At 41.7% G+C, this 72,089-nt stretch overlaps 1 protein-coding gene and 1 long non-coding RNA gene across 6 annotated transcripts; one reads left to right on the top strand and one right to left on the bottom strand.

The window, feature by feature from the left end:
- The first annotated feature begins 28,829 nt into the window (after positions 1-28,829).
- On the top strand, positions 28,830-52,893 carry max (myc associated factor X). Of its 4 annotated transcripts, none has more exons than XM_078563192.1 (5): positions 29,124-29,237; positions 29,658-29,684; positions 33,557-33,664; positions 46,481-46,604; positions 51,642-52,893. In XM_078563192.1, the coding sequence occupies exons 1-5, from the start codon at positions 29,202-29,204 to the stop codon at positions 51,827-51,829; spliced, it is 483 nt and encodes a 160-aa protein (XP_078419318.1). In that variant the 5' UTR covers positions 29,124-29,201; the 3' UTR covers positions 51,830-52,893. The 4 variants fall into 4 exon arrangements, with proteins under 4 accessions (XP_078419320.1, XP_078419319.1, XP_078419318.1 ...); XM_078563191.1 differs by having other exon boundaries at positions 33,557-33,676; XM_078563194.1 differs by lacking the exon at positions 29,658-29,684 and having other exon boundaries at positions 28,830-29,237.
- LOC144693362 (uncharacterized) lies at positions 50,757-71,877 on the bottom strand. Of its 2 annotated transcripts, XR_013579524.1 has the most exons (3): positions 71,794-71,877; positions 53,063-53,114; positions 50,757-51,231 (listed from the first exon to the last, which is right to left on the bottom strand). It is a non-coding gene; the product is annotated as an uncharacterized LOC144693362 (long non-coding RNA). The 2 variants fall into 2 exon arrangements; XR_013579523.1 differs by lacking the exon at positions 50,757-51,231 and having other exon boundaries at positions 52,110-53,114.
- Positions 71,878-72,089: the final 212 nt, after the last annotated feature.

Raw genomic sequence — 72,089 nt, 5'->3', positions numbered from 1 at the left:
ATCCGATGCAAAGATTACAGCAATTCTCTCTCACTTTTGTTATGACATGGCAGGTGATGTGTGCCAGGCAGTCCAAATCCATAAGGGAAACTTGGCCACGCCATCACAACAGTTTTGCAATTTGCATTTATTATAAGAAGGTTTGTGCACTGAATTCAGAAGTAATGAGTCCACTACACCTTAAGAGATTTTAAAACTAAATTAAAACATTTATTAATAAAAGAAAATATTTCAAGCACATACATAAGATTACAGTTACTTAATACTGTGACAAATTCCAAAATCCCTAACTAACCTGAATCTGAGCTACACATCCCCTTTAAGCCAACAGTCCAAAATAGATTTTTAATTTAAATAGCAATCCAACAAGTTTACCACAGCACCCACTCAACAGTGGAATTCCAAAAGCTTTCCTCCACCTTTGGTTAATGGACACAGCATATTCCTGCTAAAGTGCCTGGAGTCTTCCCCAAGACTGTTTTACATGGTCCTCTCAGATCTTGCATGGCCCCCCAACATCACCTTCCTTCTTTCTTTATATAAGTTTCTCTCTCTTTAATCTGTAAATTCCATTGTTCTATATGTCTTTGGAAATATACTTCTCCTATAATATAAAAACCTTTCATATTGCCAATATGGTCAATACCTTTGGGGAAAAATAAACACACTGCTTGGCCTTGCTTATCTTGTTAGTTGTAAACATCCTATCATCCCTTTGAAACATAAACGACTCCTTCATTTATTTAAAAATGCAAATTTCCTTCATGCTCTACATGCTAAGGCCTCATCCATGTTTACTCATTAACATTTCAAATGCCAGTTACCCCTAACTTCTTTTGATAGTTGCAAAATTGCTGTCTATATGACCCCAGTTCAATTAAATCACACAGACAGAACCACACACACACTCACAGTCATAAACCTACTTTACAATAAACCACAATAGTATTATGAAAAATATTATAGGTTCGTGACACTTTTGAAAAATGGTGATGTAAGTATGTCTGTCTCACAGAGGCTTCCACTCAACTATTGTTGTGCTAAATGTCCCAGAACCACAAGGTGATAATTTGCATTTATACTGGTGCCTTTAACACAGCAAAATGACCCAGGTGCTTCACTGAAGCCGCAACAGAAAGAAAATTGTCACCGAGCTACATAAAGAGATATTAGGACAGGTGACCAAAACTTGACCAAAAAGATACGTTTTAAGGAGCATCTTAAAGGAGAGAGAGATAGGTATGTGGATATATTTAGGGAAAGAATTCCCAGAGCTTAGGGCCTAGACAGCTGACGACATAGCCACCAATGGCAAGGTGAAAGAAACCAGGGGTCCACCAATGGCCAGAGGAGCACAGAGATATCGAAGAGCTTTGGGCTGCGGTACATTAAAGACATGTGAAGGCGGGGCAGGGAGGCAAGGCCATGGAGGGATTTAAAAACAAGGATGAGTATTTTAAAACGGAGGCATTGCCGAACTGGGAGCCAACCTAGGCCAGCAAGTACAGTGGATGGAACTTGGTGCAAATTAAGACATGGTGTTATGACTGTTGGACCTTATATATGGTTATGTTTTAAACTGTCTCCTTTAACTCAAGGTAAAATAAAGTAGTTTGGAAAGGGGGATGTGACCTATGAAATCTGCCTGCAGACGAGCCCGTGCAACCTCATATGAGGTCTTCCCAGACACATGAGGACAGGGCCCCTGGTTAAAACTTATTAAGAGTATGGTGCAAGTTTTGACAGCTGGACATAAAAGAGGAGGCAGCTGTTCTTGGCTGCATAAAGACTCATAAACTCTCAGAGACAGCCAGAGTTTTGGGAAAGAAGACCCACAAAAGGTGCTGTTATGCCAGACAGCGGGAAAAAAGATGGTTTTCGGGTTAACCTGCAAGCAAGTTCTGGTGAGGATGGATCCCCTGTTCAAAGAAATGAAGCTTGTGGAGAGTTAAAGACCAAAGAGCCACCATTGGATGCCTTGCCACAGAAGTCCATTCGAGTGTGCTCAGAAGATTGAGTGAAGGGGACTTTGTTTAAAAGGACACTGGAAAATTCTGGTGGGGCAGGAAGAAGAGATCCTGTTAAAACCAGGAGGTACTTTAAGCACAATACTAAATTTCTACTGAGAGTGCAGTGTAATGTACAAATGTGGTGTGGGGTTTTTGGTTGTATTTAGAATTTAATAGGGTACACTTTTTCTATAGTTTAATGTATTAGTTGCCCACTAAGCAATGTTTAGTGAATGTTGATTTTAGTTTGTTTGTTACAATAAAAATCTTAAAGTGTGAAATCACGTTGTATGAACCTTCTCTTTGGTCACTGGGAATACATATCTCTTTCTTAAAGTTATCAGTTTCTATGGGGATTGTAACAATGGGCAGAAGCATTTTGGATGGCCTCAAATTTATGGAGGATGGAAGATGGGAGGTCAGCTAGGAGAGCTTTAGAATAGTCAAGTCTGGAAGTAAAAAAACGTATGAATAAAAATTTCAGCAGCAAATGGGTTGATGTTGGGTGGAGACAGGCAATCTTATGGAGCTGGAATTAAGCGGTCTTGGTGACGATGAGGATATGAGGTTTGAAGCTCAGTTCAGGGAAAAGTAGCAGACCAAAGCTGCGAACAATCTAGTTTATTCTCAGACAGTGGCCAGGGAGGGGAATGGGATCAGTGACTAGGGAACAGAGTTTGTAATGTTGAGCAAGGACAATCGCTTCCATCTTCAACATATTTAACTGGAGCAACTGGAGTACTAGATGTCAGACAAGCAGTGTGACAAATCAGATGCTTTTGGAGAGGCCAAGAGAGATATCGGTGACATAGAGCTGGGTTTTATCAGTGCACAGATGGAATCTGGCATTGTATTTTTGGGTGTTGTCACGGAGGGGCACCACATGGGTAAGAAGCAGGAGGGAGCCAAGGATAGAAGCTTCAGGGGCTCCAGAAAAGCAAAGGATTGAGTGTTTCTCTGGTATCCTCCAGGTTTAGACAGCCACTCAATGTTATTTAGACTAACATATGAATACTGGCACTTCTCTGAATTCAAGGAGAGCTGTCTTTGTCCGTGGAGCCAGCAATAGTGGAGAAAAGTGAGGAATAATTTAGTAGAAAAATATACATTCCACAAAGGGTAGTATAGCATGGTTAAAAAAGATATATCTTAAAACAAAATAGCCTGTCTTGCAACCTGGTAGAAATTGAAGTAGGACCCAATTCAAATGGCCCTTCAAGTTTGGAAAATAAAAGTGCACAGTGTTTTCCATACCTGTGTGAAAAGAGATGAGGTGCTTTTCAAATTTATTGGCAGTTTACCTTACACAAGATACACCCCACCATCAGTTTGATCAGACTTAAATGAATTCCAATAAAAACAGAAAATTCTGGGAAAACTCAAGAGGTCTGACAGCATCGGTGGAGAAAGAAACAGAGTTAACATTTCAAGTCCGTGTGAGTCTTCCTCAGAATCTTCTGAAGAAGAGTCGTATGGACTCGAAAAGTTAGCTCTGTTTCTCGCTCCACAGATGCTGTCAGACCTGCTGAGTTTTTCCACTATTTTCTGTTTTTTATTTCAGATTTCCAGTATCCGCAGTATTTTGCTTTTTTTTTTAAATAGACGCCACTTATTTCCAATTTACAGCCACATCCAGTCTAGCATGTGCCAACTATCAAGGGAAGAGAAAGCTATAATGTCTTCCACAACCCTCATGGTGACCCAAAACACTTTAAAATATTATCTATTGAGAATAGATCGGTCATCCAATAATGGACGCCAGACAAGCAGCGTGGCAAACCAAATGTAGTGGAGAGGTCAAGAGAGTTTAGAGGGTGAGGTAGAGCTGGGTTTTATCAGCATTCATGTAGAATCTGACATTGTGTTGCAAGGAGGTCCAAAGCGAGTTGAGGATCCAGGTACATAGACCGTTAAGATGTCATGAACAGGTACAGAAAATAATCAAAAAGGCTAATGGAATGCTGGTCTTTATATCTGAAGGAATAGAATACAAATGGGTGGAAGTTATGCTCGGAGGTCTTTTTAAAATTATTTTGCGGGATGTAAGCATTGATGGCAAGGCCAGCATTTCTTGCTCATCCCTAATTCCCCTTCAGAAGGTAGTGATGAGCCACCTTCTTAGATCTCTGCAGTCCATCTGGTGTAGGGACTCCTACAATACTGTCAGGCAGTTCCAGGATTTTGCGACAGTGAACTTGCAGGTGGTGCTGTTCCCATGCATCTGCTGCCCTTATCTTTCTATGTAGTAGAGGTCACGGGTATGGAAGGTGGTGTCAAAAGAACCTTGGAGGGTTGCTGCAGTGCATCTTGGATATGGTACACATTGCTGCCGCTGTGTGTTGGTGATGCAGGAAGTGAATATTTAAGATGGTGGATGGAGTGACCATTCAGGCAGACTGCTTTGTCCCGGATGATGTTGAGCGTAAGTGTTGTTGGAGTGCACTCATCCAGGCAAGTGGAGCGTATTCCATCACTTGTGCCTTTGTAGATGGTGGACAAGTTTTGGGGAATCAAGAGGTGAGTTACTCGCTGCAGAATTCCCAGCCTCTAACCTGCTCTCGCAGCTGCTGTATTTAAATGGCTCACGCAGTTAAGTTTCTGGTTAATAGTAACCCTCAGGATGTTGGATACAACAAAGGCTTACGGGTCCTGACAACACGCTGACAGTAGTACTGAAAATGTACGTAGGAGGGTTGGCAACGCTAAGCTGAACCCAATCCTGTCCATAAACATGGAATCTGCAGACCAATCGCGAGAAGGAAAAAAATGATCGACTTTTTCTCCCCTTCTCAGCTGGAGAAGCTGAAGCCAATTGTAGTTCTCCGCTGCTGCCCTGAATGAGATTGAATTGGTGTGAAGGAAAAGGGATCGAACACCAGTGTTTCTAATGGATACATTTTAGTTTCCTATGAGAGTCGAACTGACTGAAGTTTTAAAAAAAAGATTCAGCTGCACACAAAGGAAGGTCGAGTCTTATGGACAGAATCTTGTTCAATTCAAAAAGAAACATTGGGCCTGATAATCCTCAAGGAATCATCAGAACAGTCACAACTTTTCTTGAAATTTAGCCAGCTAAATCTCAATGGCTTGAGAACCAATAAAATATGCTTTTGCAAAATGGTCACTGCAGGGCCTTATGTTTCAACAAAAATTCACACTGACATTCCATTGACAGGCTCATGAAAAATGTAGGTATTATGTTCCTTCTGTCGGGTTGCTTTGCTCGGCGAACACAGTTGCACGCCTAGCTACTGGTGGGTGAGTTGGTAAACAAGATATTGCAGATGCAGAGACCAATGTGAGATAAAGCACATGCTGTTTATTAACACAAGTCACAGAGCACTAACAACAACGTGTGCTTCTCCAACCAGACCCTATTCTAAACTACTGATTAACATTGTAGCCCGCGCTACACAGCAATTGGGTAATACAGTCACGTGGTCAATCTGCTCACATTCTCTTAAAGGTGTATTGCACCTCAGATTACCACAACAGGCCAACATGTAGCCTGCATTGCAATAGAAAAGGTTATTTTTAAGATTAAATACAGGGGGCTATTTTATTTGTTGCTTGTCATGTTTGACAATGAGTGAAGTCAAGTTCCTGAGGTCAAATCGTGAGATTAGAACAAAGTGCCAACTTTGAATGTGAATTGAACCGCAATAAGGGAATAACACAATTTAATTAAAATTAATGCCTCAAACATCATTAAGTAATAATTCAGTTTGAGTCAGTCGATCGTATTTTCACCTTGATTCAAAGCTCGAGTCCTGGGTCAAAGGCCCACTGCAGATTGCAGCAGATATTCTAATCTAACACTTCAGGGAGGCAACACTGCACTAGGGGAGGGGCAGTCTTTCAGATGAGGCGTTAAACCAATGTACCATTTGCCTGCTTAGGTGAATGCAAAAGATCCTGTGGAATATGAGAAGGAGAACACAGGGTTGTCCTGGTCTCTCTCTCTCGCTTCAGGTATCATGGCCTAAGAGGGCATTGGCAACCATGGACCTCCATGTTGATCTTGCACTAGAGGCATGGATCATCTTTGTTGGTGGTACATACATCCAGTTTGGGAGGCTCTTTAGAAAGGTCGTTCTTTGTCTACCTCATTGTCATTGAGTGTGCTTAAAGCAGAGATTGACAGATTTCTAAATATCACTGATATAAAGGGATATGGGGATAATGTGGGTAAAAGGCATTGAAGTGGATGATCAGCTATGATCATATTGAATGGTGGAGCAGGCTCAGCATCCAACTTAACCCTGCACCTAATTGATAACACTATACCCTCTCCATTGCAAACAGCACAGCTTGCATATGTGGAATATTGCCCATTTTAGCTCTGACTTCAACACAAAAGCTGAACCCTCGTGCATGCCTTCATATCAATTTGTCCAGTGCTTTCCTTGCCAAATTCCACTCCATAACTACCAACTGTTCAAAAACTCTGCTCCTCACACCAAGTCCCACTTCCCCGTATCCTCAATGACCTACATTGCCTCCTGATCCCCCAATGTCTGAACTTAATAAAGCCCTCATTCGCATTCTCTTTGCTAACTACTCCTTGGAATCTGTCCTTTGTACAACTACAGTCCTCACGTTACCACTGGAATCATGTCTTCAGCTACCTATATCCCATTCTCAAATTGCTCCATGAAAGTCTTCTCCCTCTTCCCCTCCTCCTTAAAGATTCTTCTTGAAATCGATGTCCAACTAAACATTTCATCGCCCTTCCAAAAAGTTGCAACTGTTAGCTCAGCAGCCATTTTCCTTCTGACTCCGTGAAGCATCCCTTTTGAAGTGAGAGGTGCTACACAAAAGAAATTTGTCATTGTTCAAAATATGTACTTATATTTCAAAGGGAACAGCCACAACAGTAGTTTTAATGGGCAGCAGGGAGGGTGGTGACAGCTTTATGGATGGGAGTGGAGCCAAGATACAGGATCATAAAAGGGGCTGGTGATTGGCAAGGATAATGGGAGCAATCAACAACAGTGGTCTGTAATGGGCTAGCCATTAGCAAGTGTGGAACATATAGTGAGGGGCTTCAAGTGGAAGCTCAGGTATACCAACCAGGACACAATGGAGAGCAGAGAATTCAGTAGCCAAGAGGAGGCCACAGTGGGAAGCAGCAAACCAACGCACATGAGCAGGGAAAGATATAAGGTGTCTGCGTTGGTTCAGCAGTAGCTCTCTTTCCTCTGTACAGGAGTTCAAGACCCACTCCAGGAGTGCATATCTAAGTTGACACATTAGTGTAGTACTGAGGGGGTGCTGTATTGTCAGAGGTGTCATCCTTCAGATGATATGTTCAACCCAGGGCTCTATCTGCTCTCTCACATGGGTGTAAAAGGTCCCATGACAGAGTTCAACTGATGGTGACATAGTGGGATTGTTGCTGGGCTAGTAATCCGAAGACACAGCTAATGCTCTAGGATCATGGGTTCAAATCCCACCATGGCAGCTGGTGAAATTTAAATTCAATTAATAAATCTGGAATATAAAAGCTAGTCTCAGTAACGGTGACCATGAAACGATCACCAATTATTGTAAAAACCCACCTGGTTCACTAATGGCCTTTAGGGAAGGAAATTTGCTGCCATTACCTGGTCTGGCCTACATGTGACTCCAGACCCACACCCGTAGCAATATGGTTGACTTGTGGTTAACTGCCTTCTGAAATGGCCAAGCAAGCCACTCAGTTCAAGGGCAATTAGGGACGGGCAACAAATGCTAGCCTTGCCTGTGACACCCACATCCCATGAAAGAATAAAGATGTTCAACCCCCAACATCATGATTGCCTGATCATTATTGCTTTTCTATTTATGGGAGCTTGCTGTGCATAAATTGGCTGCCACATTTCCTATGGTACAAGACTGACTACATTTCGAAAGCATTTCATTGGAAGCACATTTGCATGTCATGAGGTTGTGAAAGGGGCTATATAAATGCAAGTTAATTCTTTCTTTCGATCACATTCACCGGTCCACTACATCTACAGTGCTCAAGTTCTAATGGTGTACAAAAGCAAAGGCAGAGGACAAAACAAAATGATCAAAATGTGAAACATGAAAATTACTTTGAAAAATTATCTACCTGAGACAAAACCATAGAAAAAACTGCTGAGCTACCACACATAGGTCAAACTTACTTCAAAAATACTCCAATTACACAATCATTGTGATAGGCTTACATAGATAAATTTCATTATTAATGTGGTCATTAGAAAAAGATGACACTGAGAGTTGCCAACCCTCCAGGATTGGCCTGGAGTCTCCAGGAATTAAAAGTTCAATCTCCAGGAGTATGCAGTGTGCAAAGATTGTTTTTTTTTGTTGTCATTTTCTTTGAACATTTCTCTTTACCAGATATAAAAATATTGAAAATGGGGGTAAAAAGGGCTGTTTGGCTGACAGTCAAGCATCAACCAATTAGGCAATGAGTCTTTTTGCTTTCCAATTGGTGTAGGAAGGCAGCGCATCATAAGGATGGATTTGTTGGCTGACTAATGGCTGGAGCATAGGGCAAGTCATGTGATGAAGCCTTCAGGAATACATTTAATCAGAGTTGGCAACCCTAGTGACACGAAATAACGTGACAACAGGAAGCTAAGCAGCACCAACAGGAAGTGGTTGCAGACTTAAGATCTTTAATATATTATAGATATCAGAGATTGCATTTTAGAATCTATTTTGAACTCTACTCCTAAGCCCTACAACCAGTCAAGGATTTGACCCTTCAAGTGCTGATCATCCTCAGAATGGCCACTTATGGTGAGGACTGGTGGGCCTGTACCTATTGCCAAACCAGCACCGTAAAAGGAGATCAATTGGGTGACCACAGACATTCCGGTTTTGCTGGAAAAGTCCCCATTTGTCACTAAACATTTCGGCGTCCAGACAGGTTTCTCCTAATTGCTCAAATGTCCCGGATTTCAGCTCCCCTGAGCCCCCTACCCCTTTCACCCAGACTTTGCATTCCATTTACTGTCAGAAGCCCCCCCCAAAAAAACCCTCTCGCACTGCACCCCGGGAAGCGGAATGCCGCCCATTTGCTGACTATGAAGGGGCGACGCCAGGAAGATCCTGCATGCACAGAAATCCTTCTCACTGGCATCTGGAGCTGAGAGGGAATCAGCCCCTGAGTGATGAAAGAAGATGGGCAGCTGTGTCTGCCAACCGCTCTTGATGAGGTGGTCAGATGATGCCCATTGATAAACCACCAATCAACACAAAGGTAGATGGCAGGCAAGTTCAGTTGAGGCGTGCCACATTCAACCAATCTTCTCGTTAAAAGGCCGTGAGCTTGCCTGCTTGCAGATGGGGACAAACAAAAATCTCCAACACCTGAGGTGCGTTTACTAGTTTAAGATCCAGCTTCTGGCTGAAAACTTCGATTGTTAGAATCCAGTGCACAAAGGAAAATAAACAAGGCTTTTAAATGGGGATTGGTCATACCATTGTGCATTGCAGAGTAAAATTAGATTGGAATAGAGGATTCTGGAATCTTGTGACAAACGAAGCATTGGTTTAGTTTTTTTTAAATAAAACAAATACAGAAATGTCATTGAAACAAAAATCTGTGGTTCATAAGTGCTGTCTTCAATAATTGGACATCTTGGGGTTGGCAACACTGGCTGGGCCTTTTCTAGGAGATGACACTTTACCTTTAACTGCCCCTCCCCCAGGTGCCTGCCATTGGTTGCCCAACATGTCAATCATCATGCAGCCCCGCCTTCCCAAGGTTTTTCAACGTGTCCTGGTTTTGACTTTTCAAAATCTGGTGACCCTAGAGACAAAGAGAAATTTGGAAACAGGAAGTAGCTTCATGATTCAAAGCACGTAGGAATACCCAGCTGTTGGAGAAAAGCTTTTGTTGCCAATAATTAATCACAGCACAAAAATATCTAGAAACAAGCAAATCACTGACACTCAATTTTCCTAATCACAGCGTACTGCAATTGAAAGGGAACCCCAATCACACTTTGAGCGATGTTGTTCTTAGCAACAAATACAATCACTGTTTCCACGTGGACAGGAGCCAAATTACTTCTAATTTCTCAAGTTTCATGGAACTACAATTACTTATTGTAAAATGTAATTACATTTACAAAGTATACCATAATTAAAATCACTCTTATTGTTCTCTAAGTTGTCAGAGTCACTGTCATTCGGATGTCACGTTAATCCGAGGCCTTATCTCTCAGCTGAAGGAGACATAAAAAAATTCTACGGTACTACTTGGAAGAGTGAAGATTTCTCCTAATGATTTGGCTAAGATTCCTCCTGCAACCATCATCATCAAAATGATCATCTGATTACTCATTTACTTACTGTTTGTGGCATCTTAATGTAAGGAAAGTAGCTGCCATATTTTCTGACACAACAATGATTATACTTCAAAATTAATCCATTGGTTATGAATTACTTCACAACGTCTTGTGGATGTGATGAGGTTCTACAGAAAGCTGAGTTCTTTATCTTCCCAATTCACTACTTCTCAAAAAAAACCTACCTTCAACAATTTACATAAATTATTCCAATGTTTAATTGTAATCAGTAATTGTTTAGCCTCTCTTGGCTTGGAAGCAAGAGTGTTGTCCACTATATTCATTAAACATTAATTTCTCGCTCCATTATATGTCCACCAACAGTGACTATTTTTAAAATAGAGCAAAACAGATTCCTACTCAGTAACAATCAGTAACATTTAGCGAAACCATTTTCTAAAAAAAGTGATCATACAATATGCTAATAATTGAGGCTTAGAGGTGCCAACTCTGGCTGGAGGTATTCTGGGAAGTTTCACCAAACACACAGCATAGGTCACTTGGCACACCTTCCATCTGGCATGCTGCTTTCTCACGCCAACTGGGAAATGAACAGACTCTGCATTATCTGATTGGATGATTCTTGACAGTCAGTCAAAACCTTTTATCCCCGTTTACAATACTTTTTCAACGAATGAACAAACTGTCTTAAAAAGTGAAAAGAACCCATACGCAGTTCTTCTTTGCAGTTGCTTGGTAGTACAGAACTTATGCATTGCTGAAAAGAGAGACATGTTGCTGAAGCTTTTCATCTTGCACTCATCAGGGCAAATGCAAGAATGCCAGATTTCAAACAATCACAACAATTTGTACTACAGGAGAAAACAGAGCCTATAGTTCCCATTGCTCTCTCCATGGCAACGCCTCAACCAATCAGAGTTCTCTTACCAATCAGTACTTGGCCAAAACTGGAGCAGAAAGTTAGTCAATTTTACCAAGAATGTTTACCATGCCTACAGACTAACCCTGTCCTACTGACCATCACGCCAATCATAAATCTGCTCCCCTATGGGAAGGACCTCAGAGAAAAACTAGATTGACCATCCCTCCCCTGCTGAGACCTGGTGTGAGCCGCCAATATCGCCTCAGGAATTGGATAAGTGGGTGGGAGCTTTCCCAAGTCACAGTAATACAGCCATCATTGCCATCATTCCCCTGCACAAAGCAATGTTCCGATGGGAACTCTCTTTGGAAATAGTGACCACAATTCCCATTTTACCAGACTCATTTTCAAGTCACAAAAACTGCACATTGTGCATCACCAACAAATGCCAAATGCTGTCAAAAGGGGCAACTGAATTTGTCATTAAGCATATCAGTACTGTACAGGTACAAAAGCAAAATCCAGCGAGTGCTGGAAATCTGACATAGAAACAGAAAATACTCACAGAAATATTCACCAGGCCTGGGGATTAATGTTTCAGATTGATGACCTTCTGTCAGAATTGGCAACACATTGATCCATTTAGGAGGATTTTGTGTACAATAAATTTTCTACACAGATTTTAAAATTCATTTGCCCATGAATCTGTTATCCATCTGAAACATTAATTCTGTTTCTCTTTCCCCAGATGCTCCCAGAACTGGTCAGTTTTTCTAGTATTTTCTGTTTTTATTTCAGATTTCCAGCACTCTCTGGATTTTGCTTTTATACCTATACATTGTTGATATGTTTAATGACTATTCGATCTATGCCTCATTCCACCGCCAAATTGTATATAGATCAGCCAATGATGGGAAAGGAAAAGGTTGCTAAAATCCGCATGTAGTCTTTGACAGCGTGTGTGTCAATGTGTGAAAGTTAACAGTGATCTTATCGCTGAGAAACTGTTTAGCAGAAACTGCTGCTGTTTTCTGCTTTGGGTTTGAGCAGATTTAGAGTAATTTGGAGACTGAGTATTTGATTAAATAATCAAATTATGAAACAAACAAAAAGCAACATTGACTAAACATTACGGAGTAGGCAACTGGCATTAAACTACAGAAAATATATCCTCCCTTAACATTTTAACACTACTGAAAACCCCGTACCAATTATACTTCACTGCCCACCTTCCACAGAATTGGTTATTACAGGAACCACCAGTCCAAACATCACTCCCAGCCCCTAACAGGTTTGCTTCTCCCTATTTTGCTGAATTATAACGTTAAGTGACCATCGATAAGTGTTCTCTCAGTTTCCTGAGAAGTCCTGAACTGGATGTCAGCAGTAAGGCCAACTCAGGTGATTCTTCCCTGCCTCCCTGGCCCCCACCCAGCCAACAAGTCGAATCATCGCACTCCTTAGATTGCCACAGGATGCGTCTCTTTAACCAGAGACTGGCTTTTCTGTTGCATTTCTGCTTGGCAGCTCTCAGGCAACTTGCACCCTCATTCTCTCTGCTCGCCACATGAGCTGCAGCCTTTCTCTCTCTCTCTCTCTGAAACCTGAGTCCTCCTCTTCTGCCCAAAACTTGGAGACTGCAAGTGTATCCACAATCAGCACAGCTGCTCTTGCCTTTGTTTTCAGGAACAATTTACATTTTTCTCCCAGTAAGTCTCACCCTGGGCTTCCCCGTCCCCTTGGTAACCAAGCCACCCAGGCTTCTTTGTCAGGCCGAACTCATTACAGATCACCTGACCATCTTCACTACTCCATTTTACCTTGAATTAAAGAGACATTCGCAAAACATAATCATCTTATAAAACCTCACATTCATAACAAGATTTGGAAACAAGGATGAGAATTTTAGAATTGACACATTGCTTAACATAGAACCAATGTAGGCCAGTGAGCATAGGGGTGATGGGTGAATGGGACTTAGTGTGAGTCAGGACATGAGCATCAGAGTTTTAGGTGAGCTTGAATTTATGGAGGACAGAATATGGGACATTGGCCAGGTGTATGTTGGGAAAGCCAAGTGTAGAGGTAACAAACATGTGGATGAGGATTTCAGCAGCAGAAGAGCTATGTTAATAGAATCCAAGCTGGTTGGTGAAGTCAAAACCAAGATGCAGAGCTGTTCTGCTGTTCTTTACTGAGAAAGTTTATTGACTTTGGTCAGTCTCATAGCTCTCCCCACACATCCAGTGTCCCAACTGTCGCCTATTTATATGTGCTCAAAACTTAAACAATACCCTTCACCTGTGTATCCTAACAGTATAATTAACAAACCATCGACAAGCTAAGGAGGGGTAGACTTGAGCGATGTTATGGAGGTGGAAATTGGGGATCTTAATGATGGTGTGATCGTGTGGTTGGAAGCTCATCTTGGGGTTAAATATGACACCAAAGTAGCGAAGTCTGGTTAATCCTCAGACAGTTGCCAGAAAGAAAAAGGAGTCATTGGCTAGGGAACTGAGTTTATGCCGAGGAGCCTATGGCATTGTTCTTCCCAGTATTTAGCTGGAATTTCTGTCCACCAGCACTGGATGTCGGACAAGCAGTCTATCAATTTATAGTCAGTGAGGGGTCGTGAGAAGTGGTGAGATACACCACAGTGTGAAATTCAAAATTCATGGACGTATTTATTTTAACATATGGGAGACTTAATACAGCCATACTAGAAAAACAATTATCAGAAAATTGCCTTTGTACATTTTAAATTAAAGAGTCATGGATTTATGTTGACTGAAATAACACTGTTACATACACAAAGCATTTGGTCTAAAAACAAGTAAAAACAGCTTTGAAGAATCTAGTTTAGAAACTGCTACTGTCTGACTGACTCCACCTCCAACCCCTTAATATTTTCACAAGCAAGAAGTAATTAACCCTTACTTCTGGTTGCTGAATTGCATTGCTTTCAGTATTTTAATTCACCGCATCACAGTTATGAGATGAAAGAGGGAGGCACTGTACGTGACAATTCCATTAATAAAAACAGCATTATTTATTATGACCTTTTTTTTTGTAGTTCCTATGGTCCTGCATTGCAAACGCATTCAAACAGTCTATACTATTATTAGACAATGGCAAGTCAGGCTCTAATAAATACACCTCGGAGATTGACAGCATTTAAAGGTATTCTTGACTAAATTCATCAGGAGGTCCTAGAACTGCCGAAGGTCTTGTTTTCACAGGCGTCTGGCGTGATATTTCTAAGATAAATAGTGGATTCAGGCTGGGGCCAGTGATGGCAAGCTTCTACCCATATTCAGGACGAGGAAGTCTGGAACATTGCTTATACTGTAATGTGACCAGTGGAGACCAGCTGGTTCTTGTCTGTGTTATCTCTGGTCAAGACCTAGAGGCAGACCTGGATGTGGCATTCTTTGTAACAAGTCTGTGAAACAAAAACAACTACCGACACTTTGGATGGCAAAGTATTGACAAAGTGGGAATTGCATATGACGATACGCTTAAGGAACTTTGTGGTGCAAGAGCATTGAACTTTCCATTTTTCTGCACCGACATGAGGGTATGATAATTGCCAGAGTGCAGAAGGTGTGGAATTGATCTAAGAACTGCCATTAATGCAATTGGTACTTTAAAATGGGAGGTGCATAAAAAAATATCCGTGTTTATGAAGGATCCTGAAATGAGTCTAGCGATGGGCAAATAAGGAGATTTTATAACCATTTATGATTATAAATTATCCTTGCACTGTTAAATTTGTTCTTCTGTTTCTATTGTCATCTGAATTATGTATTTGAATGTACGTAGTTTTATCATACAGTACTTAGAGAGTTGTACAATTCAAAAGATATTTAGGTGAACTCGGAGACAATGGCAGCGTGATAAAACAACATACAAGTAACTTGAGGGTCCGCCTGAAGGAATGAATAGGCAGAACAAGGAGGGTCCATGGTTTTAATAAAAGAAAATGATTAGAACAGGTTATGAATAATGGTTCCCCTTCCTCCCAAATTGGCAAGCCTCCGATAGGAAGCACGATTAGCATTGGCTGCTAGCCCTGATCACAGAAACAGCAAGTATCATCCTGTGTGGAATGTGATGCTTCACTCACCCAATGTACACAATATAGAAACCTCAAACCCAATCTCCTCTGGCGTAAGGGTTCCTTGGGAAAAGAATCCTTCAGCGGTGGTGCCTTTTCTCATATAGCACCTATGTAATTTAACAGTTTAAATTTGTTAATCTGTGTTTGGGAAAATCCTTGAAATTGTTCATTACAGGCATGTGTAAATAACAGCGGAAAATACAGATTATGCACAACTGGCCAATAGTTATTTTGGGTTCAATTCATTTACACACAAAATATTCACCTATTTCTCACTCCCTAACTTGAAATATTTTATTTTTCAGATGTTGCTTGACCTGCTCTGCATCTCCAACATTTCTTACTTTAGCTTTCTCCTTCACAAATTTGTAGTATTTGCAATATTCCATAATATTGCTTTCAGACCTTTGGATCTGCCCACTCCACAAAGCTAAATAACTTTAGGGCTTTAATACACAGCAACATTTTCAAATGGACAATTTTTTTTCAGCTTACAAAAGGATAATTCAACTCCTGCAGGAACATTCCGTGTTTTGCTGCACCATACTTAGAACTTTCTCCCAGATATACCATTCGAAACCCTTCACAAAATAATCTAGCTCTCACAGCTTCCCAACGAGACGGTTAATGTGGTCACTTTAAAACTCTGTGCTCACGAGTTCAACTCTTAAGGCCAACCATTGCTGTGTGGCATGAGATTTCCCAAGTATGGTGCTGGAAAACAATCGAAATACAGATCAGTGAGGCCCTCGGCCCAGCCATTCACAAAAATGTTACTGTCCCCTATGTCAAGAAACTATCATATTTTTCCTAATATTATTGTGAGATATTTTAAAGCAGGCTTAGGGGCAGGATTTTCCCATCAGTGAGCAGGGGGGTGGGTCTCACTCGCCGATGCGTAAAATGATGTCAGGCAGAACTCCCGACATCACCGCGCCCCATTTAAATTTTCCAGTAGGTGGGGGCACAGCAAAATCAGCTGCACGCCCGCTGACCTGTCAATGGCCAATTGAGGCCACTGACTGAGTAATTAAACTAATTAGTGGATATGCCTGTCCAACCTGAAGGTTGGCGGGCAGGCCAGGAGCCCCAGTGCGAATTAAAAAAAGCATGAAATCTCATCCACGGGCGGGATGAGGTTTCATGTAGGTTTTTAAAAATTTTAATAAAGTTTTTGTAAAAATTATGGACATGTCCCAACTCATGTCAGGGGACATGAGGGGACGTCAGGAATTTTTTTTCTATTTTTAATATTTGTCTCAGAACAGCCAATCTCCCTGAGGCAGCACTTAGCCTCAGGGAGATGAGTGTGCTCTTTCGTGCGCATGCGCGAAAGAGCACACTCTTGATTTTGGGATTCTGTCCCCGCCCATCCACCCGATTTTGGGAATTCCCCGCCCGCCCATACAGGGAGTGTATAGAGCTTCAGTGCGGACGCCGATTGGGGGCGCCAATCGGAAACGTGCCCGTGCGCGCTTACACTTCAACTTTGCCCCCAATGGGGGGAAAATCCTGCCCCATGTGTGTGTGTGTGTATAGTTCTGTGTGTGGCTAAGTTAAATTAAACTAGAGACGGTTAGACTGCAAGGTTTACATTATCAAAGGAGTGAGGTGTGAAACAGGTGTGTGAAATGGAGATGAGTAGAGTTAGTGTGAGGTCATCAGATATGGTGTGAATGGAATTTGCATTTTTAGATAAGTGGAGAAATGTTTGATTTTCAAAGGGACATGGAAGATGTTTACAACTGGCAAGATAAGCGAGGCAAAGTGATCACAATTATTTTTCCAAAAAGTACTGGCCAAAATGATAACATGAAAGATTTTTATATTCTGGGAAAAGTTACTTCTAAAGAAAAATTGAAACAATTGGGTTTAAAGATCAAAAAATGAGAAATATATTTAAATAAGGAGGGAAGGCTGTGTGAGGGGTGACCGTGTGAGATCTTGAAAGGTGACCGTGTGAAACAGGCTTGGGGAACAGTCTCTAGCCACCCTGCAGAAGTTTACTGTTCCAGTAACCAAAGTTGTGTTAAAAGCCTTTATAAACGACTTTATAAATTTGGAATCTATTTGGACTGTTGCATTAAAGTGGGTGCATAGTTAGGAGTATGGTTAAATAGGAATTTGGGAACTGTTATAACAGTGTAAACGTAATCTTGTGTGTGTTTAAGTTTGTTCTTCTTTTGTTAATAAATGATTTAATTTAATCTTTAGAATCAATAAAGGTGGTAGTGGACTCATTACTTCTGACTTCAGTGCACCAACCTTCTCATAATTAAGACAAATTGCAAAATCGTTGTGATAGTGTGGCCAAGTTTCCCTTGTAGATTTGGTCAGCCTGCCATGTCAAAACACATATCAAATCATCTAACTGCACTTATATGAATCTAAAATGTTCACCCTGTTTGGAAGAACATGCCAGATGTTGATCCTTACTTATGTGACAGTGATTGTCCTTTCCCCAGTTTAACCCATGTGCCTTGTTCTAGAGTCTCGGCTTACCTCAAGATAGTGGGTGGAATTTAATTGAGCTCGCCGGCAGGCATGATGGTGGTGGGGAATCGGGCAGGGGAACACTTATCAGGATCTCGGTGTCAGGAAAAATGTCCCCAATTAAGTTGAGGGCAGGCAGGACTCGATGAAGGAAACTCTTTCTATCGAGTTACCAACAGTCACAGATTGCAACTTCTTTCAAGTACAATCACAGTTCTTGGTTTTTCCAGGAGTGGGACATGAACCCACAACCCTCTGATTCAAAGGCGGGGGTGCTATGAACTGAGCCACAGCTGACACCTCAGTAATGTGATGAAACTCTTTCGAGTTATCAACAGTCACAGATTGCAACTCTTTCAAGTACAATCACAGTTCTTGGTTTCCGGGAGTGGGACATGAACCCACAACCCTCTGATTCAGAGGCGAGGGTGCTATGAACTGAGCCACAGCTGACACCTCATCCTGCCTGCTGGCAGCAGGATGTCAATTAGACTCATTAACGAAACATTTGATATCAATTATCCCTGAGCCCATTGGAATTCAGTGGTGGCTCAGGGGTTCTCCCAAACTTGCACAGCTCTCTTGTGCCTCCTGGAGGCTGCCCAGCAAACCATTTTGGTTTTGCCTGAGACCTTATAAGAGGTGGAGCGTGTGTTGGCCCCTGGTTGTCAAGCATTCAGTGCCTGCTTGAGGGTCTGACATCGGGAAGGGAAAGGTGCTCAGAGTCACCGCCCTGTCCCTTGCCCCACTGGTGACCGACTCCCTGTGACCCCCATCGCGACCCACTCACCTGTGTCCTTGGTCCAGTGTTGATCCCTGGGCTGGGCCTGAGAGCATTATCAACAGCAGCCACCACTCCCGGTGGCGCTGCCAGCAATGGCGAGCTGCTGGCCTCCGATTGGCCGGCAGCTCTCAGGTGGTGGGATTTCTGACCTCGGAGTCTCAAATTCCGTGGACAGCTTGATCTTGGCCAATTGTGTCAGGCCTCCCCCCACAACAGTAACTAGGGCCTCCAGCACCAGTTCTCCAAACAGTGGAGGGGATTCCCACTGCAGGGATAAAATCCTGGCCAGAGCTTCAGATTTACCGAAACCACTTCTCATATCTTGTATATCTATACAAGGTTTCTTTTCCATCATGCCCTTTTGAAGATCCCTAGTTTGACTGGTCTTATCGCCCAATGGTTTATATTTAAATATCATCAATACTATCAAATAATCTTAAAACCGAGATTATCTTATCTGACTGGACATTTAAAATTTGCACTATAATTGGCATATAATGGGATTTATCCTTCAGCATATTATAAAAACACTAATTTAAAATAGACAAGCTAATTTTTTTTTACCTAAAGGAACTGACTACTTGCTGGTACATAGTTCCACAACTGCTGAGTGGCCTCTGTTTCCTTAACCAAATGTCTAGTATCATGAATGAGTGCAGGCAAGCCATTCTCCCTGGAGGTATCAGTGTCGAGCCCAGTGCTGCCATTAGTTTCAGGATAAGGGGCCAATCATTTAGGACTGACATGAAGAGAAATTTCTTCACTCAAAGGTTTGTGATTCATTGGGATTCTTTACCCCAGAAGGGGTTGCTCATGCTCCACTGATGAATATATTTTATTTCTGAAATAGCCAAACTTTGGTCTTGACATGAAAAAAAGGTAAGATATAAAACAGCACAAAAATGTCCACACAGAGGGGCCAGAAGAGAATCCTGCCATCAGTGTTCCTTCAAGCAGAACCAGGTATTATATTGTCTAGTTTCACTAATTGCTGTGACCTGAAGGACAAGGTGTTCTTGAGCACAAGAATAGTGTTTTGCTGGCAAGTCAGCTTGTTAACTCTGTGACTCTTGTGTGTCCTTTCACATTTACAGTATTACTAAAATATACCCGTTATACACCTTGTTGGTTCAGTCTGCTTCAGAATCTCTTACAACCCCTACAAGGTTCAAGTCCAAAAGATGATTAAATACTCATTTCCACAGATGGGGGAGGCTGCAAGATTGAAGAAGCTTGACTCCTTTCGAGCACAAAGCAATCCATTTGGTCAGCAGCCCATCCACCACTAGTACGTTGGAGCTTACAATGCCTGTGCACGACAGGTTGCACTGCAGCAATTCACCAAAGTTTCCTCAACAGCGCATCTCTAACCTGCAACCTCCAGCAACCAGAAGGACAAAGCCAGCAGATGCACGCGTGCTCCATCATGGCCAAGTCATACCCTGCCCTGTTTTGCACATATATCTTCATCCTTTTCATGGTGTCCAGGTCAAAATCCTGGAACTCCCTACCAAATAATATAATGGGACTACGTTCACAGCATGAACTGCAGTGGTTCAAAAATGCTGCCCGCCACCACCTTCTCAAAGATAGTTAGGCATGGACAATAAATGCCAATCATGCCAGCAGTGCCCACACCCCATAAATAAAGAAAAAAGGAGCAGGGCTGACAAGCAGTTTCTCATCAGCCTTTGACGCACAGGGTTGGATGAGTCAACTGACCTTATAAAAAGTGGCTGCCGGTTTTATTTTAAACGGATTAATGTATTAAAAAAAAAAGTTCTGGAAAATGTAGGTTTACTTACAGCTGTGTGGGTGGCATGGGCAGAGATGATAATTAATTTGGGGATCTTGGAATACATAGGGCTTGCAAGAATGTTACTGAACAAAGGAGGTCAGTAATTTGTCTGACTATGGAACAAGGTTTACCTCATTATAAAATGATGAGAGCTTTAGTTGCTTAGTTGAAAGTGCAAAATTGGTATTTGAAAGGAGTGGGAGGGAAGTCAGGGTGTAGCTTCATGGTAAGGTAGTCTTGGGTTTTGGCAGCGCTGGGAATGGAATGTGCTATTTGCCTCTTTGCTGGACTCCTGGTATCTGTCCTCCGAACAAAGAGGTATGAGACAGGGCCTAACAGCACCACAGGACCGAGACTGACAGCTCTGGTTTGCAAGTCTTCAAGACAGTTCTACAAAATTGATCCTGCACCCGTGTTTGTCTCACTATTTTGATTTTTTTTTCATGTAAACAAAACCCAGCTAATGGTAGCCACAACTCTATCTCCCAAAATTTTCAAATCTCAGAAGTCAGACTGGGATTAACAAATGGTCTTTCTGGGCTGTCAGTTTCATTCACTTTCAGCAGTTAAAATAGTATGTGTAAACCTCAAATTAATCACCCAGTTTCTATTCTGCAACTTGTCAAAAGCGTACACTGTTAAGGAGAGAGAAACAAGTAGTTTTTTTCATTAAAAAGCAAAATGTTTATAACTCAGGTTTAACAAAAGCTACAACTGATATGTAATCACTACATGTGATTGTGTTTGAAATGGGGGCTGTTACACTTGGTTTTTAAAAAAATAATAATCAGTACAATTTTAGTTGGCTAAAGCTTTTGAAGTTTCTCTCCTAGCTGTAAAGAAACATCTCAACATTGGAACCGACTAAATTCTATTGATGTATAGGATTAGAAAACAACAAACTAACACTACCTGTATTCAAGAAAGGAGACAGACAGAAAGCAAGGAATTATGGGCCAATTAGTCTAACATCTGCCAGTGGGAAAATCCAAAAATCCATTATTAGGGAAGTAGTGCCAGGACATTTAGAAAATCATATCACAAAGGCAGAGTCAAAATGAAATCTTTGGGAAAGGGAAACCATCTTTGACAAATTTATTAGAGTTCTTTGAGGAAGTTACAAGCAAGGTGGATAAAGGGGAACCGGTAGATGTCGCATATTTGGATTTCCAAAAGGCATTTGATAAGGTGCCACATAAAAGGTTACTCTACAAGGTAAGATCTCACACTGTTGAGAATGATAAATGAGTATGAACAGAGAATTGACTAACTAACAGGAAAGGAAGAGTCAGGGTAAATGGATCATTTTCAATTTGGCAAACTGTAACTTGTGGAGCACCACAAGGATCAGTGCAGGGGCCTCAACTACTTATGATCTATATTAATGATATGGATGAAGAAACGGACTGTATTGTAGCCAAATTTTCTGACATTGTGCAAAGATAAGTAGGAAAGTAAGTTGTGAGGAAGATACAAAGGGTCTGCATAGGGATATAGTTAAGCTATGTGAATGGGTAAAAAATTGCCAGATGAAGTATAATGTGGAAATATGTGAGGTTGTCTACCTTGGCAGCAAGAATAGAAAAGCAGAATATTATTTAAATGGAGGGAGACTACAGAATGCTGCAGTACAAAGGAATCTGGGTATCCTTGTACATGAATCATAAAATGTTAGCATGCAGGTACAGCAAGTAATCCAGTTGGCAACGGAATGTTGGTCTTTACTCCAAGGTGGATGGACCATAAATGTAGCGAAGTCTGGCTACAACTATACCTGGCATTATTCAGACCAAAGATAAAAACAAAAAACTACTGCGGATGCTGGAAATCCAAAACAAAAACAGAATTACCTGGAAAAACTCAGCAGGTCTGGCAGCATCGGTGGAGAAGAGTCGACGTTTCGAGTCCTCACGACCCTTCAGTCATACTCAGTTCTGTTGAAGGATCGTGAGGACTCGAAACGTCGACTCTTTTCTTCTCCACCGATGCTGCCAGACCTGCTGAGTTTTTCCAGGTAATTCTGTTTTTGTTTTGGATTATTCAGACCAAACTTAGAGTATTGTGTACTGTTTTGGTCTCCTTACTTAAGGAGGGATTATATTTTCATTGGAAGCTGTTCAGAGAAGGTTCACGAGGCTGATTCCTAGAGTGAAGGGGTTATCTTATGGGCAAAGGTTGAGCAGTTTGGACCTATACTCATTGGACTTTAGAAGAATGAGAGGTGATCTTATTGAAACATAAGATTCTGAGGGGTCTTGACAGGGTAGATGCTGAGAGGATGTTTCCCCTTGTGGGGAAATCTAGAACCAGGGGGCACAGTTGGAAAATAAGGGTTCTCCCATTTAAGATGGAGGTGGGGAGGAATTTCTTCTCTCAGAGGGTTGCTAACCTTTGGCATTCTCTTCCTCAGACAGCAGTGTAGGTTGGGTCATTGAATATATTCAAGGTTGAGTTAGACAGATTTTTCAACTACAAGGGAGTCCAGGATTATGAGGGGCAGGTAGGAAAGTGAAATTAAGGCCACAATCAGATCAGCCATGATCTTATTAAATGGCAGAGGAGGCTCAAGGGGCCAAATGACCTTCTCCTGCTCCTATTTCTTATAACCCTAGCAAATAATACAAACTCAAAACTGAGAGAGCTGTTCAGGTAACAGAGCTGTAGCTCTGCAATAATATTCGATCCAAAATAAAGACAGAAAATGTGGGAAATACTCAGCAGGTGCGGTAGCATCTGTGGAGAGAAAAACAGTGTTAACATTTCAAGCCTGTGATCTTTCATCAAGCTCTGAGACACGCTTTCGTGAGGGTGAAGTTTTCAAGTAAAAATGGATAATCGTGTTATTGTAAAATATATAACTTTTATTTTGTGTAAAACAAAGAACTTCAGACATTTCAATTATTGAGAATATAAAGAAAAAGCTGTTTTCAAAAAAAATGTTCAATGGTTCATTTTTATTGGTAGGTTTTCGACAGGATTCAACATTTTCCTCAATCCTCAGTTATTCATCATAGTTCAAAAAGCTGTAAAGTGGTAAATTGAAAGATGAGGTGCTGTTGGTGATTCGGTGGAGCTTTACTGGAAGAGTATAGGACAGAGAGATCAGAGTGAGTGAGGAGTGTAGGACAAAGGGATCAGAGTGTGAGTGGGGAGAGTGCAGGAAAGAGAGATCACGTGAATGGGGAGTGCAGGGCAGAGAGATCACAGTGTGAATGGGGAGTGCAGGAAAGAGAGATCACGTGAATGGGGAGTGCAGGACAGAGAGATCACAGTGTGAATGGGGAGTGTAGGACAGAGAGATCACGGTGTGAATGGGGAGTGTAGGACAGAGAGATCACAGTGTGAATGGGGAGTGTAGGACAGAGAGATCACAGTGTGAATGGGGAGTGTAGGACAGAGAGATCACAGTGTGAATGGGGAGTGTAGGACAGAGAGAACACAGTGTGAATGGGGAGTGTAGGACAGAGAGATCACAGCGTGAATGGGGAGTGTAGGACAGAGCGATCGGAGCGTGAGTTGGGCAGAGAATTAAAATGGCGAGAAGCCAGAAGCTCAGGGTCATACGTGTGCACTGAGTGGAGGAGGTTTTGAGCAAAGGGGTCACCCCCAGTCTAGATGAGACTGCAACTGTGACCAGTGAATACAGTATACTAAATAAAAATAAGTAAGTCACCATGGCATGTGGTAGGAGTGTTTGTGATCCTGGACTGTGAGAAGGGACAGGATGAAATGGCAAGTATTGCACCTCCTTCCCCTGCAAGGGATGGTGATGTGGGAAGGAGGAACAGGTATTGGGGCTGTTTGAAGAGTGGGCCAGGTTTGCAGATGGGAACAGTCCCTTTGGAATGATGAAAAGGAGGGGTTGACAGGGCCCTCTGCTAAGTTCACCCCATTTCCAGCATTCCTAATCCATCCCTTCCCCTGCCTCCCAACACCTAGTCCTCACCTTACACCCTTTGCATTTTCAGTCAGTTTCCTGTATTGTAACCTGGTGTTTATTCTGAACCAGCATGCATTCAAATCTTTCTAACCACTTTACAGCCTTCCGGACTGAATATTGAGTTCAACAATTTTAGATCATGAACTCTCTCCTCCATCCCCACCCCCTTTCTGATTCCCCCCTCCTTTTTTTTCCCCAATAATTTATATAGATTTTTCTTTTCCCACCTATTTCCATTATTTTTCAATGTATTTCCATCCATTGTTTTAACTCTACCTTTTAGCCTTTTTTGATTCCTTCACCCCACCCCACCCCCACTAGGGCTATCTGTACCTTGCTTGTCCTGCTTTCTACCCTTAATTAGCACATTCCTCACATAATATCACCACCTTCAACACCTCTTTGTCCTTTTATCTGTGATATCTTTTGGTTATCTCCACCTATCACTGGCCCTCTATCCAGCTCTACTCCTCCCCCCCTTAAACCAGCTTATATTTCACATCTTTTCTATTTTTACTTAGCTCTGTTGAAGGGTCATTAGGACTCGAAACGTTAACTGTGCTCCTCTCTGCAGATGCTGCCAGACCTGCTGAGTTTTTCCAGGTATTTTTGTTTTGGATTTCCAACATCCACAGTTTTTTGCTTCCATCTTTCTAACTACCAGGTTGTTTCTGTCTTTTCAAGTCAGGAGATCCAACAGTTGTTGTGCAGCTGAGATTGCTTTGTAGGGTCCAGGTTGACAGCATGACTTGCGATGCTGTAACCAAACACTGGGCCATTGTACTATACACAATAATTTATTAAAACAAACCCCTTATTATAAGCTAAAAGCAAAATACTGCGAATGCCGGAAATCTGAAACAAAAACAGAAAACGCTGGAAAAACTCAGCAGGTCTGGCAGCACCTGCGGAGAGAGAAACAGAGTTAATGTTTCGAGTCCATATGACCCTTCTTCAGAGCTGAAGAGAAGTGGAAATGTGATTAAATGTATACTGTTTAAGGGGGGTGGGGCAGGTGAATAGAAGGACAACAATAGGTGGGGACAAAGAAGATATTGACAAGGATGTCATGAACTAAAGGACAAAGGGAGTGTTAATGGTCGTGGTTAGTGCTAAACAAGGTGCTGATAGTGGCATAAAGATAAGAAAGCAGAATGTGACAGCATTGTGTGAAAGAACAACATGGAACAAGTAACTGATGGCCCTGTAGGGGATGGGGGCGATGGTGGGGGAAAAAAAGGATAGAAAATGGGATAAGGGGGGATAAAAAAGAGCATTAAACCACGGACAAATGAATAAAATAAAAATGGATTAAAAATAAAAATCAATGTAGAAAAATGGGGATTAAAAAAAGGGGGTGAGGATGGAGGGCAGAGTTCATGGTCTGAAGTTGCTGAACTCAATATTCAGTCCGGAAGGCTGTAAAGTGCCTAGTCGGAAGATGAGGTGCTGTTCCTCCAGTTTGCGTTGAGCTTCACTGGAACAATGCAGCAGGCCAAGGACAGACATGTGGGCATGGGAGCAGGGTGGAGTGTTGAAATGGCAAGTGACAGGAAGGTCTGGGTCATGCTTGCGGACAGACCAAAGGTGTTCCACAAAGCGGTCTCCCAGTCTGCGTTTGGTCTACGGAATGCTAACTGGGGGGGGGGGGGGGGGGGGTGAGGGGAAAATGTGTTTGGTGGTGGCATCATGCTTGAGTTGGTGGAAGCGGCAGAGAATGATCTTTTCAATGTGGAGGCTACTGGGTGAAAAGTGAGGACAAGAGGGACCCTATCATGGTTCTGGGAGAGAGGGGAAGGTGCGAGGGCAGAGGCCGCATTTCAGATCCTGTTCTTTCAACTCTCTAGTGGCCAACATTCCACGGGAGGATAAAGAAACCGCTTCAAAGACACTCTGAAACTCTCCTCCTTATTATAAGTAACATATTGGATATTCTTGAAAAGTTGTTGTGCCAAAGCACTGAGCTGTTTGGCTACAGGTTTCCTCACAACATTTAAAAAGTATTTAGATGAGCACTTGAAACGCCATAGCATATAGGGTTATGGGCCAAGTGCTGGAAAATGGGATTAGAATAGATTGGTGCTTGAGGGCCAGCACGGACATGATTGGCCGAAGGGCCTGTTTCTCTGCTGTATAACTCTATGGTATATTTCGCATATGGTCTCCCACATTTTACCCTTCATAGAGGGAGCCCACCAGTTCAGCCTTCTATAAAGTACAGCAGTGAGTGTTTGACAACAAAGACCTCCACAGGGCAACACAAGTACTAGTGTATAGAGCAGTTGTCCTCATCATGCTTCTGTACTGCAGTGAGACCTGGACTGTGTATCAATGACACATAAAAACCCTGAAGAAATTCCATCAGCAATGGTGCTGCCGCATCCTCCGGATTTAAGGTGGGGACCATCGAACAAATGGTAATGTCCATTTTGAAGCCAGCTCCACAAGCAAAACTCCTGCAAAATCAACTTCGGTGGATTGCAGACTATGTCGGATGGCTGAAAACCATCTTCCTTGCCAGGTCCTGTTCTCTCAACTCTCTAATGGCCGACATTCCATGGGAGGATAAAGAAACCGCTTAAAAGACACTCTGAAGCTCTCCTTGAAATACGGCAGAATTGGCCTGAATAAATGGGAGCGGCTAGCTACAAATTGTTCTGAGTGGCAATAACTTGTTCATCAAGCTGCATCATGCTTCAAGTCCCAACACCTTAGTGAAGCAGAGCGGTGGCAGAAAAAGAAAGAAATGGAAGCAAATCTTGCATTCTGGATCCCATTAACCCATGGGACATCCTGCCCCATATACCCAAAGATCTGGGTCAAGAATTAGCCTGTTCAGTCACATGAATCCCATGGTAAAAACTCCTGACCCTGAGTAGGCATCATCCTTGAATCGAGGGACAGGCACTGCTAGCCCTTTGCAAACTTGAGGCCATCCAAAACTCTGCTGCCTTTGTCCTAACGCGCAAGTCCTGTTCGCCTATTGATCCTGTGCTCACTGACTTATGTTGGTTCCTGGTCAAGCAACATCTTGATTTTAAAATTCTCATTCTTCTTTCCAATCCTTCCATGGCCCGCCTCTTCCTATCTCTGTAATCTCCTCCAGCCCCACAACCTTCTGAGATATCTGTGTTCCTTTAATTCTGGCCTCTTGTGCATTCCCATAATTATTCCACCATTAGTGGCTGTGCCTTCAGTTGCTTCGGCCCCAAGTTCTGGAATTCCTCCCCTGCAACTCTCCGCCTCTCTACCTCACTTTCCTCCTTTAAGGCACTCCTTAAAACCTACATTTTTGGTCAAGCTTCTGGTTATCTGACCAAGTATCTCATTCTGTGGTTTGGCATCATATTTTGTTTTATAATGCTCTGGTGAAGCATCTTCATGGTGACCAACTATCCCGCATTTTAAGTGATTGCCCCTTATTTTGACCGTTGTCCTGTATTCTTTAAGGGATACCTCTTGTCCCTTATTTCTCTGAAAACCTATGTGAGACTGATCCTAGGAGTCTCCAGGTTGAGTCTGAGTGATTTGAGTGTGACTGTGTTGAGTGAGTGAGTTGGCCAGCAGAGAGATGATGTTGTGACTCAACAAGCTATAAGTTTTAGTTAATTTTAAACTGCACGCCTCCCCTTCAATATGGGGTGACCAACTGTTGTGAAAATTAGGAGGCACTCTGGTATGAGGGCCCAAATGGGCATTGGCAGAACTGAGAGCTGGATTGCTGCCAAAGCATGATGGCACACACAGGAGGGCATGCACTGCACGAAATTTAAGGGTCCCAATTATAGGAAAAGCTGCGTCCCTGTGGCACACAATGTGGGACACAGGACAGTGGCCTCAAATATGGGATGATCCTGTAAAATAAGGAACAGGTGATCACCCTGCCCCTCCAACCCCTTTCACTAATATGCTCACCAAGCCACTCTCCTCCCCTTCCCCAACCCCAGTCAGCAGCAATAATCACCATCCCTCCCCTCCCAAACCCCGGTCCCACGAAGCGTTCCTTATTTTATTTCATAAGGGTTGATCACCCTGGCCTTGAGACGTTTCATTACATTAAAGGCGCTATATAAATATAAGCTGTTGTTCTTAGAAGAAAGCTGCGGATGCCAAGAAACTTTGGAAGCCACGTTGAATTCACCGAGATATCTTGCCTTGCCGATGGTTTCATTTTCGCTCTGACGCAAAAGAAAGTTGTGTTTACTGTTGTCAGCTCTCTGACCTCCTCAACACTCCTACCGGCCCGCCATGTTGCTCGCCTCCTCCCGCTATGAATCTCGGGAAGGGGGTGGCCGGGAGGCGGAACTACAAGTCCCACAGTGCCCCGCGCTCAAGGGCTAGGCGCAACTTCCGGCGCCCGGAAGGACATCCGGCCTTCTTCTTCCGCGCCCCCCCTGACGGGTCGAGAGGGGGAAGAGGAGGGGGAGGGGTGGAGTACGGGAAATGTAGTCCTGGAGCCGGGAACCCAGAACAGGAATCAACGGAGGGGGGAACTACAACTCCCGGCGGCGCCTGCCTGGCGCATGCGCAGTGTCGGGGTGGTTGGGGGTGGGAGGAGGAGGAGGAGGAGGAGGTAAGCCGCGGCCTGTCGGGCGGAGCTGGTTTCGGAGTCACGAGCGATTTTCCTGTTGGCTTCTCTCTCTTCCCCCCCCCCCCACCCCCCCTTCACTCTTGTGTATGTGTGTTTTTTGTTTTGTTTTCGTGTACCTCTCGACATTAAATATAATTTGTGTGAAAGTTTAAATCCCGGTTTGGTTATTTATTTTTTTTTGGTTGGCTTTTTACCCCCCCCCCCCCCCCCCACCTCGCTCTCTCTCTCTCTCTCCCCCCTCCCCTCTCCCTCTCCCTCTCCTCCCCCTCTCTCTCACTGCGTTTGTTATTTTCGGCTTTTGATATAAAAAAGCATGAGCGATAACGATGATATCGAGGTCGAAAGCGACGTAAGTCTCGCCAGGTCCCTTCTCGGGGATTCTCTCTTTTTATATATATATATATATATGTATACAAAAATAATATAAGATATATTTTTATTTTCCGAATTTAATTTGTGTTACGCAAATTAGAAATAATAAAAAATAACGTGTTGGGATTTTTCTTCCCCCCCCCCCCCCCAAAAATCCTCCTCCCCCCCTCCTGATTATGTAAAAAAAATAATTTTTTTCCCCCCTTTTCTCTGTAGTTACGGATTTCCCCTTTCTCCCTCTCCTTTTTCTCTTTCTCTCTCTCTCCTTTCCCCTCTCTCCCTCTCTCTCTCCTTTTTCTCTTTCTCTCTCTCTCTCTCTCTTTGTCGATATTTTTTTTTTTGTAAAGCGCCAACTCTCCGGCTGTGTGATCATTTTGTGCACTTGTCTGTTTTTCAGGAAGAACAGCCGAGGTTTCAGACAGCGGTACGTAAACGGAGGATTAACATAGACCCCGTCTCGTCGCCTTAAATTTTAAAAAAAAATCATATATTTTATAGACACACAAAATTCCCCCACCCCCCCCTGTAAACTTACAGCAGTTTGCTTTAGTGTTTTCTTTTTGTTCTGGGGTAAAATAAAGTCGACCCCTTGAATTATATATTTTTTTAAATCTTGGGGATGTGGCTACCCTTGCTGGCCTTTCCCCTCAGCCTTAAATATCTATATATTCCAAACGTTTAGACCTTTTTTTTTTAACGCCCCGTAAAGTTAATTTGTGTGTGTGTGTTTTTTTTTAAAGTAAAAAAAGATCAGTCCCACAGCCTGGGCTCTGGGCAAACATCCAACCAAGGCCTCAGGAGTTAGTGACACTGTGTAGGTTATTAAGAGATTACAAAGGCCTAACAGCCTTTAGAGCAGAACACCTTTAAATGTGGCAACTTAGCCCTCGCTGTCTTAGGGAAAACTTTCCTCCCATCTCTTGCGTGTTGGTTTTATTTCTTTTTTTGACATTGGGACATTTACCCCCCTCCACCCCAAGTGCTATGTGTTTGAAAACAATTCATTTTGCCCACAAGCCTCAGCGCATCCTATTTACATTGATTCAACTTTTGTAATGAAGCCAAACATTTGTTGGCGTTTTGTTATTCTTTGTTTTTATCTCTCTTCTTCCCCTTTACCCGCCTTCCCTCCCCCCACTTTTCACGTGAAAGGGGGTTCTACACATGGAGGACCTGAACTAATGGGAGCAGTAACAAACTCGTCGTGATGCTTTTTTTTCCCTCCCTCTTTTGCAGTTGTGTAAATGTTTGATACAGTGGCTTCGGATGACCAGCTGCTGGAAACTATTCTTACCTGTCGTCTTCCAGAAACATTTTTTTAAATCAATAACAAATGTGAATAGTTAAGGTAGATGTACAAGTATATTTTGGTGGTGTGTATAACACAAAATGGATTCCAGGAAGTGTGGGTATATAATCTTTGACCAGGTAGAATGATGCATTTCAAAAGTGGTTTCTGTTCAGGAAGATGCTGACGAGAGCTTTAGTTATAAACATGATAATCCAAGCTTATGGGCCCTATTAAATTCTACAGTTTAACTAGCTGAAAATGTAAGTTTGAGATCGTGTGGGAAGTTATAGCTCTTTTTTTGTCATTTTGTCTCTATGACGTAAGTTAGTTATGCTGCATATGTTTAATAGCGAAGATGCTAAATTCTTTATTGAAGTCCCAGCATTTGACTGATATTCAGATCCTCCAACCCATGCATCTGTGTTTATTGTCCATCCTTAGGCCCCTAAGGATGCCTTGCCTCATTAGGTGACACTTAGCCTTTTTATTTGTCTCCTGTAAACTAAGCACAGAGCGAAAATGGCACTGAAATTTGTGGAGCATTCTGTGACATATTTGCCTGACTTCCGACCTGAAGTATTGAGATGAGACTTTTAAGGGAATGATGGGAGAAATATTACCAATCATTGCATTGGCCGCAGTTCAGTTAAATTTTGTGTTAATTGTAACTAATATTTAAACATCAGGAAAAATAGGTCAATGGTTCTTGACCCGAGGGAAAGAAATCAGAACTTGAGCCTTATAAATTCGAAGGATATTACTGAGAATAGAAGGATGAATGGGGACCATGTACTGAGAAAATAATTGTGATTTTAATGTTTGTATACCATGCACAGGTTATGGAGAGGGTCATTAAATCTAATGCTTTTATCATTTGAAGTACTGCTGTACCAAGCAGGTTTAGTACTTGCTCTGAACTGTAAATTAATTGCAGCCTAAGATCCTTTTATCACATTTTTCTTCTATTGAGTTCTAAACAGTTGCTAATGAGAGGAAAATTGTTTTCCCGTGCAATTCCTAGGTGTGGTTACAGGACATTTTGTTCCACTGTTTGTGTACCAATACTTCTAACAAAACCTGCCAGAAGAATGCAATTGTCAAGTTTGCAACATTTTTTTTGTTTGCTGTCAGACAGGGACCTGATGCGATTGCGACAAGAAATCTGCAGCTTGAGTGTTGCTCAAAATTTGAAGCTCTGTTGGCAAAAGTGGAGTATTTGGTTTGTCAATACTTTCATTGACAATTACAATATATCTAACTGGCCAAACTATATAGTGATAGTATCCTGTTTGGTTAAAGCTTTATACACTTGTGTACTTAATCGTTTGATAAGTAATTGATCATGGGAACTTTTTGATACAGAATTTCTCTTAAATGTTTATGCATTATTTTTGGAAGTTTTATTCAGTTTCCAGTATCACACCTGACTGAGTGCTAAAGCAATCTTGTGTCTTAGTCTTAGGCTGATATCACAAGGGCATGTTCAAAAACGACCCCTAAACAATTGCCACTCTTTTTCCCTTGTGGAATGTGTCTGACGTCCTTTTACCATTTAGCCCGTTTGGTGGGGCTGAATTCCGTAATTTGAAAGATGGCACATCCAGCCAGAGGAGCCCTTGGTTGTCCTACAATATGGCTGTGGTCTCTTTTCCTGAAGGGTGTGTGTTCATCTAGCCTTGTGCGCTCAGCATATTTCCTGCATTTAAATCCTTTATTCGCCTGTCACTTCCCAAACCACTGCATAAACTATTGACCAAACTGAAAGTTAAAATTGGCAAGTAATAAAATATAATACAAGCATGTTATTGCACATGTTACCCAGTAAAATATGTTTTAATGAACTACAGAATGTTTGCATTGGCTTTGACTGTATAGTTGCATGCCTTAATTTGCCCATTCCTATCCACTGTTTCATCTTGCGAATAGGATATTTTTTGAGTTATTAAATAATATTGTGTACCTTTGTAGTTCCATCCGTACCTCATTACCTTTGTTTATAATTAATAAATGCCTTTGTTAAATGTCAGCTACTCTAATGGGGAAGCAGATGATTTGATTGCCGTGGGTGTGTGAACCTCATAGCTGCATAACCAGTAAGATCATTTGCTCTTAAGTATCTTTGGCCTTTTTCCTCCAACACAGAAATGTTTTTAAAATATTTTGAGATAGAGGGAAGAAAAGCTTCTCTAATGGGGTTTCTTCTACTGTTGCAATATCTGTTACAATTTCATTACAAAATATGACCTGATCTATAGGAATTGCAGTTATCCAAAATTGTCTTTTTAAGTGTATTGATCACAAGCTTGAGTAATAGTTAGATTTTAAATACAAAACGTTCAATGTAATCTGCGGAGTTCATTGCTATTGATAAAATCTGCAGCTAGAAATTTGAAAATGTGAAGAATGTAAATTGTTGGAACTTCAGCAGTCATGGTAATCTGATTCTGGAGCAGTCAGGACAGTGTTTTTTTCTTCCCTTGTCTTGTAAAAGGAGGAAACTAAAACATGAAAGAACAAGTTCATTGACTAAGGAACTTGGACTGTTGAAATTAATCTCACTTGAAATCAACTAATTTTTATTTCCTATATAAGAGAGCTATGTTGTGTTTGAGCTCCTTATTTAACATTAAAACGTGTACTTCAGTTAAATGCCGAAAAACAGGTAAACTGGATAGTTACCTCGATTGAGAATTTTCTGAATTTTTAATAACTAAAAGAAATTGGGACTTGATAAAAATGATGCAATAGAGTCCCTTTGTATGATGCAGTTATTGGAGGGGGTGGGTGTGAGATGTGGAGAAAGAATCTGACCTGCCCCCCCCCCCTCCTTGGTCTTCAGGCACTGTTGACCTTCGATTCGGAAATGATATTACTTAACTTATTTGGCCAAAGTAACTTGCAATTCCAACAATGTTAAATATCATTAAATGCATATGAATTTGTGTTTAACCTTTCTTTGCAAAGTAATGCAGCAGGATAAATAATAGTGTAATACTGTTTTTCAGGCAGATAAACGAGCTCACCACAATGCATTGGAGCGCAAACGCAGGGATCACATCAAAGACAGCTTTCATAGTTTACGTGACTCCGTACCATCACTCCAGGGTGAAAAGGTCGGTGTTCTAGTTAAGTTCCGCAGCTTTTTTACCTTCATTTATTTGTGTTTTGGTGTTAAGTAAAAGAATGATTTTTTGGGGGGTTGGGAAATGTTTAAAGTCTGTGTGTTTATTTAGAAGTGATGTCCTGTGTTGAGTTCGGCGCAAAAGTTGTCCTTTTGGCTTACTCTGCACATTCTTCCATCACGGTGCTGCAAATATTTCAAACTTCTTCTTAAGAATTGCTTCAATATAGACATCTGTTGGATTCCATTTTAGGAATATATGTTAGTGTGCTTGCATCTGCCGCCTCATTAGCTTCTTGCTTAAGAAAAGTGATAGTTATTTTTGTAAAATTTCCTGACAGTTTGTGTGATGATTGCCCTCTCTCTGCCTTATGGCTGATATAGAAGTAAAGCAACAATGATAATTTTACATTCAGTTGGTTATGGCAGATAATAGCGCTAGGGCTAGTGGAGTGCATCACTGTGCCTTCTGTGTATTTATAAGTTGGGTATTGAGTCGTCATATGTCCCGTGGTCTTCTCTGGGTGACCAGTTGCGCACAGCATTTTTAATTGTCAATTTATACATCGAGTGTCGACATCTGCCATGATCTATGCAGATATGTCCATGGGCCTCACCAAAGATCAAAGCCAGGGATTTTCCTTCGTTCACGGGATGTTGGTGTCACTGGCTAAGCCAGCATTTTCATTGCCCATCCCTAATTACCCTTGAGAAGGTGGTGGTGAGCTGCCGCCTTGAACCGCTGCAGTCCATGTTGTGTAGGTGCACTCACCATGCTATTAAGAAGGGATTTCCAGGATTTTGACGCAGCAGCAGTGAAGGAACAACAATGTAGTTCCAAGTCAGGATGGTGAGTGGCTTGGAGGGGAACTTGCAGGTGGTGGTGTTCCCATGCATCTGCTGCCCTTGTCCTTCTAGGTGGTAGAGGTCGTGGGTTTGGAAGGTGCTGTCGAAGGATCCTTGGTGAATTGCTGCAGTGCATCTTGGAGGTGGCACACACTGCTGCCATTATGCATCGGTTGAGCTGGTGGATGGGGTGCCAATCAAGCGGGCTGCTTTGCCCTGGATGGTATCGAGCTTCTTGAGTGTTGATGGAGCTGCACTCATCCAGGTAAGTGAGAGTATTCCATCTCACTCCTGACTTGTGCCTTTTAGATGGTGGACAGGCTTTGTGGAGTCAGGAGATGAGTTACTCACTGCAGAATTCCCAGCCTCATCTGTTCTTTTGCTGCTCCAGTTCAGTTTCTGCATCACGTCTTTCACAAGGCATTTGTTTGTAACTTGTGAACTTTATTTGGCTTTCCAAATTTCTTCAGGGTTGAAGCTGCATTGTCATCGTTAAGTGAAGTTAAGGGCTGCTTGACTTCAAGGAGTTTATGGGACATTATCAAAAAAAGAAATAGTGTTAGGATTTGGTGGGCCTAAAGTCATTTCCTATTCCTAATTTTTAAAATTGCATCAAAGGAGCAAACTAAATCACAAACCACTTTTTGAAATTTAGTTGTTTATGGGGTGTGGGTGTCACTGGCAAGGCCAGCATTTATTGCCCATAACAAAAAGAGAATTACCTGGAAAAACTCAGCAGGTCTGGCAGCGTCGGCGGAGAAGAAAAGAGTCGACGTTTCGAGTCCTCATGAAACGTCGACTCTTTCTTCTCCGCTGATGCTGCCAGACCTGCTGAGTTTTTCCAGGTAATTCTGTTTTTGTTTTGGATTTCCAGCATCCGCAGTAGTTTTTTGTTTTTATTGCCCATCCCGAATTACCCTCAAGAAGGTGATGGGGAGCTTCCTTCTTGAAATGCTGCAGTCCATGTGTAGGTGGACCCACAGAGCTGTTTGGAAGGGTGTTCCAGGATTTTGACTGAAAATTTTAAATTATTTTTGTAAATGTGGACTGGAATAAACATAGTGGCTTGCCACATTGACTCAGTTTAATCTTAATGCAGTCCGAATTGAACTTGTTTCCAGGCCACACCACCTAATGTAGGAATTAATCTGAGATGAAGGTGCACTGCCAGGTTACTGAGATGCAGTTATAAGGTATCAATTGGAGGATAAACAATACTTCCAATATTTTACTTCAGAAAGTTACAATAAGCATGTGTGTACAGGCAGTTGAACCATTTTTTGCACACCTTGGCTAGAATAATTGGCATTAGATAGTGTTTCAAAACTTAACAGTAGGCCCCTTCTTTGCCAAGTTAAGTAGTGATGGTAGGATGTTTTCTGGGGTGATGGGTCAGTTGTTACCACTCTTAAGGCAGCTACATGCTATTTTTACAGGGTTTCTATTATTAGACATGTTTTCTGAGCTTTGGGAAACAGGCAGGTCAAGGAGGTGAGAAGGACTGGATCCATCATGTGTGTGTCTTTAGAGCACTACTTCTGGCCAAAGAGGAACAGGAGTATCCCCACCCCTCCTCCAGTTCCAACAAGCTAATCTGTAATTACCCCACCTTTCCCAGTGTACAGTAGCCCCAAACCCCCCCCATCCAAATTAATATCAAGGCTAATACCTTTGTTAGTGATAAATTGAAGACCTCAAAAATTCTTTTAGAAAACTGAACATATTCTTTAAGCATAGGATGTTTTTTTGATAGGTGATTGTAAAATTTCCAACAGTGTTAGCAGATTAACTATTATTCGTGTCTAGAGCATGGTTGTTTATTTAGCTGCTAAATGACCTGTTGCTTTAAAACTATTCTCTAAATAGGCAAAGAATAGGTAATAGTAGTTGGTCATAACTTACTGAGGTAATTGACAGATCATCTGTAATTATGAGTAAACTTCATGCTCTATGCCAGTGGCTGCCTTTCTTTCTAAAACAAATGCATGTATACACATAATTTGGAGTTTATTACAGTGCTGTAATTAAATTGGGAGAACTGCTGTAATTGTGACATGTCAGAGAGGATTCAGTATCTTGCATATGCTTTTAAAACAATCATTTTAGTTTTGTTAGATAATATGTATCAAAGATTACTGTAATGGGCAAACTTCTTTAAAAGAAGAATAGTATTTGAACTAATTTATTATCCTGCAGTAAACCACTATATTGTCATAAGTGCTGCGAGTGCAAAAAACTCTTGATTTCAAGGAAAAGAGATTGAATGGGATGAAAGTATATTGCACTTGCTGCACAGGGTTAAAATTATTAGAGTGGAGACCCTGACAATTGGTGTATGAAGCTTCTAATGTTAATTGAAATTTCAATTCTACAACCATTGGTATATTCTGAAAAGTAGATGATCTTGTGGGATTGGAGGGGTGGAGATGGGATCCTTTGCTCACCCTGCCAAGTGAAACTATACTTGTGTGGATTAATGTGAAAAGCCAAGATAAGAGATATGGAATGACAAGTGCCATTAGTGCGACATGTACTCAAAATAGATCCCATCTGTGAACGCCCAGTGATATCTTTCCTTTAAGCAAATGTAGTTGATCTTAATGCTCCATGCCACAATTCTATCGATCTCAACGGTGATTTACATTATTTTTCTTCGTGGAAAGGGTTTTGATAGTTGAGGACATGTCTAAATTAATGTTTCAAATACAGAGTTTACTCGGTTTTTAAAAAAACTGTAGACACTGAAGGATTGTATCAAAGGCATTGAGGCCAGTTTGTGGAGTTATATGATTGATACCGTAAGGGCCAATTATATCTTCACAATCATAACCTACATTTATATAATGCCTTTATTACAGTGAAGCATACCAAGGTGCTTTATTGGAGTGTTATCGGCCTCCGTTCGTTTTGAAAGCAGCACCAAAGTGGTCGGGGAGGGGGCGAGAAGAGAGTCAGCCAGCTTTATTAAGAGACTGGCCAGCAAATTAGAAAGTCAGCAATAAAACACAAAATGCTGGAACTACTCAGCAGGTCAGGCAGCATCTGTGGAGAGAGAAACTGAGTTAACATTTCAGGCCAATGACTTTTCATTGGGAAGGCGGTGGCATAGTGGTAATTGTCACTGGACTAGTAATCCAGAGACCTAGGGTAATGCTCTGGGGAACCCAGTTCGAATCCCACCACAGCAGATAGTGAAATTTGAATTCAATAAAAAATCCGGAATTGTCGTAAAAACCCATCTAGTTTCCTTTAGGGAAGCAAATCTGCCTGTCCCACCAGCAGGACGGAACCAGCAGAAGTGGCAGCACAGGCGGAGTGAGTTGCTCTGGAGCCCTCAACATCGACTCCAGCCCCTATGAAGTCTCATGGCCTCAGGCCAAACATGGGCAAAGAAACCTCCTACTGATTACCATATACCATTCACCCTCAGCTGATGAGTCAGTACTCCTCCATGTTGAACACCACTTGGAGGAACCGCTGAGAGGTTCCTGAGGTGCAAGGGTGCAGAATGTACTCTGGTTGGGGGACTTCATTGTCCATCACTAAGAGTGGCTCGGTAGCACACTATAGACTGAGCTAGCCAAGACCTAAAGGGCATAGCTGCTAGACTGGGTCTGCAGCAGGTGGTGAGGGAACCAACAAGAGGGAAAAACATACTTGAACTCATCCTCACCAAGTTCCCTCACCAGATGCATCTGTCCATAACAGTGTGGGTAGGAGTGATCACTGCACAGTCCTTATGGAGACAAAGTCCTGTCTTGAGAATACCCTCCGTGTTGTGTGGCACTGCCACCGTGCTAAATGGGATAGATTTCAAACAGACCTGGCAACTTAAGACTGGGCATCCATGAGACATTGTGGGCAGCCGCAGAATTGTACTCAACCGCAAACTGTAATCTCAAGGTCTGGCATATCCCCCACTCTACCATTACCACCAAGCCAGGAGATCAACCATGGTTTAATGAAGAGTACAGGAGGGCATGTCAAGAACAGCACCAGGCATACCTAAAAATGAGGTGTCAACTTGGTGAAGCTACACCACAGCACTACTTGCAGGTCAAACAGCAAAAGCAGCAAGTGATAGACAGAGCTAAGCGCTGGGTCAAAATCCTGGAACTCCCTCCCTGACCACTGTGGGTGTACCTACAGAACATGGACTGCAGCGGTTCAAGAAGGCAGCTCACCACCATCTTCTCAGGGGCATTTAGAGATGGGCAATAAATGCTGGCCTAGCCAGTGATGCCCACTTCCCCATTTTATTCAACCAACAGATCAGATCAAAGCTTTGCAGTCCTGCCACATCCTGTTGTGAATGGTGGTGGACAATCAATCAACTCCTCAATGATGGGGGAGACCAGGACATCAGTACAAAAGATAAGGCTGAAACATTTGCAACAATCTTCAACCAGAAGTACCAAGTGGATGAACCATCTCTGCCTTCTCAGGATGACAGTATGGGTAGGAGTGATCACTACACAGTCCTTATGGAGACGAGCTCCTGTCTTCATATTGAGGATACCCTCCATTGTGTTGTGTGGCACTACCACCATGCTAAATGAGATAGATTTCGAACAGATCTAGCAACTTAATACTGAGCAGATGCCAGTCTTCAGCCAATTCACTCCATGTGAAATCAAAAGATGGCTGAAAGCACTGCATAGTGCTATGTCTATGGGCCCTGACAATATTCTGGCAGTAGTACTGAAGGCTTGTGCTCCAGAACTTGCTGCGCCCCTAGCCAAACTGTTACAGTACAGCTACAATACTGGCATATACCTGGCAATGTGGAAGATTTCCAAGGTATGCCCTGTACACTGAAAGCAGGTCAAATCCAACCCGGCCAACTACTGCCCCATCAATCCACTCTTGATCATCAGTAAAGTGATGGAAGGGGTCATAAACAGTTCTATCAAGTGGCACTTGCTTAGCAATAACCTGTTCACTGACGCTCAGTTTGGGTTCAGCTCCTGACCTCATTAGCTTTGGTTCAAACATTGACAAAAGAGCTGAACTCTTGAGGTGAGGTGAGAGTCACTGCCCTTGACATCAAGGAAGCGTTTGACCAAGTATGGCATCAAGGAGTCCTAGCAAAACTGGAGTCAATGGAAATTGGAGGAGAAAGCTCTCTGCTGGTTGTGCTAGGTATGACTTCCAAAAAAGATGGTTGTGGTTGCCGGAGGTCAATCATCTTCATTCCAGGACATCACTGCAGGAGTTCCTCGCTAATGGCCTAGGCCCATCCATCTTCAGCTGCTTCATCAATGGCCTTCCCTCCAACATAAGGTCAGAAGTAGGGATGTTCGCTGATGATTGCACAATGTTCACCATTCATGACTCCTCAGATACTAAAGCAGCCCATGTCCAAATGCAGCAAGACCTGGACAATATCCAAGCTTGGGCTGACAAGCGACAAGTAACATTCGTCCACAAAAGTGCCAGGCAATGACCATCTCCAGTGAGAGAATCTGGCCATCCGCTACAAGAGCGAATGTAACCATCACCCCTTGACATATGGTGGTGTTACTATCACAGATCCCTCCACTATCAATATCCTGGGGGTTACTATTGACCAGAAAATGAACTGGCCTAACCATATAAATACTGTAGCTACAAGAGCCGGTTCAAGGCTAGGAATTCTATGGCAAGTAACTCACCTCCTGACTCCCCAAAGCCTGTCCACCATCTACAAGGTGCAAGTCAGGAGTGTGATGGAATACTGTCCACTTGCCTGCATGAGTGCAGATCCAACAACACTGAAGAAGGTTGACACCATCCTGGACAAAGTAGCCCGCTTATTTGACACCCCATCCACAAACATTCACTTCCACCACCGATGCACAGTGGCAGCAGTGTGTACCATCTACAAGATACACTGCAGGAACTCGGCAAGCCTCCTTAGATGGCACTTTCCAAACCCATGACCACTGCCATTTAGAAAGACAAGGGCAGCAGACACATGGGAACACCACCATCTGGAAGTTCCCCTCCAAACCACTCACCATCCTGACTTGAAAATTTTTTTACTGTTCCTTCACTGTCGCTGGGTCAAAATCCAGGAACTCTCAGAATCTCTCAGTGCAGAAGAGGCTCTTCGGCCCATTGAGTCTGCACCAACACGTGAGAAACACCTGACCTACCTACCTAATCCCATTTACCAGCACTTGGCCCATAGCCTTGAATGTTATGACGTGCCAAGTGCTCATCCAGGCACTTTTTAAAGGATGTAAGGCAACCCACCTCCACCACCCTCCCAGGCAGTGCATTCCAGACCACCACCACCACCCTCTGGGTAAAAAAATTTTTGCTCTCATCCCCCCTAAATCTCCTGCCCTTCACCTTGAAATTATGTCCCCTTGTGACTGACCCTTCAACTAAGGGGAATAGCTGCTCCCTATCCACCCTGTCCATGCCCCTCATAATCTTGTACACCTCGATCAGGCCGCCCCTCAGTCGTCTTTGCTCCAACGAAAACAACCCAAGTCTATCCAACCTCTCTTCATAACTTAAATGTTTCATCCCAGGCAACATCCTGGTGAATCTCCTCTGCACCCCCTCCAGTGCAATCACATCCTTTCTATAATGTGGCAACCAGAACTGCACACAGTACCCCAGCTGTGGCATCACCAAGATTCTATACAACTCCAACATGACCTCCCTACTTTTGTAATCTATGCCTCGATTGATAAAGGCAAGTGTCCCATATGCCTTTTTCACCACCCTTTCCTAACAGCACTGGGTGTCCCTACAGCACGTGGACTGCAGCGGTTCAAGAAGGTAGCTCAGCACCACCCTTCTCGATGGCAATTGGGGATGGGCAAAAAATGCTGACCTAGCCAGGGGTGCCCATATCCCATGAATGCATTAAAAAAAAAAAATCAGAACTGAGGAAAGATAGAGATGCTGAGACAAAAACAAAATGCTGTGGATACTGGAAATCTGAAATAGAAACAAGTGTTGGAAATACTCCACAGTCAGGCAGCACCTTTGGAGAGAGAAACCAAGTTAAAGTTTCAGGTTGAGGTGACCCTTCTTCAGTTCTGATGAAAAGTGATCTTGACCTGAAACATCAACTCTCTTGCTCTACATATGCTGCCTGAATTGGAAAGACAGGAATGTAATAGGTTTTGAGCAAGAGAATAAGGGAAAAACAAAAGGGAAGATCTGCACAAGGATGGATGTGGGAGAGATTAATTGACAAAAGGTTTTGCGGAGCAAAAACCAAAGGGAATGTAATGGGACAGATAAAGACACAAAAGATGTGTCCAGACAAGGTATGAGTGGCTCTATAACAGCTGTCCAAATGAAGTGAAGGAATAAAGAAAGAAACTAGAAAAAAAAAATGAACCAGCAAATAAAACTATTTCAAAATGCTTGAAATTGAAGCTAACCCATTGATACGGGAAGGGAAGTGGTTAGGAGAGAGGAGGTAGAGAGCAGGGGAAATGACTGTACTCAAACGGCAGGATGTGACTAATGGTGTCCCCGGGGATCTGTAATGGGGCATTGGCTTTTCGCTATGTTTATAAAAGACTTGGACGAAGGAATAAACTAAGTATCCAAGTTAGCTGACAACATTAAGTTTAGGTGGCACAGTAAATAGTGTGGAACTATAAATTTGAAGCTGCTTAGGACATTTTGCTACATTGATAGTGCTATATGAATGCAAGTTGTTGACATAGATGAGAGCAGAACATTGCAGAAGGACATTAATGGATTGTGTGCACGCAAAACTGTGCCAGATGGAGTTTTAATATGAGGAAGTGTAAGGCCACTGAATTCGGACTAAGATCACAGTATTTTCTAAATGTTGAGAAGCTAGGAACCATGAAGGTGCAGAGAGATTTCGGGGTCCAAGTACAGAAAATCACAAAGCTAGAGCATTGGTCCAAAAAATAAAAAGACTATTGGAATGTTAGCCATTATCTCTAGGGAACTGGAGTACAAATGGTTAGATGTCATGTTGCAGCAGTACAGATCAATCTGGAAAGACAGGGTTACACTTTGGGCACAACACCTCGGGAAGGACATTGGCCTTGGTGGGAGTGCAGCATAGATTCATCAGAATAATACCGGGGTTAAATTGAGATGGAGTTGCATAGACCAGGCCTGTATTCCCTTAAATATAGATGATGAAGGGATAATTTAATTGAGATATTTAAGGTGATCGGAAGATTTGAAAGTGTAAATAGAGAGAAGCTACTTTGTCTGGGGGAAGTCCAGAGCAATGGGCGTAAGAATTGGGCAGTTCAGGGATGATGTCAGCAACAACTTGTTCAAAGGGTGGTGGAACATTCCCAAAAAGTACGATATGAGCAGAAATTTTCTCTGACTAAATATTGGGAGTACTAAAACCATTATTTTCAGCCCCATCCACCAACTCTGTTCCTTAACCACTGACTTCATCCCTCTTTTTGGCAAATGCATGAGCCTGAACCAGTTTGTTTGCAACTTTGTACATCGTATTTGACCCTGAGCTGAGCTACTGATGAAACTGTGCTGTTAGTAAGATCTTCTGGTTTCACCTCCGTAGCATTGCCTGGCCCCACCCCTGCGTCAGCTCATCTTCTGTCGGAAGCCTCATCTGTGCCTTTGCTACCTCTAAACCTGACTAGTCCAATTCACTCCTGGCTGGCTTCCCACATGTACGTTTGTAAACTTGAGGACATCCAAATCTGTGCTGCCTCTGCCCTAACTCCTGCCAACTCCTGTTGCATCCATCACTCCTGGACTCGCTGATACATTGACTCCTGATTAAGCAATACCTTGATTTTAAAATTCTCATCCTTGTTTTTCAATCTATCCATAGCCTTGCCCTATCTTTGTAATCGCCTCCAGTCCTACGATCCTCATACTTGCAGTGTTCTAATTCTGATCTCTTGAGCACCCCTGACTTTAATCACTTTGCCATTTGCGCGTATGCTTTCAGTTGTTAGACTCTAAACTCTGTAATTCAGTCCCTAAAGCTTTCACCTCTTTTACTTCCTTTAAAACGCTCTTTAAAATCTACCACTTCGACCCAGCTTTAGGAACCTGCCTTAATATATTGTTAGGTGGCTCTGTCGAATTTTTAAGTGCGTTGGGACATTTTACAATGTTCAAGGAGCTATGTAAATTCAAGTTTTTGTTTCACCTCTTTTACTTCCTTTAAAACGCTCTTTAAAATCTACCACTTCGACCCAGCTTTAGGAACCTGCCTTAATATATTGTTAGGTGGCTCTGTCGAATTTTTAAGTGCGTTGGGACATTTTACAATGTTCAAGGAGCTATGTAAATTCAAGTTTTTGTTGAGGCTAAGTCAGTTGAATGTTTAAAAACTGTGAATGATAAATCTTTGTTAGGGTATTGAGGAATATGGAAGCAAAACATAAATGGAGTTGAGAAACAGAGCAGCCATAATCAAATTGAATGGCAGAACATAGTTGGCTAAATAACCCACCCCTGCTCTGATGTTGTGTTCCTATTTCAGTGCAAATGAGTTAGAAAATATGCATAGAAATTTTACACTATACAGTACAAAGCTAATAATTAAACCTGGCGTTTACGATGCTAGTGTTTTTTTATTAGTGGTGGTTGAGAGAGAAATATTGGCCAAAAAACTGGAGAGCTACCCAGGTTAAGGGGTTTTGAGGGTTACAGCCCAAGGCAGGTAGATGGAGTTAAGATACAGACCAGATGGCCTACAGCTGTTCCTGTGTAACACTATAAAGGGATGGGGAGGTGTAGGCCTGGAACTGGGAGCTAAAATGGAGGTGGTCAGTTTTTGCAATCGAAAATGATCTGAAGGAGAATGCAAGTCCCCCACAAAAAGGGCAGGGTGCAAGATTTATCATATTTTTTCCCATTGATTTCTACGAAATCAACTTAATTCATACCTGGCGTCGTCTCACTGCACATTTTAGGCCACCTTTGACGGACTTGGAGAAGTGCATGTGAGGGCACATAAGTCAAAATATCCCGTTCAGGTGGCTGGAGGATTATGTTGGATCTCTGGGTTGTAATAATGTGGTATAACCAATGGAAGAGAATATAACTAAATCCCGATTAGCATAAAAGTGGTTGTGCGAGATTTTGTTTTTAACCTATATTTACAAATATAGGAATTATATGTGCTCCATTGAGAATTTTGCTTGGCAAATTCTCTCAATGGCTAAAATACAGTTAACATTTTTAACTCACTTACTAGTACATTTTGCATGATTAGTGCGGGCACACTTCTGCAAGGAAGAAGCTAAGGTTACTGACAGGAGTGACCTGCATCACTATACCAGATGGAATACCGAAGGCTGACCCAAACTTACAATAAGGATTTTTTTTTTGTCAGATTAGATTGTTTCTCCCCCCGCATTAATTTATCTGTAGTTATATATGCACAAGTGTAAAACCTCTTTCAAAGTGGAAGTAAATGTAAGTTAGAAAAAAAGTCATTCTAACCCTTTCCCCAATGGAAAGATCTTTGCTATTATATGCTTTTAGTAGCAATAGCAGCAAGGAAGCTTTTTGTCAGAATTCAAAACTATTTTTTTCTAGTTTGTAAAGGCCAACTGCTACCTTGGAAATGTATTTTTCAGATTGGTTGTGGTGGAGGGTTGATAGTGAGAAACCAAGTTTGGGACAGTGCAGATTATTGTGATATGTTTGCCTTGTTTGTAAACATGGTATTTTACCTTTTCTAGCGTAAGGCACTTTTGATTAGTAGCAGGCATTATTCCTTGATTTTTAAGTTACTTTTGAATAAATACTATCCTGTTGGCAATTTGTTTTGATTGGTGCTTTTATTTATTTTGTGCGAATTGCTTAGCTACTGCCCATTTTGTTGGAGTATTGATACAATATTAACATAAATATGATAAGGAAGGGCAAATATTGTGAAATATAGTCTTCACTACAAGAATTTGACAGCATATGAGAGTAATAAATTGAGTACCTCTAGAATGGACAATAGTTTAAATATTAATATTTGTGAAAACCTCTTACTTTTGCCGTTAGCCACATTTTTTGATGTTCCTATCTGATATAATGTTTAGTATTCATTATTCAATATTCATTAAAAGCACCAGAGCAACACTGAAAGAAGGCAATATAATGCAGTCAGTTTCAGTGACCCAGACAAGAGTGTAGGTAGTTGTAGAAGATATGGATATGTTATAATAAGCAATGTTCCTTTAGGAAGGATAACAGGGTATCTAACTCCAGATTAGCATAAGAACAGTTATGCAAGAGTGTTAAGCCATTCATATGGACGTGATCATGTGCCTTATTGAGATTTCTGCGTGGCAAATACTTTCATAACACTTTTCTAATAAGTTAAAAACATTAACGATCATTTTTTGGCTGCATTACACTATGTATGTATGGTACAAGATTGTGCATATACTGAATAAAACTAACACGGTGTCTCATTTAAAATACTTCACGGTTTTTCTTCCCTTACTTTTCCCTACCCTCCTCTCTGGAAGACTTCAAAATCTTTTTGAGATATAGGTCTATGTGCCAGCTACTTTGCGGTACCTCGGGGAGTAATCATCATGTGAGTCTTGTATCACCAGCAGTTAAGTCTAGACCAGGAAAACTGAATCTCTTTCTCTTCATAACTCAGTTTGGCTGACTGTATTGGCCTGCCAGTGTCAGTCCCATCTCCATGCCAGATTAAATAGTGGTTCTGCATAGAACAAGGATTGAATCCTTAAGCTTGTCTCTGATTCAGTTACTCACTGGATAAACCTTTGGCTATTGGAAACCCATCTATTTCACATGTTTAAGCTCACATTGATTAAAAAATCTACATTATGTAGGGTTCTTTCGATTACCAAACCAAATATTTGTGAATAATTTTGCTATCTAGTAACTCCTCTGACATTTTGCCTCTTTGATAGAATGAAGGTTTGTTTGGACTTGAAAGTGGATGCCACACACAGCAGTTCAATAACTTTAACTTGATCTTTACTGAAACTTGTTTCAATAGGCATCCCGTGCCCAAATCTTAGATAAAGCCACAGAGTATATTCAGTACATGCGGCGGAAAAATCACACACACCAGCAGGACATCGACGACCTAAAGCGACAGAATACTCTGCTTGAGCAGCAAGGTAAGGTTCTATTACATTGAGTCTTTTTGAAAGAAATGGGTTGTTTGTTTAAGTCCACTTGTCATGTTTTGATATCCAGTCTGGAAATTGTCATGGGCTTAGTTATTCTAACTAAAATTTTGTACTATGTACTTTCAGTTTATCCAGTAACAGATTGAACCTGTTTAATGCAGGAAGTGTTCTTTGGACTGTGGCTTGCTAAGTTGGTGGAGTTAATACTCATCTTCATATTAGATGCTTTTCCCAACATAAAATGAATGCAATTTTAAAATTAATAAAAACAATTAATAACATTTCCTCAGTCATATTTTAGCAAAAGACTTTAGAAAAATAGTTTTATTAACTTGGTAGTAAGAGAAACTATTTTCATGGACATGGCTTCTGAAGGTTTTTATGAATCCTTCTCTTTGCTGTTCAAAGACGTAAGTTGCAGTTTTATATACTCCAGCGAGCTTGGATGAGTGAACCTGCCTTGGGGATTTGAAGGACATTTGAATAGAATGGTCTGAGAACCTTTGGAAAAGCCCAATAACAGAAAAAAACATTTGCAGCTATTTTGAACATGAATTTGTGCTGTTGATTGTCCTGTGGCAATCTAGCATAGAAGTTAGAATGAAATAAATACTTCTGATTTTAAAAGTCTGTTTGAAAGAGGTGATTTCAAAGTTATTACCATTTTTTTTCTGTTTTACAATACTAAAAAGGATTACCTCATTCAAGAACTAATTTAAATTCATACTTTCTTTTAGATTGACAGAAGTTGACTGACTAATATTTGTAATTTGGAAGTAATGATGAGCAAATGTGTAGATGTTAAATTAGGTTTGTATGTTGCATTCATATACTTCCGCATATTGAACAAATAGAATCAAGCCTCTTCCTGTACCATGTAAAATACTCCCACCATATCATCTTGATGATACATCACTGAAGTGACATTTGATAAGGTTCATAAAACATAGGAGTAGGCAGTCTGCCTTTCAGTTCGATCATGACTGATCTGTATTTTTTTTTTGCTTAATACTCTTGTTGACATATGCCTTACTTTTTTTCCTTCGTGTTGGTTTGCCCAAAAAGTATTGTGTGATCTAATAGTTGACTGCAGAAGAGTATTCTCAAAGCAGCAAGTAAATAAGTTGGCTTAAATACATTCCCTGGATCAGTACCTAGCATCATGTGATTTCTGCTTTAAATGGAAACTCAGCAGAAACACCATGAGGCAGTCATTAAAACTAACTAGTCAGACCATTTTTTCCATGTCTGGTTTTGGGTTTGAGTTTCATGAAGGGAGAGATTCTAAAAATTGAAATCCGACATTAGATTTTGAAGCAAAAACAAAAATTGCTGGAAAAACCCAGCAGGTCTGACAAGATTTTGAAGGTTCTGCTTTGTCTACCACCCTCAAAAATATAAATGGTTCAAGCTTCCACTGACACTGCCCCTTGGTGTCTGCATTACTTGATGATATTTACAGAAACACAAAATGTGACACATCCAGACTGCTGTTGACAAATCTGTTCCTGAACTATATCAAAGTTATTGGCAGAATTGTCCATTAATTTGTGGGATATTCTGACACTGCCATTGCCATTTGTAGCTTATTTGGTACGACTCTTGCTCAAAATCTCAAGTCTCACTCCAGGACTTGAAGTACAAAAGTTAAAGCTGGCACTCCAGTGGAGCACTGCCAGAGATACTACCTTTCAGATGAGACATTAACCAAAGCCCCTCTTCCCCCTCAGATTGATAATACTATTTTGAAGAAGAGATGGGGAGTTATACATGGTGGCCTGGCTAATATTTATCCCCCAATCAATATAATCGGAACAGATTATCTAGTTATCATCGCATTGTTGTCTGTGGGAGTTAGCTGAGCGCAAATTGGCTGCTGCAGTTTTCTACATTACAAAAGTGACTACACTTCAAAAGTACTTCATTGGCTATAAAGTGCTTTGGGACAGACTGTGGTTGTGAAAGATGTTATAGGAGTGCAAGTCTTTCTTAACTTGAATACAATACGTTCAGTTAAAATCTGGTGTGCAAATCAGAAGCTGAATTGTACAAAGCAACTGTTTGCAATAATCAGTTGAATAGCTAGTATTGAAATATCATATTTTAGGCTGCCTCCCAATCTTGGCATTCCCTCCCAGCATTATCTTTAAAAGACGAGTTGTTTTAAAGCTAGGTGAAAGAAATTTGTGAATTAAATAGCTGAACTACACAACTGGATTGCTGCAGTTCCATGAATAATTACTGAAATCTAGGCATTTATTTTGTGTTGTAGTCTGTAGATTTGCACTTCCTTTCACACGCTGAAATTTACCCAATTGGATCAGAGTTTCACCTGAAACTTAAATGTTCCCATCAGTCAGTGCTTCAGTTCTCTCATTAAGATGTGCTGTTGTACAGGGCAGGGAAAAAACATTAAAACAACCTTGTTACAATGCCAGAAAACTATTTGAATGGAATGTACACCATGTACTGTTTGCTGCCTTGTGGATTGACAGATAAATATGCTGCTGCTCAGTTTTATTAAATAAAATTGGTGAGATGCTTTAAAGTTATTTTCTTGTCTTGTTACAAAGGCCCTTATGTTAAGTATTTTACCCAATCCATCCTTTTTGTCTCCTACAGCCTGTTCCCTTTAGCTGCATGGACACACGTTGTAGTTGATTCCATCGTGTTTGTTGAATAGAACATAAATAGGAACAGGGGTAGACCATTCAGCCCCTCAAGCCTGCTCAGCCATTCAATATGATCATGGCTGATTATCTTGTGTTTCGATTTCTACGTTCCCATCTACCCCAGATAACTTTTGATCCCCTTGTCTAACAAGAATCTACCTACCTCTGCCTTAAAAATATTCAATGACCCCTGCCTCCCACTGCCTTCTGAGGCAGAGAGTTCCAAAGTCTCTCAATCCTCAGAGAAAAAATTTCTCCTCATCTCTGTCCTAAAAGGGCGACCCCTAATTTTAAAACAGTGTCCCCTAGTTTTGGACTCACCCACAAGAGGAAACATCCTTTCGACGTCCACCTTGTCAAGGCTGTTCAGGATCTCATATACTTCGATCAAATCACCCCTCACTCTTCTAAACTCCAGTAGAAACAAGCCCAGTCTGTCCAACCTTTCTTCATAAGACAACCCACTCATTCCAGGTATCAATCTAGTAAACCTCCTTTGAACCTCATCCAATGTATTTATATCCTTCGTTAAATAAGGAGACCAAAACTGCACACAGTATTTGGGGTGTGGTCTCACCAATGCCCTGTATAACTGAAGCATAACATCCTCAATTTTATGTGCAATCCCTCTTGTAATAAAGAATAGCGTTGCATTAGGCTTCTTAATTACTTGCTGTGCCTGCATACTAACTTTTTGTGACTCATGTACTAGAGCACCTAGATCCCTCTGCACCTCAGAATTATGCAGCTGTTCTCCATTTAAGTAATGCTCTGCTTTTTTGTTTTTCCTGCCAAAGTGAACAATATCACATTTTCCCACGTTAAAGTCCATTTGCCAGATCTTTGCCCACTCACTCAACCTATCTATATCCATCTACAACCTCCTCATTTCCTCTTCACAACATACTTTCCTACCTATCTTTGTGTCGTCTGCAAATCTAAGTAATTGATGTAAATCGTAAAAAGTTGAGCCCCAGCACAGACCCCTGCAGGATTCCACTCATCACATCCTGCCAATCCGAAAAAGACCCATGCATACTCTCTGCTTTCTGCCAGCAAGCCAATCTTTTATCCATGCTAATATGTTACCCCCTACAACATGTGCTTTTATTTTCTGTAACTTTTCATGTGGCACCTTATCAAATGCCTTCTGGAAATCTAAGTACGTCTACAGTCTCCGCTTTACCCACTACGCATGTTACTCCTTCAAAAAAAAACTCCAATAAATTGGTTAAACGTGATTTTCCTTTCACAAACCATGCTGACTCTTCCCAAATGCTCCTGTTCTTATTGGCGTAGGAAAAGATTGATTCTTTTCCAGTCTTTGGGTTCAGCTCCCATTTAAGTTTCCCTTCTATAGGAGGCATGACTGCCTTATAGACTTGATCTTGCATAACGTAACTGCTCAACAGCTGCTTTGCCACAAGGTGGTAGCAATAGTACAGTGGAGATGGTTCATGCACAGTTAAGCAGTTAAACTAATTCAGTTTTAATATACAGAAATAAAACTTGTAGCAATTTACTTGAAGCATCGTCAAACCTGGAGCAATGTCACCCATAAACTTGTGTGATCATCCTGAGCTTATACTGAATATAGATAGTGACAGATGCATTTTCCCGTCACTTCGACAGATGAATGTTCAGCAAGAGAAAAAGGTAAAAAAGATTCGTTTACAGTTTAGCTTGGTAGGCCAAATCTTGATTTGCATAACCAATTGCAAATACTACATATGAAGTCAGTTTTGGAAGGATGGGTGGAGGCATTGAGTTTGCGCCACACTTGCTTGTCCAGTAGGCACTTGACGCTGTTCTCCTCAAATGTCAATATCGCTTGATGATAGAGACTTCTCCATTTGGGCATGTCCATGGTTGTTTTTTTCCCCCCATGAATCCAGCTTGCAAGCCCTGAGGCTGGCTTTTGGCTTGGGATTTCCTGTGGAATACTGAACATAAAACATAAAGAGAATGGATGTGGATTAACACAAAACTGTAGCTGCAAGCTAAACAATATGTAATGTGGTGGGGAGGGGTTGAGATGCAAGTGATTGAGGTTATATAAATTTTGAGGAATGGGAGGTGGTTTTAAACACCCTTAATGGTTCACTTCAAACTACATTAGTAAAGAGATTGCAAGTTTGGTGTCTCGGAACAGAGAACATTCATGCAGTGTCCAGCAACAATTAACTTGTTCAACCTTCAGCTTTATAAAGTAGTAAATTAGTATGGTGAGCTGAAATGAGTTTTAGATCAGTGCAGATGTAAGTCAGCTGGAGCAAAGGATTTCAGTGTGGCAGTGTATAGTGAATGGGTTTGTTGCTTTGGTTTTTATCAGTGGACTGCCTTTCTCTTACAGTACGTGCACTGGAAAAGGCACGGGCAGCCGCCCAGCTACAGGCCAACTTTTCATCCTCCGACAGCAGCTTATATACCAATCCCAAGGGCAGTGCGGTTTCTGCCTTTGACGGAGGTTCTGACTCAACTTCAGAGTCAGAAACTGAAGAACCCCAGACCAGAAAGAAACTGCGAATGGAGGCAAGCTGAACCCCTTCAGACAATAAGCTGGCTGGCTTTTACTAGGGATTCTTGTGTATAGCTTTACTTTTCAGTTTGTCTTCTGTCAGACCCCTTTGTGCTCTAAGGATTATAACAATAGATGCTGTTAGCAGGATAGCATCTCATTTCATCAGTAGAAGGACTCCCTGCTCTTCCTCGTGAATTTACAAAATGGCAGCTGTCAAACTATTAAGGACTCCACCTGCTGCACAGGAACTTTGCAGCAGTTCTCAAGACTTATTTGCTATCTGTGGCACCCAGTGGGGGTGGGGTGGGGGGTCGAAAGGCTAGATTTGAAAATGTATGTTATTAAAAGAATAAAGAAGCAAGGCACAAGTTATTTGATGCACGATTAATCTGTATGGATGCATATTATAAATGGTTGGTCACATATAATCAATCCTTAATCTTATTTTGAGACCCTTTTGATCTTATTTTATTCTTTTCAATTATGAAACAGAAATTCAGCGTCATTTGATATTAAAAAGTCATGGGACTTCAAAACTATTCACTTCAGACAAGTTTTATTTTTCATGTTTTTTCAATGTTTTACAGATTTTAAAAATCAAATATTCTGTGCCTTGAATTGCTTTTTTGTAACCCTACAAAATGATGGAACAGCTTAAGTGCCCTAAAGCTATGCTTAACGGTACTGAAATATCAACTGTCAATACATCCAAAATGGGTATATTAAGTTTGTGTTTTAGCAGGAACCAAAATAATTGTATTTAAGCCTCAGTCTGCATAATACAATGTACAAATTTAAATTGATTTACATTACTGCTAATTATTGATGTTTGAACAATCAACTGGCTGCCAAGCACCATTCAGGCTGTGTCGGGGGTGTGTGTACATTTGTCTGTCTCTGCCTTTTCAATTATTGGTCTAAGCTTAAACTAGCTTGTAGCATTATGTAGATTTGTCTCTTGTTGTTATTTGATGCTATTCCATGGAAAATACAGGTATGTTGTACATACTGCCAAGAATTGTCTTGCAAGTTGAGGCTGACCTTTACTATGAGACTATAAATAAAAACTATTTTATCCTTGTTATTTGTGGTTATTAATGGTCTTCAGTGTGTTTTTACTTTTGGCACTAGCAGCTTGATTCAACCTACTTGCACCTGAGTAGATTTTATCTTGCTCTTTAGTTACCATGGGGCAGAAGGAATCCCAAAATACGGAAGTCATGCTAAATTAAAGTACAAAGTGCGTCACTCACCTTTCGAGAACAGCAGCACAGCCTTTAAGGTGAACAATGTAGCTTTATATTTCTGAAAAAGAAGAATTTGATTTATGGCAATATCTTCCTTGACCTCTGCACATCCTGAAGCACTCTAGTCAATAAAGTATTTTTGAAATAGAATCTGTTTCCCTGCCTACTAACAATGTCACAGAAGGGTGCCTCCGCAGTTTTGTTTGAATTTCCTGGTTGTAAATGTCTTGGCAACTTTAGAAAATCCTTCTAATTAAAGGTTAAGTAAAACTAGTTTTTGGAAAAGTTGTAAAATATATGCACCTGTGACAAAAGGATCACATAAATGCAACACATTTGATGGAAATATGTCAAGACCAATGGATTACTTCACCCAGAATTAGTTGTGTATGGTGCTATTGTTGTTTAATTTTGTTTGGTCTTTACAACTATGGCTTAGAATATGTCTAATTCTACTTGTGGCTTTAGTCCATTGCAGCTCAAGTCAACACTAAGCAGGATATCTGTTTATTTGGAACGGAGATTCTAATGCAGAGGATGACTTCACACCCAAAATCCACCTACTAAGTAGGAAAGTTCTTCATAGAGGAATTAACTTAATACTTGTTTGAGAGCTGTTTATATTTAATTTCTGTATGAATACAGCCAAGACTGATGCAGTTGAAGTCTCTGTTCTCTATTGGTTACACAAATCATACAAAAAATTAGTTTGGAGAATAAAATAAATTTTGTTTTAATAGGATAAATCTACCTACATGTTTGTGTTTTACACAAGAGGATCTGCGTGATGAGCTGTTAGGCTGGTGTGAGGTTTCCTCGGGTTGAGGAAGGAGGAGTATAAAAGCACATTGCTGGCTTATAGTCGGAGTTTTACGTTTTTCCCATTGTACTTGATGTACTGTTGAGATGTCGCAAAGCTGCCAACCCTCAGAGTTTTGCTGCCTTAAACCATAAAAATTTCAGCTGTGCAAGAGAGCAGTGACTTAGAGCCAACAAAGAAATTCTGAAGTAACAGGCAATTGGCGAAGGTGCCTGACCTGAATATTTAAATTGTGTGTTTACTCAGCAGCATGGCTTGTGGTTTTTACTGGGGATGTAACAGTTCATAGACTGTTAATGGAAGGTCCAACAGCAGGAAGTGAATGGAGCTTGCACCAATCAAGCTTGCTTGCAACACCCTTAACTATGTTCACAGCAAAAAAAAAAAAAAAAAAATTTGTATAATCAGCCCTATTCTCAAGAAATTTTATGTGGCTTCAACAACTGAGGACATGTCAAGACCATATAAATGGTTTCCATATAAACGGTTAATTTTTCAGTAAGTGAAATGGGATTAAAGAATGATGGTTAGATAATTGGTTTATAGCTAGAAAAATGGGTAGCTTTCTAAAATTTCTGGGAGAAGAGTATGAGACTGTTTAGAGGAGAGCTTTGGCACCAAACAGAATTCTAAAGCTCACATACTTTAAATCTCATGCTGCTGGAAGTAAAAAGCTGGAACTGAAAAAGTTCTCCACTAATGGAAACTCTAGTTCCCACAACACTCTTAAAAGCTAATGTGGCTTGCCCAGTCATGGAGTTCTGCCTATTGTATGCTTACTTAACTTTGATTTTTGACAGTAGCTTTTCCAGTTAGACTGCAAATTGTATAATGTCAAAGCACAGAAACAAGCTATTTGCCCCAACTGGCCTATACTGAAATTTATGCTGCACCCTACCATCTTTATTTAATATTAACAGCATAACAGCTCTATTCCTTTCTCCTCCATGCATTTTTTATTCTTTTGTGGGATGTAGGCATCATTTATTGCACATTCCTAATCCCCTTCAACTGAGTGGCCTGTTAGGCCATTTCAGAGCCAACCATATTGCTGTGTGCCTGGAATCACAGGCCAGGCCAGGCCAGGTAAGGATAGCAGATTTCTGTGGTGGGATTTGAACCCGTGTCCCCAGAGCATTAGCCTGGGCCTCTGGATTACTTGTCCAGTGACATTATTACTGCGCCACTGTCTTCCCTTTAAATACATCTGTTGTTCACCTCAACTACCCCTTGGATAAAGTTTATCGAATTCCCAGAAGGATTTATCGCAACCAGCTTTGGCCGGTTAACAAAACAGGCATGGAAAAATAACAAATTGACCCACAAGACCAAGATATTTATCTACCAGACCTACATACTCAGCACATTGCTGTATGGCAGTGAAACCTGTACAACTTCCAACTACTAAGGAAAAAGGCTCAATAACTTCCATCTCCAGTGTCTGTGACGTAAGCTCAGAATCATCTGGAAAGACACTCTCACCAATGCAGTAGTACTTTCTAAGACAAACATACCAAGCATGCTGGTGCTAATTGAGCAAAGAAGGCTTGCGCACGGAGTGAAAGATGGCCACATCCCCAAGGATATGCAATATGGGGAGGTAGTCCATGCCAAGAGCTTGACAGGGTGCCCAAAGCTCTGATTCAAGGATACGGTCAAATGAGACATGAAAGCCATGAACACTAATCACGGCAAGTGGAAATCTGTAGCTGACAATCTGCAAATGGTGATGCCAGCTGTGGGCAGGAACTCGCCACCACGATGACGTGGTTTCAGAGACTCCAAAGCAGAAGCCAGCCCTGCAAACAAGACGTCAGCAGAAATCAGCCCACACTGGCAAGGGGCAGCTTCATGTGTGACACCTGTGGTAGACTGTCTTTCCAGAATCTGCTTGTTCAGCCATCAAAAGAATCATTATCTCATCTGACATCGACATTTGGAGGCTGCATTCTTGTCACCCCTTGCAGATGAAAGGATGACAGTCGTCTTACGTTTGTGACCCTTTGTTTTTCATCACTGCATAAGTAGAAAAGCCTTTGCTACATCCACCTTATCAAACCCCTTCATAATTTTAAAGGCTTCTGTTAAGTGAAACTTGTAACAGGGTTATCACACATTAGATGACCTCTCTGCTGAAAATAAGAATTATTTCTCTCCGCACTTTCTGATACATCACAATTGCTCCCTATTTTATGGTTCAGAAGTGCTATATGGAGGTATTTTGTGTCTAAGCCTCCTGCTGTGAAAGTTGAACACCACTGCCAAATGGGCAGTGTCACTGCCCCCCCGCCTTCCCCACCAAACCCAGTCCATTTTTATAAGGAATGCTGCATAAAATGTCAGATCTGAACCTGCAACTGTGTACAGAACACAGAATTATCCACTAGTAGCAGATGCAGCCGCTATGACGAGTTTGCTATAAAACTAATAGGTAAATCCCAATTATTATCATTCAGATAACACCTCTGCTGACAGTATAATCTTTGCAGTCCATTGAAAGAATGATAATCTCCAGACAAAAAATACGTTCTGTTGTCCATGTAGGGAAAAACATCTATGTACTGTATGCTGTTTTTGCACACATTGTACTGAAAAATATGCTCCCTCAGCTAGCTGTAAATCTAATTCCATATATTAACAAGTTCTCAGTTCCTTCAAACAGTGAAAGTAGTAATGAAGCCCAAAGGGTAAATGCTGGCAGCACTGTTAAGTGTGTAAATCCTAGTAATATCGCAAAGCATCTAGAAAATTGGAGGGCACAGAGGGAGCACCACAATGAATAACAAAACATTTTCAATCATCAATCAGAACAGATCAATCACAAATAGAACTATTCTTATAACTTACAAAGTGGGTTTTTGTGACCCGATTTCAAAGAAAAGGCCAAGATGAAGTTACCTGTCTCACTACTTAAATAAGGTTCAAAACAAATTAGCTTTTCTTAAAAAAAAATTAACTACTCTTAAGTTCAAGGAGAAAATGCCAGAAGCTACTATCCTCACTATTCACATTCTCTGATCCTCTGCAACTTAGAAACAAAACTAGGTTTTTTATCAAAAGGCAATGAATTCAGACAGTTTGAACAAACTGCTGACAGTGATGGCACTGAAATACTTGGTAGTGCTCAAAAATCTAAAAGGATGGCCTCAATCTGCTCCTTAGTTATTTGCTTATAATGACAATTTATCTAATTTAGGTAGTCATGCTGAGATTTTTAAAACAGTTGCAACTACACAACAGCATGCATTCAGCTGCTATTTTGGTATCAGTGTTGAAAACAACCATAAACTGTAATTTTACTGTCTTCTGTACTCTTATTCGGCCCAGCTTCAGCTCTAACCTGAGCAAGCAAGAAAGGCAAATAAGAACAGAAGATGCTGGATATACTCAGCAGGTCTGACAGTACCTGTGGATAGAGAAACAGAGTTAACATTTCAGGTTGATTACCCAATCTGATTTCGCAGCCTTGGACCTACATGTCCAAAGTACAGGAACAGGACTGATTGTTTCACCTTGTTCCTGACTAAATTTCTTGTACCTAGGCTTAACCCTTTCTCCCTTTGCCCACCTGTACTTGTGCCTCCTTTGATGCCCTTTCCTACAAGCAGAGTTTCAGATGTCTCAGACTCTGCGGCCCCATGTTGGAGGGTGTGGGTGCAGGAGTCCTTTGTTTCTTCCATCCTCTGCCTAGTTGAACTTGTTCTAATCTGGAAGAACTCTCAAATCCACTCCTCCTTCAAAAAAACCTTATCGGTATGGGATCCTGGATATTTCCAACCTCTGCCTGTCATTTTGTAGGATGTACTCCTTGAATCAATTCACTCCTTGAATCAATTTCTGGCCATCGTGTTATTTAAAGCAAAGTGTTTGTTGATGTGTGCTCCAATCTGGATTGGCCCAGGGAGTGAGGAAACAGATGTATCATCAGCATTTTCTTCTGCATTTGCAGCACGTTTTTTTCCTCATTGTCTATTTGTGTGCCTTTTTGTTTATGTGGATCACCTTTGACTTCTAAACCTCAACTATATTACTTTTACCTTTACCTTCACCTTCACCTCCACCTCACCTTTACCTCTATCACCTCACAGATTATCTTTTATATCAGCAGTTTTCTGCTAAGCAGTTTTCAACTCATGCAACCCTTTGACTGAGCAACAAAATTCTCCCCCCTCTTTTTTTCTATTCCTTTCAACTAGACAAAAATGCTTGCCCCATCTTTCAGTTTCGGTTCTGTTGAAGGGGACCGCCCTGAAATGTCAAAAGTTTTACCTCTTGTCTTTACAAATGCTGACTGATTTGTTGTGCATTTCCAGCATTCTTTCTTGCATCTAGTGCAGGGGCTCCCAAACTGTGGGTTGTGGGCCACTGAGGTTGCAGGCAGTCCCTCCTCCGAGCAGCAATGGTGAATATAGAGAGGAGAAGACCCAGTCCGGAGACTGACAGGAGAGCCCTGGACCCAATGTATCAATCCTGCAAAAACAGCACAGAACGGACGGTGAACCCAAAGTGCGCTTTAACTTTGGAAAAAACTTCTAGCGGTGAGCTCAGGGGGAAGGGGGGGAGGACCGGGGATGTTTGTGCTCCGATGTGGTGCAGCTAGAGGCCACCAAGTGTACTCAGCCACTGCCTGAGAGTGGGAAAAACCGGGAGGTCTCGTGCTTAAGCCTGGAAGGTGAGTGGTGGCTTCATAGTTTACTGCGTTTCTGCTCCTGACTGCCTGTTGTACATGCTCCTTACCCTGGGCTAGCGACCCTGCTTCACAGGGACCAGCAACTCAAACTAAAGGGGGGAAAGGGAGACGGGCTGGTTAGCATGTTGAGTGGGGAGGATTTGGAAAGAGGGGCTGCTGAGTGAGTGGTGGGAGGTGCTTTTGGGAAAAGGGGCTGCTGAATAGTTGGGATGGAGGTTGGGAAGAGAGGCTGGTGTGTGTGTGGAGGGAGGGGAGTTGGGAAAGAGGTCACATGCGCGCGCGTGTGTGTGTGTGTGTGTGGTAGGGGGACAGAGCTCATTATAATTGTCTGCAGGGGACGGGGAGAGGGCCTTCACTGAGTCTTCTGCCACCAGGGAATTTGGAGAGCTTGGCTCAAAACCTACAGGAGTTCATTTAAAAAAAAAAGTAACATTTTTACAAAGTGCTTTAAAACATAGATTTTCATATTACACGATGTGTCATTATCTGTTGATCTATAATACCTAAACTTTAAAAATTATATACTGCTGTTTTATTGCTGGTGTCTGGTGCCATGCTAATTTTCAGGTGTTAAAATGGAGTCACATTGGAAAATAGTTTGGGAAGCACTGATTTAGTGCATTCCTTCAGTTTGTCACTCTTTACTTCCTGTATTACAGCTAAGTCTAACACCTGGAATGGTAAGGTTTGTGTCAGTAATATACTGATCACTTCTGACCTTTCAGGCTTCCCAATGTGAGGTGGGACTGCTGTGTCACAAAGGTCCATTGCTCAGGTCTAATTGCTGAATGCCATCTGCCACAGAGTTTGAATTCCTGACATCTGTTCTTTTCCAGGACTTGTTCTAATGTAACAAATGATTGTCAATAAAACTGTTGGTTTTATTCTTTCCCCCGCACTGTGATGTTCTTCTGTGCCATCCTGGCCAACTCAGACCTATTGTTGCCCATCCTTCCCAACTTTGCTCAGGTATCTTCCCCTGCCCTTTCCTCTCCCTGCTCCAGCCTTTGCTGTCCATTTTTGCCACTTCTCCTGCCATTGCCACCATTGCTGTGTTTTCCCATGGTCAGTTTCCCAGCTTAGTTACCAACTTTGTTCAGGAAACCATGCAGAGACGAGAAGGTTCAGAGGAGAGGAGATAAACTCAGGATAAGGGCACCAGCACATAAGCATGATAAGAAAGAGGGAAGAGGATATCATGGGGGAAGCCAAAGGTTATTGGACTTTAGGTGATGGGAAGTGAACTGAGATAGGATGTGTTATGACCGATTCAGTTTCCCAGAAAGAAATGTTAAACGACTGTCATAACCTATAATTTTAAGTATTATGTTTGAGATGCGACTTTTAAGTTCAAGAATCAAACCACCAGTTCTCTATTTTTACTTAGTTCTGATGAAGAGTCATACAGACTCGAAACGTTAACTGTATTCCTCTCCGCAGATGCTGTCAGACTTGCTGAGTTTTTCCAGCTATTTTTGTTTTTGCACCAGTTCTCGAAGTTTTACTTTAAACTAAAGGAAACATTTTATTAATTTACACAGGTTAAAAATATATATACACATGACTACAAATTACTACTATCATAACTTTTAACAAATCCCCAAACTAATCTCCAGTAAGGCAACAGCAACCCATAGACTTAACCAGACACCAGGCAAAGCATTTTCACCTTACAAATTCAAAATGAGGTTCTTTTCACTTTGGTTCCTGTGGAGCCAGTTGGAGTCTTGCAGCTGCCTTTTGATCTCACATTGCTTCTGCTCTGCACACCCGAAAACTGCTGAAGTTATACCTGCCGCCACTGATTGAATTCAAATTCTTATTGTCTCACCAGCCTCTTTGAACTTCACATTTTAACTATGAAACCCCTTTCATAGCACCAATTTTATTAGTAATATAAATATATTGCTTGGTAGCTGCTTGAAAGGCATCAGTTTTCACCCCACTTCTTGAATGCTCTGTTCAAAAAAAATGCAAATGCACGCTATCTTTACATATCAAAACTGGTACATATCAAAGCACCCAGACTAGCTGGCTTTAATCCAATTTGGACACACCCACAGACTAAACTTCTATTTTAAAAGAAAATATTTTTCAAAATATTATATCCATTATCAGCTTCATGACAGATGTGCACTGAGGGAAGAGGAACAGAATGCATAGGGATCTGCTATAGAAGATGATCGAGCCTATAGCCTCTCATCACGTGCACATAAGAGTTGAGGTGAACTGGATGGACAGTTAAATGGGAGGGGAGGATACATAGGTTCAGTGTGTATTTCAAAGAGCAAGAGGTAGTTGTGGGGAAAAAAAGATAGAGGAAAGCAAAAGTGACAGGGAGAGCAGATAGGGAAAGAGGTCCACACCATCCTCCCACTGGAAAATGTAGCTTGCCCTGTGTCCTTTCCTGAAATGCTACTCAACACCAGAGATAGATGCAGAAAGAGAAAGATAAAAGCGGAAGGGGAGGAAACAATACAAAACCAACAAAAAAGATCCATATTGTATCCTCATGTTTAGCAAACAACACGATATCTATGGCAGGAATTTAGCTCTAGTTCATAAAGGACTGTAGACATCTCTCCCTATTAGAGACACAATTGGTTATTTGGCTTGAGGAACACCACTCCACATCAAGCATGGGCAGGTCCTAAGTCTACCTCAGCTGGAGTGGGAATTAAATCTGCACTATTGGTGTTATTCTAAACCACATGCTAGCCACCTGAGCTAACTGGCCCTTAGGTAGCTTAGCTTGCATAATAAATGTCTCCACCTTGGTAAAAAAAAATGGAACGTGTAGTGCTGCCCTATGTGATGCACAAAATGAAGATAACATGTTTCTTATGTAGGGCTAGGTATCCCTGAAATCTTACAGCGGGGGTGGGGAGCCTTTTTCTTATCAAGGGCCACTCACGCATAGACAAAATCAATCGCGGGCCACACACACACACACACACACACACAAAAACCAACTTAATTTTTTTTTTTGGGCACAGAGAATACAGAAATGTTCAACTCACCCACTGCCTTAATGCGATGGCTGAGTTTGCTTTTCCTTAATGTCTGTCTGCTGGCACTGCTACTCGCAACTGGCTTTCCAAGTTCACGTCTGCCACACAGACCGTTCTTTGCGAGGTAAAGTTTTGAGAAAAACTGCTCGCAGCAGTATGTAGTTCCAAACAGCGATGCAATTTTCAGCACGTCTCAAGTTTGGAAATTCATCGGCCCCTACACGGAGCCTGTAGCATTCCAGCTGGGGCGGGTTATTGTATTCAACCTTAAGTTCAATGTTGCTTTGCAGTTCTACAACTTCAAGTTGAAGGTCTTCAGATACATCGACCGCTTTAACATTGAGCTGAGTGGCAAAAATCACTTCATTCCAGTTCCTCCACTTTTAGGTCTTGAAATCGCTCACAACATTTCTGAAGTAAATTTGCACACTCCCTGGCCGTACTCCACTGTTGTTGCAGGTTTTTGTTTCTGATGGGTAGGAAAATGCACCGCGTTGCCCTTTTCCAGTTGCATTTGCCACAGCTTTAATTTGGCTTCAGATGATTTTGAAAGAAGGGAAGTAAGAAGCGGGCTAGGCCCTTGCATTTTGACATTGAGCTCAGGCAGATACTGCGTCATCTCGACCATGAAAGCCAGGCCACACAGCCACTTGTCAGTCAGCTCGGCCACAGGTTTTCCCTTCGTCTCCATCAAAAGTTTCACTTCATTCCTCGGTTCATAAAACCATATCAGCATACTCCCCAGCTGAATGATCACATTTCACAATAGTAAACTAAATCGCCGTGCTCTGATTCAATAACTCCTTAAACTGGCGGCTGTTTAACCCTCTACTTTTAATGAAGTTAATACTCGATACTACCGTCGACCTTACATTGTTCAGTCGCACGCACTACGCACACAGATTCTCCTGATGGATGATGCAGTGACATACAATCAACTTACTTGGATTAAGATTGAGATTCATTTCTTTCTTGATCAGAGCAACTAATCCCTTTTGGGATCCAACCAGAGCTGCAGCGCCATCAGTAGTAAGATCAATTAATTTTTTCAAATGATAACTGAAGCCCGTGTACTGCCGATGTAACCGTCTCAAACATTTGGCGGTGTCATGAATTGCAACTAAAGCAAGCAAGTCCTCTCGAATCTCAAAATCTGCCGTGATTCCATACAGAAAAATACGTGGCATGTATTTGTTATGTCTGCTGTCTCATCAATAGCCAGAGAGTAAAACTCAAAATCAGCCGCAGAATCTTTCAGAGACTTTTCAGTGTCTCGAGCCATATCATGAATGGAATCTGACACGGTCCTGCAAGATAAGGCTCACGTTCTCAAATAATTTGACTTTCTCCGCGGTAAAACTGCGGTCACAACGTTGCACTCCTCGACAAACTCTCCTTCTGAATGAGGCCAAAGCTTTTTTTTGCGATAAGTTCACTCACCACATAACTGGCTTCATCACACTGTCCACCGCCTTTCTCGGTCTTGTGAAAACATGCATGCTGCGCCCTCACGTCCTTTTTCAAGTGCTTTAATTTTGTCCACTCACTCATGTTCTTGAAGTTCTTCATATTTGATGTGCTTCGTGCTGTAGTTGACTTTTTCTACATTGACTTTTTTCAAGGCAGAAATTGCGTCTCCACAAATCAGGCACCCGGGTTGGCCTTTCGCTTCCACAAAAAAAATTAACGTTTGTCCATTTTTCATTAAAAACGCGACACCCCTCGTCCACTTTTCTTCTTTTGTTTGCGGTAGCCATGTATTATTTTTTTTAAAACTGTTAGAACAGCACGCGCAACAAACCCCAAGCACGTGTATTGTGTGGGAACAGAGGATTCCAGACAAAATGTAGGGACAAAATAGTTGGAAGGAAGCAGTGGGACATTTAAGAAATTCCACCTAAAAATTACCTTCTGTAATGAGGATTGCTCAATATGACTGGCAGACTCCCTGAGGGATTTGCTTTAACCTCGATTCTGCCGACTTTTTCTCCGTCAAAGATGGAATACAGCTAATTGCCTGCCTTCCACAATTGTCCAGAAATCAACCATCCATGGTCAATATCTCCAAACGTTCCCCCTTGTGCTGTCCGACCGAAGTGTGGCCAGAAAATAAACTCAGTCCCCACAAGGCTGAGCTTTGTTGTGTCCAGCGACCAGGAGCTGCTTCTAAAATGGCGCGAGTGGCGTGTGTGGAATGGAGAAAGTCCTCACCCGACCGGGGCTTATCCCTGTGTTACCTTCAACTCCCTCAAAGGCTGAAGCTCAAGCAGCATCTGCCCATTTGGACTTTTGCGTTCTGGTTCTCCGTGGTTTCCGAGATTCGAAGTGGATGGGCCGGATTTTGAAAGCTTCCGCGAGATGGGCTGGGAAGTGCAAGGCCTAAAATGGCGGAGACATGTGTCATAGGCACGTGCTTTTTTTTAAATCACACCACGGGCCAGATGAAAAAATGCAACAGGTCGGATCCAGCCCCCAGGCTGGGGAATCCCCACCCCTGACTTACAGGTTCTGTTGGCATCCTGCCCATGATATAAGTAATGTAACAAATACATGTTGGCATGTGCACTGAGCCAAACCAATGGGCTTGGATTATTTATCACTTATAGCTTCAATTAGTAACTTAAATTGCGCCATATAGATGAGATATGAAGTGGACAAAGATCACCACAGCTATTCTGCTCTCATAATTAAAGTTAATAGTTTCACCCCAGTTTGCTTTTTAAGTAACACACTTAAATCCAGCATTGACCAAAGTCTGTGACTACTAAATGCTCTGCATACACTTGATCTTTGATTTGTATCTTGAACGAAAGTGCCAATGAAAAGTTTGGGTCCATAAAAATTGCTGTGTCAGACTGGCATTTCATCTGCCAAGTGAAGGATACTACTGAATGAGATTCTCCTTCAACAAGCTCTTTGGTTGTTCGTTGGGACTTAGAGCAAAACCAGTCAATTTGAGGCATACTAAAGCCCAAAAGTTGGGCAATTCATAATGCTAATGTAGCAATTGCAATTGTGGCATTCCATCCTCATTGCAAAAGTGACTTGTGAACTAGCAGAGGAAACAAACATTGTGTTAGAACAAATATGCGTCATTTTACCACACAGTCTGCACATGAGTACTTGACTCAACTCATTTCTCATCTCCAGTGACCTGATCAATGTCAACAAAAAAAAAGTGAGGTGATTCCCTTTGCAATTAAAGCATTTAGGGAAAATTTAACTTCCTCTCTGAATGGAAAGCAGCAAACATACTGCCACAGGAAGACAGCCTGAGACATAGCTAAGTTAGTAGAGCATTACATTCAACATTGAGGAAACTATCAGCAATCAAATTTGTGAAGATGTGTTCTTTAGACCAGATCATTCTTAAACTATAAAATACTGATACAATGATTAATTTACTAAGCAGGTTTTCAATGGAGAGTTTCATTGGACTTTACTTCACTTTCTCCTCTTTCTCTCTCAACTGATAACAACCCAAGAAATATTTGAGCATATTTGACTGGCTGTTTTTCACCTTACAGTAAAGCTAAGCCCGATAGTGTTGGTTGGCATATTCAGTGGTTTGCCTTTAATCTTCTTGGTACCATTGTAAACACAGTCAATGATAACTAATCGGTCACACTCAATCACCTTAAAACTTGTGATCTCACAGTGAACACAAGAGGCAGGACAGAAGTGGCAAAACAAAATCACATGGAAAATGTAGGAAAATGGTAATGCAAAATTACAGTCTGGTTAGAAATGGAACATCAAAATTAAGAACATAAGAAATAGGGACAGGAGTAGACCATTCGGCCCCTCGAGCCTGCTCTGCCATTCAATAAGATCATGGCTGATCTTGTGTTTCGATTTCCACGTTCCCATCTAACCCTGATAGCCTTTGATTCCCTTGCCTAACAAGAGCCTATCTACCTCTGCCTAAAAATATTCAATGACCCCGCCTCCACCACCTTCTGAGGCAGAGAATTCCAAAGTTGCACAACCCTCTGAGAGAAAAAAATTCTCCTCATCTCTGTCCCAAAAGGGTGACCCCTAATTTTAAAACAGTGCCCCCTAGTTCTGGACTCACCCACAAGAGGAAACATCATTTGATGTCCACCTTGTCAAGGCCATTCAGGATCTTGTATACTTCAATCAAATTACCCCTCACTCTTCTAAACTCCAGTGGAAACAAACCCAGCCTGTCCAACCTTTCCTCATAAGACAACCCACTCATTCCAGGTATCAGTCTAGTAAACCTCCTCTGAACCACCTCCAATGCATTTACATCGTTCCTTAAACAAGGAGGCCAAAACTGCACACATTATTCGAGGTGCCGTCTCACCAATGCCCTGTATAACTGAAGCATAACATCCTTACTTTTATGTTCAAACCCCTTTCGTAATAAAGGATAGCATTCCGTAAGGCTTCTTAATTATTTGCTGTGCCTGCATGCTAACTTTTGTGACATTGTTAAGTCAGGTCCAAAGTCTCAAGTAATCTCAAGCAAGTAAAACGAAAAATCAATTTTCACAACTGGAAGATAAAGCTTATCCAAAGAAAAACAAAACAAACAGCAATATTTTGCTGATGGAAAAGGTGACACCTTTAGAGATGCCACCAGCCGGTTTAATCATTTACAGAAATTATCCCTGCAATTTTGGGTGTTCACTGGCCAGAATAGTAATTTCATTCCCAAGTTTGCACTTGTCCAAGTGGAGGATGAACAGCAAAACAGAACCTTAGATTCAAGCATATGGCAACAGCATGGTTGGGAAAGGGCCTCCAGTGTGCAGCAGCAAACCCTCACAATCCCATCACTTCATGATGCACACATACAACCTCAGAAGCAACAAAAGAAATTTGAAGGCAATAGAAATGTTCAGAGTAGGTCCAGAAATTTGACACAGGTAGTGGCAAAATACAAGACTTATGCTAATCACAAATAACTGCAGTGCTCACTCGAAAGACCATCGACATCTCACAGCAACACCCAAATTCACCAAGCCACAGCTCAGCCTGTGGTTCAAGTTGAGAGGAAATTTGAAGGATGTTTGTTGGCACCCAAAGTATTGGAGAGGCATTCGGCAAGATGCTGTTTGTGCTTGGCAAATAGCGAAGTACCATAAATCAATGGGCAAATTCTGAAGATTCGCAACTCACACTGCACTTCTTAATCCCCTGAACTTGTTGGCTGATTTGTGCATGAAATAATGACATGCAGTGTGAACACGCCATTATTTTTCCTGCAGGATTTGGCTCAATAATTCTCATCTGCAGAATAACGCAAGTGTTCCAAGCAAAGTCTTAATTGTTCGAACTTATATAACAATTTGTCACTTGGCAGTGCAGAACCTGAGTATTGCTGAAAAAAGAGACATGCTGTCAAAGTTTTTCGTCTTGCAGTCAACAGGACTGACGCAAGAATGCCAAATTTCATAGGAAGCATCAATTATATTGCATGAGAAAAGGTTGCTGATTGGTTGACAAGTCAACCATAATTGGTCATGGCATTTCCATGAAGAATGCACCCAGGGAACTATTGTTCCCCATACTTTTGTTTAATTCAAAAAAGGCACAAAGGCTAGATATATTCTGACTCCATGCAGAGGACAGGACCCTGTGTATGAATATATGTAGTGTCTAGCAAACATAAATGAGCCACATTGTGAGCCCAACTGATAATCTTAAATTGATTGTAGTGTAATTCTCAGCACACTGCTGCATTCTCCATGGAAGCACCTTGACCAATCAGTGTCAACTTGCCAACCAATCAGCACCCTTTTCTCATGCAATGCAAATCAATGCTCTCTGGCATTCTTGCTGTTGTCCTGATGAGTGCAAGTCAAAAAACTTCAACAACATGTCTCTTTTCCCAGCAATATAACAATTCCTTAACAATTTGAACATTCAAAAGATCAAGGCTTTTGATCTTTCAAAGATCTGATAAGTTCACATTTTGCTTTTGGCACATTTACTGTTAATATACAAAGATTCAATACTCAATATTAGATATACAGCAGCAAAGGTGAATGACGACAAAGATTAACCACATTAAATTGATTTCATTTTTTCCATTTTTATATCATTCCCATCATCTTTCAGTTTTACCAATAGGACAGATTTGGGCTTCTCAATCAATTTTGGATCTAACTCGCTGCTTTCCCCTGGATTCCATGAACTTTTAATTTTCTGGCCAATCTGCCTTGTGGAGACTTTGTCAAAAGGCTTGCCAAAATCCAGGTAGACTACATAAAACATACTGTCTCATCATCTCTCCTTGTTACTTCCTCAAAAAATGTAATCAAGTTAGTCAGGCACAACCTTCCCTTAAAAATCCACATTGGCTGTCCTTGATTAATCTTGCTTCTAAATGATGATTCATACTGTCTCTCAGAAACTTTTCCAATGTTTTTCTCATCTGCAGAATAAAGCTGACTGACCTGTAGTTACTCAGGTTATCCCTTCCTCCCTTTTTAACAACTGTAAAATGTTAGTAGTCCTCCAGTCCCACTCCTGACAGGATTGGAAAATGATGATCAGAATTTCTTTTATTTCACCTTTTGCTTCCCTTAATAACATGGGCTACATTTCATCCAGATCTGGTGATTATCCATACATCATCAACATGTTTATCCCACCCAAAATGTCACGCTCCTCCTCTACTACAATGTCTGTTTCATCCCTCTCTTTTGCGAAAACAGGTACAAAGGCCTGAATTTTCACAAGGATGGAGAGTCTTTGTGTCATTACAAAAATGGCAATGGAGGCCTGGATCTGGAAGTCCTGGCCCTGAACACTGCACCTGGTGGTGGGAATGGGGGAGTGGGGGGAAATGGGGACGGGTCCTAATGTGCACATCTGTGGTTCACTGAGGCAGCTGCATATGTTAAAGTGCAGCTGCCTCAGGCTGATATGAGTTGCACTGGTGGGATGTCCAAAACATGACTTGTGCACTTAGACCTGGTAGGAGAAGATCTAAAGCAACTGGTCTTCTTTGCACAGGTAAGGTACCCTTTTGGAGGTAAGATACCCTTTTGGATATAATTCTGGACTCCTTTCGGGGAGGTCAGGTGCCCTTTGGGAGAGGTAAAGTGCCCTTTGGGATTGTTAAAATTAGGCATGAATGTGCACTAAAAAGTACGTAAACTCATTGGAACTGTCAAGCGCATTGGAACTATCAAAAGAAACTGTCAAAACATTTAAAACTCCTGCCCTTTAAAAATGTGGGGAAAAAGTTATCTAGAGCGTTTTTTTAAAAATCAGTGCTTGCTATTTCACTCACCTGTTGGCACAGGCCTGAGGGATATCATTATTGGATTAATGTTGCATGACTGATTTCACAAACTTCCATTATCACAATTGGGTGCCTCTTGGTTCACAGTTTGATTGACAGCTCCAAGTTGCATAGACTCTTTGAAGTGGGACTATGATTCCCAATGCTTGTTTTTATAAGGGATTAAGGAAGTTAAATGTAATGAATGGGTTTTTATCAATAATTGTTTTTTCTTTGAAATAGTGAATTCTTCAATAGACATTTAATAATTTTATTTTATCTAATCTCAGCATGGTCCCTGAGGTCTACCCATGGTGGACACTGGGTGAGTTGGCATGCTGGGTGTAAGGGCAAAGGGTGGTGTTTGGGGGCTCGTGGGTTGGCAACATTTTGTACTAAGTTGGCATAGGGGCTATAAAGGGCCGTGGGGGTGGGTAGAGGGCCTTAGGTTGGCATGAAGGATATGAGAGGCCAATGGGGTTTGAGTATAGAGGCATGGGTTGGCATGGAGGGTATAAGGGCCTAGGAGAGTGTATGGGAGCATGAGGTGGCATAAGTTGGCATGGATGGGGAGTGTGCGGGGGCTGAGGGGTGAGGGCTGGAGGACTGTTTTATATTTTATTGTTTTTTTAAAAACTTTGACACAGTGCCCATGCACCAAGGCAGGCCTTCCACTCAGCCCGCCTCCACTCCTAGCAGCCTCCGCACTGTTGCCAGGGTTGCCCAGCACGACTTCCATTTTCACCCAGCCCATGGACCAAAAATCTAACCTCCCACGGCACTTTCTCCCAGGTCGAATTTGCGAAGCCAGGAATTGTTCCTACTCTGCACTCCCAGCCTGGGAGTGAAAATTCAGGCCGAAGTGTTTATTAAGAACCACGTCCATGCCTTCTACCTCCATACACAAGTTAACTTTTTGGTCTCCGATTGGCCCTCTTGCTCTTTATGTATTTGTAAAATGTGTTTTGATTTTAATGGGCAATATTTTTTCATTCCACCTCCTTGCTTTCCTAATTTCCCTTTTCATTTTACCCCTCTACTTTCTATACTCCTCTATTTGCAGTATTGAACTTCTGGTACCTGGCAGAAGCTTTCTTGTTGTTTGCCTTTTCATACTTTATATTCTCTTTGACATTGAGGGGGCACCTAGGTTTGGGAGTCATTCCGTTTTTCTTTGTGGGAACAGATTTGTTCTGAACCCTTGAACACCTCCCACTGCTTTGACACTGGTTACCTTCAACTGTTTCCATCCCTCATTTGCCAAATCACATCTCGGCTGAGTAAAATTAACTTTTCCCCAGTTGAGAGTTTTTATTCTGGGTCTACCTTTATCCTTTTCTATAACTACTCCAAATCTAACTGAATTATGATCACTACCTCCAAAATCCTCTTTCACTGATACCCCTTCGCCTGCCCAGATTAGTTCCCTAGAACTTGTTTCAGAACTGCCCCTTCTCTGGTTGGGCTTGCTATGGACTGGCTAAAAAAGTTCCCCTGAATACATTATAAGAATTCTGTGTCCTCTATACCTTTTACACTGAATTTATCCAGTTAATATTAGGGTACTTAAAATCCCCCAGTTACTTCCCTTTTATTTCGCAGCAGTTTGCCTACATATTTGCTCTTCTATTTGCCTCTATTTGGGGGTCTATTGTATGCCATCTGCAGTGTGACTGCCCCTTTTTGTTCCTCAGTTCAGCCCATATGGCTTCATTTGATGACACTTATAGCATATCATCCCTCTTCAGAGTTGTAATTGTTCCTTAACCAATATTGTGACCTCTCCCCCTCCTTTATTAGCCCTCACTCTACACCATCTGATAACCCTACCATTCCTTCCCTTCTTTAAGCTTTGTTTCAGTAATAGCTATGCTACTGATATATTGAAGTATGGTCATAATTCAAAGTGCATTGAAGCATATACCATGAGCCACTGAACATCTCCTTTGCTGTCCATTTTATTTCCACCTTCCATACTTGCTTACTAATTTTCTGTCTTCCATTTCCAGCTTTGCTTCTCTCCCTCTGAATTTCAACCCCCTCATCCCCTGCTCACCATGCCAAGCTCATTTAAGCTCTCCCAGCAGCACTACAAAACCAAGGTAATAGTCCCAGCCCTGACGAGGTGCTTTCATTTGGGTTGTACAGGTCCCATCTCCCCTAAACCGGTCCCAATGCGCATCCAGCTACACTATCCTCTTATTTCTTCAGTAGCATGTGGCACCAGGAGTAATCAGGAGATAACAGCCTGTGGGGTCCTACTTTTTAATTTCTTTTTCAGGTCCCTGAGATCTGCCTGCCGGACCTCTTCCCTCTTTCATGCCGTTGGTACTGATATAAACCATGATCTCTGGTTGTTCACCCTCTCTGCTCAGAATGTTTGGCAGCCGCTTAGTGCCTAATGATCCTGACACTCGGGAGGCAGTAATCATCCTGAAGTCATGTCTGGGGCTGCAGAAACATGTGCCTGTTCCCCAGCTATTGAACCTCCTTGTACTATTGTTTCCTGACCTTCTTCCCCACTCCCCCCCGCCCGCACATCTGAACCACCCATGGTACCTTGGATTTGTATTCCCCAGAGGAACCAAAACTGAATACTGGTTGAAGATCAAGATGCACTCCTGTACTACCTGCCTGGTTCTGCTTCATTGTCTGGTGGTCACCCATTTCCTTCCTAAGCTGCGGCATGACCACCTCCAGAAAATGTGCTGTCCGCGTAAATGTCAGCCTCACGGATGCACCGTAGTGAAGCTACTCAATCTCTGAAATCCTCCAGCTGACAACATTTGCTGCACATCTTAATTGTTCGGGATATGAGAAATTTCCTAGAGTTCCCACATGGAAAAGGATGTGCATTCCACAGGACTGAGGTGCCCTGCCATGCCTCCAATTTATTAGACTAACTAAACAGAATAGAACTGAATTAAAGACTTATTAAACACTTAATCTACTCACCAATCAGTATCATCCCTTGAGCTGTCACTTTTTGTTTTTTTTTTTAAATCTGACTCCTTGATGCCTATGCTCCCTCCCAAATTCCTTCAGGAATTTGCTCCTTACCTCCAGGCTCTCTGATTTAATTGTATATTTTCCCAGCTTTTAGTTCATACGGAAGCAGTGTAAAAGAACTTACTGTATTAGTCATGGCTCAGTGCCTTGCCTTGGTCACAAGTTTCTAGGCTCCAGGGCGCCAGAGACCCGAGGACATAATTCAGGCTGACACTCCACTGCAGTACTTGAAGGCATGTGGC

Source organism: Cetorhinus maximus, chromosome 18 (genome assembly GCF_964194155.1).
Source record: "Cetorhinus maximus chromosome 18, sCetMax3.hap1.1, whole genome shotgun sequence".
NCBI lineage: Eukaryota > Metazoa > Chordata > Chondrichthyes > Lamniformes > Cetorhinidae > Cetorhinus > Cetorhinus maximus.
The sequence above is the reverse complement of the archived record's forward strand: the minus strand, read 5'-3'. Positions and strand labels throughout refer to the sequence as shown.

Bases quoted from the DNA above. Each gene is read 5' to 3' on its own strand.
- max (XM_078563191.1), top strand. From the start codon at position 29,202: ATGAGCGATAACGATGATATCGAGGTCGAAAGCGAC. The intron at 29,685-33,556 runs GTACGTAAACGG...ACTGTTTTTCAG, and splicing joins AGCCGAGGTTTCAGACAGCG to GCAGATAAACGAGCTCACCA. The intron at 33,677-46,480 runs GTTAAGTTCCGC...TTGTTTCAATAG, and splicing joins GTGAAAAGGTCGGTGTTCTA to GCATCCCGTGCCCAAATCTT.